At 34.7% G+C, this 72,089-nt stretch overlaps 4 protein-coding genes across 4 annotated transcripts; all 4 read right to left on the bottom strand.

The window, feature by feature from the left end:
* Positions 1-17,139: 17,139 nt before the first annotated feature.
* Positions 17,140-19,988, bottom strand: LOC107823757 (subtilisin-like protease SBT1.6). Its single transcript, XM_016650463.2, has one exon. The coding sequence runs from the start codon at positions 19,877-19,879 to the stop codon at positions 17,555-17,557; it is 2,325 nt and encodes a 774-aa protein (XP_016505949.1). The 5' UTR covers positions 19,880-19,988; the 3' UTR covers positions 17,140-17,554.
* Positions 19,989-33,138: 13,150 nt separating this feature from the next.
* On the bottom strand, positions 33,139-34,979 carry LOC107815511 (actin-depolymerizing factor 5-like). The gene is made up of 3 exons (XM_016641099.2): positions 34,821-34,979; positions 34,476-34,735; positions 33,139-33,539 (listed from the first exon to the last, which is right to left on the bottom strand). The coding sequence occupies exons 1-3, from the start codon at positions 34,839-34,841 to the stop codon at positions 33,389-33,391; spliced, it is 432 nt and encodes a 143-aa protein (XP_016496585.1). The 5' UTR covers positions 34,842-34,979; the 3' UTR covers positions 33,139-33,388.
* A 4,310-nt stretch (positions 34,980-39,289) lies between these two features.
* Positions 39,290-44,084, bottom strand: LOC107815512 (uncharacterized). Its single transcript, XM_016641100.2, has 3 exons — positions 42,863-44,084; positions 39,846-40,188; positions 39,290-39,730 (listed from the first exon to the last, which is right to left on the bottom strand). Exons 1-3 carry the CDS (start codon positions 43,873-43,875, stop codon positions 39,464-39,466), a joined length of 1,623 nt encoding a protein of 540 aa, XP_016496586.2. The 5' UTR covers positions 43,876-44,084; the 3' UTR covers positions 39,290-39,463.
* Positions 44,085-49,029: 4,945 nt separating this feature from the next.
* LOC107815513 (peptidyl-prolyl cis-trans isomerase CYP21-1-like) lies at positions 49,030-53,950 on the bottom strand. Its single transcript, XM_016641102.2, has 7 exons — positions 53,642-53,950; positions 51,705-51,783; positions 50,772-50,819; positions 50,650-50,673; positions 50,318-50,500; positions 50,127-50,202; positions 49,030-49,429 (listed from the first exon to the last, which is right to left on the bottom strand). The coding sequence occupies exons 1-7, from the start codon at positions 53,738-53,740 to the stop codon at positions 49,252-49,254; spliced, it is 687 nt and encodes a 228-aa protein (XP_016496588.1). The 5' UTR covers positions 53,741-53,950; the 3' UTR covers positions 49,030-49,251.
* Between the last annotated feature and the right edge of the window lie 18,139 nt (positions 53,951-72,089).

Genomic DNA, 72,089 nt, shown 5'->3' with positions numbered 1-72,089 from the left:
TAAACTGGACAAAGCATTCAATGGGTTGAAGCAGGCTCCTCGAGCTTGGTATGAAAGGTTGTCAAAGTTCCTCTTAGAAAATGGCTTTAAAAGAGGGAAAATTGGCAACACCTTGTTCCTAAAGAAACGCGGAAGGAACCTGCTCATTGTTCAGGTCTATGTTGATGATATCATTTTTGGGGCAACAACTGATTCTCTATGTGAAGAATTTGCAAAACTCATGGAAAGTGAGTTTGAAATGGGCATGATGGGGAAGCTGAATTTCTTCTTGGGTCTTCAAGTGAAGTATTCCAAACAGGGTACATTCATTTGTCAGCAGACATCAAGGAGCTCTTGAAGAGGTTTGATATGGAAGCATCAAAAGTGAAAGACACTCCCATTACAACGGCTACTCGACTAGACATGGATGATACTGGATCTTCTGTGAATCAAACTATGTATAGAGGCATTATTGGGTCTCTTTTCTATCTCACTACCAGCAGGCCTGATATTGTTTTCAGTGTGGGATTATGTGCAAGGTTTCAATCAAATCCCAAGGAATATCATTAGAAAGATGCCAAAAGAATTATGAGATACCTTAAGGGTACACAGGACCTGGTCCTGTATTACCCCTCAGGTGACAGTTTTAATTTCATTGGATATGCTAATGCTGACTATGCAGGTTATCTTGTGGACAGGAAAAGCATTCTGGAATGGCTCACTTTCTAGGATCATGTCTCATCTCTTGGGGCATAAGGAAGCAAAACTCAGTGGCTCTTTCAACAGTTGAAACAGAATATGTAGCTGCAACATCTTACTGTTCTCAACTCCTATGGATTAAGCAGCAACTGGAGGATTTTGGGGTATTTACTGATTGTGTGCCTCTTCTATGTGATAACACCAGTGCACTCAACATGGCCAAGAATCCAATTCAATACAAAAGGACCAAGCACATTGATGTGAGGCATCATTTTCTGAGGGACAATGTGGAGAAAGGGTTGATCTGTATGAAGTTTTGCAGCACAGAAGACCAAGTTGCAGATATCTTCACCAAAGTTTTGAGTAGGGAACATTTTGAAAGAAACAGGGCGAAGCTGGGGTTATTGAAGCCTAATTGAGAACTTGATTCTCCATCTGTTGGCTACAAAAATCATCTTGAGGTAAAATTAGCTAAAGTGTTTTCTGGCCAAGTCTAACTCACTTCAATACTGTTGCAGGTAAACACGCATGATGATTATAAAAGATATATATACATTACATGGATGATAAAAGAGGATTGAAATTTTCAATGACAGGTCAAGAACTTGGTTCTTGTACCAAAGGTTAGTAGTTCTGTGCATTCTTTAATACATGTCTTGAAAAGGTACAAATATCAACTGCCATGTCATCCACCTTTTCAAACCCTACTGTCACGTCCTTTCACTTCAAATCGTTACATCTCCCTTTGAAATGTTGCAACTCTCCAAGCACAACCGCCATTTCAGAACCGGTTCCTATCTCTCTCTTCATAATTATCCTCTCTCATTAAAAACCCTCTTTTTTCTTCACAGACCATAGTCCCCCATTAGCACCTCTCCAAAGAACTTTCTCTCTATCTCTCCAATGGCTGACACAAACATCGCAATTCCTGCCTCAGTCGTCTCTAATACTGAAAAACCTATTAAGTCCTCTGCCCCCAATGAGTCTTCTATAACCATTCCTTTTCTCATCACTGAAATTACTCCTAACCCAGACTTCTCGTCTCCCTCCAGTTCTAAAAGGACTATCTCAGAAACCCCTAAATTGTTGATCCCTCTTCTCTATCCTCTAAAGTTCCCGTTGATCAAGGGAAAAATGGAGAATAGGGTAAAAGTCCTGAGGTCACAAAGGTTTTCGCCATTGTTGCTTCAGATTATGTGGTGTCTATGGAGCCTATTGAGGAAGAAAATATCGCGACCATCTTTGTGGTATCTGCTGATGGAGTCTTACATGAGGTAATTTCTGGCGCTTCCATGTCTCAGAGGAACGAGACACAGGGTATGGGGAGGAAGGAGCCATGGTGGCTGTTGAAGGCTCTGCACTAGCAAAAACTACTAGTACCTCTCGTGAGGAACCTAACCCCTTTTCAGAGGAAACAATTCAGGGTTCTCACTCCCAGGCCAGTTCTGCTCCTGCATTTTCTATTGAGCCATTAGACATCCTAGAGCCTGAGACGAGGTCTAGTGAAGAGGAGGATCAAGATAACGCTTCTCTTGATGCATTCCTAGTCAAGCGAAGGGAAGTGATCACCCCTGAGTCTTCTATTAAGCGACTAACTACAAGGTTACAGGTGAAGGTAACTTATGATTCTGCCCTTCAAAAGAGCAGAAAGAATAGTCAAAAGAAAAGGAGGAGACTGGTGAAAAATAATGTTGTAGTGTGTGACAAAGATGTCCATGTAGTAGAAGTGGAAGAGAAAACACCAGAGGAACCTGGTTCCTTGGTGAGAAGGTCCCAAAAAAAGAAGCACCCTGCTTTAGTGGAGAAAGTTTCAACCCCAATTCAAAGTTGAAGGATGTTGTGAGTAAGCCCTCAATTTCTGATGAGGATATGTTAGTCAAGTCTAAGAGAAAAACAAAATCAAGTGGTGTGAAGTCTGGCAAACGAAAGTCTGAAACTGTTAAGGAACCTGGTTCTGTGAAAAAGCTAAGGAGTGAAAGTAATTCTGCTTCAAAACGCCTAAGGCACCAAAAGGTTCTGCTGGGTCGTACTTTTGACCCAGCAATCTCTGATATGGCTAGTATGCGACAAGTTCTTGAGATGGTTTAGTTTCAATGATGGGGGCATCTATTCCCAATGGATGCATCTAAGGAGTATGAGGATGAGGTTCAAAGCTTCTTTGCCAGCCTCTTTCCTGTTGATACCGACCATATTTGTGCTTTGGTGATTGAAGTAGATATCGTGTTCGATGTGAGTCTGCTTGGGGATATTCTTAAGGTCCCTACAGTTGGTGTCTCTAGTGTGAAAGATGTGTGTGGATCTAACTTCCGGAATATTGTGGTAAAGGATAATACGAACCAAAAGGGGGACCAGATTCACAAGAAGGCATTGCTCTCTGTTTATTAGTTGCTCTTTGAGCTGGTGAGCAAAGTTTTGTTGCCTCGTGCTGAGAGGAGGTCCATGACTTTTAAATCTGATCTGTTTCTAATGGAGCAGCTGGATGGCTTTAACCTTGTAAACTTGCCTGCTATCATGATCGAACATATGCAGAAGGTAGTAACCTTCAAAGATGGCAATCATGGTCTTCCATACGGGTTTCTCCTTACTCAAGTGTTCAAGTTTTTCAAAGTTCCACTAGGACACAACAAGGTAGGAACCAAGAATCAGACTTTCTCACAGACAACGTTGGAAAAATGTGAGTGCATAGAAAAGAATGGGGGGTTAGGCAGTACATCAACCATCTCACAGCTCATTAATGCTTAAAATAGTGCAACTGAGGAGATTCGAAGGTTGAAAGCTAGGAATGTTATCCTGGAAGGTCAGCAGGCCCAAGGGGCTCCGGAGTCAAATGAGGAAGTGGCTTGTTTGACAAAAGAGAATGTTGATCTCAGGGCACAAGTAGAGAACCTGAAAGCAGAACTGCTCAATGAGCAAAAGTCGGCCAATGCCCGAATAGACCTAGTTCTCCAAACTCTTGCTGCAGCTTCCAAGACCTCTACCCCTAATGCCCCCTAAGTAACCCCTTTAGTGACCAGTTTCTCGATCGTCTCTTTTTAGTTTTTATGACTTGGCAGATGTTTTGTTTCTTTTTTTTATGTGATTGGGATGTAATAATACTGCTCCCATTTTTAACAGTCTAATTCTGCCTTTGCTTTTTTAAGCAAAGGCATATGTTTTATATATATATAAAATCTATCCTCTTTTATTATCTCATTGCTTGTATTCTCTGTTTCTCTTCTCTATCATGTTGTGTGCACATATGTGGCATGAGTTAGCTAGGCTAAACTTCTTTATGTTTTTTGCTTACTTGTGTCTTTTTAATAATGCCAAAAGGGGGGAGTATAATTTAAATCAGGGATCTGATTAAGGGGGAATCATAAAGTCAGGAGGAACTTGTGAAGTTCCTGTTACTTCATCTGGTTATCTTTGCTCTAAATACATGTTATCAATATCTAAGTTTGTCATCATCAAAAGGGGGAAAATTGATGGGTTTTCAATGTCTTTGCCTTATGTTTTGATGATTTAACAAACTTACTGTCAAGAACCAGATAGGGAACCTGACACACTTGGTCTACATTGCAAATCAACGAACTCCAGCTAAATGTGAACTGCTATAGTTTCAGGAGATAAAGAACCAAACAAGGACCTGATACCCTTGTGGTTCCCTCATAGCAGTATGAAGTCAATTGGGTACAACTGAAAAGCGACGTGACTGCCTGCATTATTTCTGCCTGCACTGCACTATTTCCAGCGGTCACTTGTCCTTTGACCAACCAAGTGCTTACATCATTCAAATGATGTCATCAATGTGTATTAACAAGAGCATTATATAAAAAACATCACTTGAACACTTGAGAATTCACTTCAACCATTCAAGCCTTCTGCAAAACAATGAACTTAATTCGCAAGAGCTTGAAGAACAAAGTTAAACGCTACTATGGACCAGTTCCTAAATCTAGTATTTTGTTGTCCTTAGTTGAGTTGTAACTTTGTGATTGTTCTTGTTGTAATTCTTAAATTGCTTAGCTAGAAGCGTTGCTTAGGAACCCCTTTGTAAAACCATAAACTTTCTGAGTTTGTGTTGTGACTAGAGTTAGTCATAAGTTAAAGTCTTTATAACTAGTGAGTGACAAAGTGACTTGTGATAAGAGTATCACAAGTTAGTTGAGTTGAAGTCTTTGTAATTGAGTCATTGCAAAGTGGCTTGTAATAGTGTGTTTACAAGTTAGTGAAGTTAAAAGCCTACAAGTATAGGTCGTGGTTTTTGTCCCATTGAGTTGAGATTTTTCCACATAAAAATTTCGTGTCTTATTTACTTACTGTTTAATTAGCATTCTCAATAAAAACCCATAGATGACCAAATATTTTATAGTTTGGTGGACTTATATAAACTAACGAATAGAATAAGAATTGTTTGATTCAAAGGCGTGAGAAGGAGTGTTTCTGAATTTTAGTATCAAATAGGAACTTTGCGTGGGCAATGAATATCACCATTTTTAAGTTGTTACAATTGCTAGGCTACTTTAATACAATATTAAAAGGGAGTTTATTCCCTTCTCTCCTTTTACTCTTCTTCTCAACAACTTTTAGTGTGTTGCTGGTGTTTCTTGCACTTGTTTTTGACATGGTTCGAAGCAGTTCAGGCTCAAATATTATTATTTTTATTTTTGGAATTTTAGGAAAACTCGCAGACGCTATTTATAGCTTCTGCTTTTCAGGTGAGCACTTTGTGCATACCGGGTAACTCTCACTGTGTAATAACCTGTAAATCACACAAGGAATATAAATCGCACTAGGCAAACCATCTGCGACAGGCTCAGACCCAGAAGATATTGAGAATAGATCAATCTCAGGTCATCAGTATGGATAATCCCTCCAAACCAACTAGACCATCCTGAAGGAATGTTATTATTGACTTGAAGACCTGAAAATGACGTGGCATATGTTGGCATGATTAGTTAACCAAATTGCTATATCGTTTATGATTGAGAATATATATATATATACCCGATTTTAAAAATTATATATAATCCATTATTTATACTAATGTATCATTTTTAATTTATATGTTCGCAGCATACATAAATGTCTCCGTTTGTTGCATCGCCAGTTTTTTGTTATTTTTATTTTTATCCTTTTGACCGTGTAAGTTATTAAAATGTAGTAAACTGTAAACCAGCATTAATATTTTCCAACCGTGCGTACATTTAGCTTTTTAAATTGCTCTTCAATCTATTGGATACTAGATAATTTTTTCTTCTGGGTTCTTCTTTACCTTAGTGATATAGTAAAATTTATGTACATCAGACATGTGTAAAGATTTTCATATTATTATGTTATTTGAATACCAATTACAATTCTTTGTGTTTATAATGTGCTCGCCCTTTTTAATTCTTTATTGTGTAAATATTTAATGGTTGCTATTAATAAACTTATTGATAAGAGCAAATTATTTTATTTAAATTTTTATTCTGCTCAACCTTTTCAGTATTCAATGTCATTAAATTATATGCTTGATTATCGTTTTTTATTTTTTATTTTAAAAATTAAATTTAGTTATTATATGGGTAAGTTCATAGCATAAATAGTAGAAGAGAGAAAATTATTATGATCTAAAAAAGTAAAAAATAAAAAATGGAAATAAATAAATGTTGATAAATATAAAGGTTAAAATAGGTAATTTGAAAAGTCAACTGAGAAATAAGGAGGAGAACGACAATTATTCAAAATTGAGGGGGAATTTAATTTTTAAAATAAAATTTAGGGGTATAAATAATTTTCACCCATTTAAAACTGTGCTCTTAAGCAATAATCCAAACGTGACTGATGCAGTCAATTACATTTTCCTATGTTTTTCCCTCTTTTCCCTATCTCCATTATTTTCTCAAGGTACTGGAGAGCAAATAATTGAGCTGGGGCTAAGATCACCATCATTAAAGTAATTATGGGCGGTCCACATGTTTCCTGCATAGGCCCTATTTTTAGGGCCCGTTTGGCATAAGAACATTTTTACTTTTTTTTTTCTCGAATTTTTTTTTGACCTTTTCATAATTAATGTTTGACAATGAAAATTTTGAAATTATTTTGAAATTGAATTTCGATTTTTTTTGGAAATTTAAAAAACTCCAACAAGTTAATTTTTCAAAATTTTCGCTTGTAATCACTCACAAAAATTCAAAAATAGTTCCAAACTGAATTGGTGTCCAAACACAACTCTAATTTTCAAATATCATTTTCATTTTTTTCCGGAATTTTACAATTTATATATGTTTGGAAATAGTCTCTCTACCCTTGGTAGGGGTAAGGTATGCGTACACATTACTCTCCTCAGACCCCACTAGTGGGATTATACTGGGTTATTGTTATTGTTACAATTCTTATATCCAAACGCCCACTTATTCTGTGTTACTTTGTGATTTGTTCCCTGGGCTTGTATTTATGTTCAGATCCCTGTATATCTTATGAAATTAGTGTATATTCCATTTAAATTAGGGGTGTTCAAACCGAATCGGAAAACCGCACCAAACTGAAAAATCAAACCAAATCGATTAAAAAACCCAGCTAGGTTTGGTTTGACTTGGTTTTGGTATTGAGTAAAAAAACCCAAACCAAATCGATATATAAATATATAAATTTTATTTATATTTTTAAGACTTTATAGTGATTCTTCTTTAGAAAATGTAAAAATATTTGGGATCCTCTCATGTATTAACCTTGAAAGCGTAAATTAACGAAAAATTATTGTTAGACGACTAAGAAAATAACTATTACTGTGTTACTAAAAAAATTATCCCATTAAAATATTTTAATAGATCATATGTTTGTCAATTTTTTTCATATTTACTAAACATATATTCACTTATCAAAGCTTTATCTATAATTTTAATAAAGTAAGATTGAAATAATATTCATATAACAAAAAAAACGAAAACCCGAAAAACCCGACAAAACTGAACCAATCCAAACCGATATAATTGATTTGGTTTGGTTTTGATAAAAATCGAACCAATCCGATCTATGTACTCCCCTAATTTAAATCCTAGCAACTCACACCTTCCAAGTTCTTGTTATTATTAAATTCCTTAAGCTTGTTATTATTATGCCTGTATTTGTAAATAATGATTCTGGAAATTAGAACGTTAGCTTATAAACGTAAATATAAATAAAACAGAAATTAATTCGAGCTCACTGAATTCACAGTGTTTCCTTAAGGAATTTAATCCCCTCCTAGTACCCAAGGTTATAGATTATTTCTTCCCAGGATAGAACGAATTACACACTGGTGTAGCGGTACTTCAAACCCCAGTGTTTTAGCGAATACAAAGTTCGGCAGCAAATCACACTTACGGGTGCTTTGTTTGTAGTTTAAAACAATGCAGAACAAGGGAGGAAAACTCATAAGTCGAATGGAAATTCTGAGAGGAAGGAATGCAAATTATAGCCAACGTTGAGTTTTCGGTGAAGAGAAGATCAATAGCTCTCAATTCTGTTTCGGTGTGTGATTCTCCAACTGCTGCTACTCATATTTATAGCAGTCAGTTGTGAGACCCGCCTCCTTTCCATGGTGGAGCATGCACTAGCTTGTTATGGAGCAAACACTTAGCCATGGTGGGGGGAGCACTAGGCGACTGCTATTGCAACTGGTGATACAATACACGAATTGGAACATATCCGTTACAAACACGGATAATATTACATTAATATTTACTATTAACAAATAAATTTGGTCCAAAAAATTAATCAATCAATTGATCATTTGACCGAAGCAGAAGCCGAAGCTGAAGTCGAGCGAGTGAGCGACGACGACAGCGCGAGGCTTGCCTTCTTCCTAACTCTTTAAGAGCTACATGAAGTGCATTTGTATATAAACCCACCAAACTCCTTTTCCTCTACCAATGAGGGACAATGTCTCATTAAAAGGAGAGGGGAACTTAAAATTTTACTCAAAATTTTCATTTCCCTCCATTTCCTATTCACCCTCTTTTTAATATCTTTCTATATTAAAAAGAAACTCAACAATCCCCCCACATGAATGGAGAATGGCTATATCACGGAAGTATGTATGAAAAACTTGTGTGATTTGCAAGCAAGGATTAATTGTATCTGGATAAGTAGGTTTCCCTTTGAACTTTCCGTAGCGAACTTATGTCGGATATACTCGGTCAATCGGTAAATTTGATATCTTTGAACCGTCGAACTTTAGTGTATACCTAGACAATCATAAGTCACACAATCAATCCTTTAACCATCTTTGATTCTCATTGTTGTGTTTGTTTCAGCCATGAACACTGCCTGGTTTCATAAGTGCGTAGAGAATTGGCCTTGCAAAATTCTCCTTGAAGCGGCTAACACTTCACACTTACATAGGTGATTCCTAAAAGTGTCATCACGTAGATACACTATTTTTTATACCCTGTATCAAATTTAGAAATCATTAAAAAGCCTTAATGTTTTATCCTTGGTACTGAACATTGTCTCATCACGAGAATAGACTAAAAATTTTTGTTGACAATGTTGAACCGTCATTAATGACTTTGTTTGATCTCGTTGAACCTAGATCTTGGGATCTCCAGTCTTCTAGGTAGAGTTACCGCCACAATGACTTGTTCTCGGCCATAATCTCATTCCTCTCGATGATTTCACAACTACCTCTCTAGTTAGGCCTTTTGTAAGTGGATCCGACACATTATCACTTGACCTTACATAGTCCATCGTGATAATTCCTCTAGAGAGTAGTTGCCTAACGGTTTTATGTCTTCATCGTATATGACGAGATTTACCGTTATACATAATGCTCACAGCCCTTCCAATTGCTGCTTGGCTATCACAATGTATGCATATTGGTGCCAACGGTTTGGGCCAAAATGGAATGTCTTCCAAGAAATTCCGGAGCCATTTAGCTTCTTCACCGGCTTTATCTAAGGCTATGAACTCAGCCTCCATTGTAGAGCGGGCAATACAGGTTTGTTTGGACGACTTCCAAGATACCGCTCCTCCACCAATAGTGAATACATCCACTTGTGGACTTCGAATCAGTTGAACCGGTGATCCAATTTGCATCACAATATCCTTCAATCACCGCAGGATATTTACTGTAGTGCAAATCAAAGTTTTGGGTATGTTCTAAATATCCCATAACTCGTTTCATTTCCATCCAATGAGATTGACCCGGGTTGCTCGTGTATCGACTCAGTTTACTTACAGCACAAGCTATATCTGGTCGTGTACAATTCATGATGTACATTAAGCATCCCAACATACGAGCATAATCCAATTGTGATATGTTTTGACCTTTGTTCTTTGCTAATGCAAGATTTACGTCAATTGGAGTCTTTGCAACTTTAAAGCCTAAGTGCTTGAATTTTTCAAGTACCGTCTTAATATAATGAGATTGTGACAATGCCAGACCTTGAGGAGTCTTTTGGATCTTAATCCCCAGAATTAAATCTGCAACTCCCAAGTCCTTCATATCAAACTTGCTAGTTAGCATACGCTTAGTCGCATTTATGTTGGCAATGTCATTACTCATTATCAGCATATCATCCACATATAGGCAAACAATGACTATGTGATTTGGAACATTTTTAATGTACACACATTTATCACATTCATTTTTAAAACCATTTGACAACATTGTTTGGTCAAATTTCGCATGCCATTGTTTGGGTGCTTGTTTTAGTCCGTAGAGGGACTTAACAAGTCTACATACCTTCTTTTCTTTACTTAGAACTACAAACCCTTTAGGTTGTTCCATGTAAATTTCTTCCTCCAAATCTCCATTTAAGAAGGATGTCTTTACGTCCATTTGATGAATTTCAAGACCATAAACTGCAGCTAAAGCTACTAGCATTCGTATGGACGTAATTTTCGTCACTGTAGAATATGTATCAAAGTAGTCAAGACCTTCTCGTTGTCTATACCCTTTGACAACAAGTCTTGCTTTAAATTTATCAATAGTGTCATCATCTTTCATTTTTCTTTTAAAAATCCATTTACACCCCAAAGGTTTATTTCCAGGAGGAAGATCAACCAATTCCCATGTATGGTTGTTCAATATGGATTCCGAAGAAGACATAGCTTCTTTAAATGTTCGAGGCTCATTTTCCAATAAGAAAGTCACACAATCTGGTCCAAACGAAGTAGACGTTCTTTGACGTTTACTACGTCTTGGATCCTCTTGATAAAATGTACTTTCTTTTGTTTCTTCCCGAGGTCGTTTAGATCCTTCACCAAACAATTCATATTCCTTTTTATACGGATATATATTTTCAAAGAACTCAACATTATCTGATTCTATAACCGTATTATTATGAATGTCAGGATTTTCTGATTTATGAACTAGAAATCGATATGCTTTACTATTGGTCGCATATCCTATGAAAACACAATTAACTGTTTTCGGTCCTATTTTTACCCTTTTGGGTTTAGGAACTTGTACTTTTGCCAAACACCCCCACACTTTAAAATAATTCAAGTTGGGCTTCCTTCCTTTCCATTTTTCATATGGAATGGATTGTGTTTTGCTATGGGGTACTCGATTTAGTATTCGGCTAGCCGTAAGAACAACTTCCCCCCACAAGTTCTGTGGCAATACAGAACTTATCAACAATGCGTTCATCATCTCCTTTAATGAACGATTCTTTCTTTCCGCAATCCCATTGGATTGGGGCGTGTAAGGGGCTGTTGTTTGATGAATAATTCCATATTCTAAACATATTTGTTCAAAAGGAGATTCATATTCACCACCCCTATCACTTCTTATCATTTGGATTTTCTTGTTAAGTTGCGTTTCAACTTCATTTTTCTATTGCTTGAATGCGTCTATTGCTTCATCTTTACTATTAAGTAAGTAAACATAGCAATATCGAGTACAGTCGTCAATAAAAGTGATGAAATACTTCTTTCCACCGCGATATGATATTGACTTCATATCACAAATATTTGTGTGAATTAAGTCTAAAGGATTTGAATTCCTTTCTACCAACTTATAAGGATGTTTAACATATTTAGATTCCACACATATTTGACATTTTGATTTTTCGCATTCAAACTTAGGTAATACTTCCAAGTTAATCATTTTCGCAAGGTTTTATAATTGACATGACCCAAACGTACATGCCATAAATCATTTGACTCAAGTAAGTAAGAAGAAGCTGAAGTTTTATTATTATTTTCAACAACTATTACATTCAGCTTGAAAAGGCCCTCAGTAAGGTAACCTTTTCTTACAAACATTTCATTCTTACTAATCACTACCTTGTCAGATACAAAAACGCACTTGAAACCGTGTTTTACAAGAAGTCCAGTAGAGACTAAGTTCTTCCTAATCTCGAGAACATGAAGGACGTTGTTCAAAGTCATAACCTTGCCAGAAGTCATCTTGAGAAATATCTTACCGTATCCTTCAATTTTTGTTGTAGCAGCATTTCCCATAGAGAGCGTCTCTTCGGGTCCATCAGAAGCATATGTAGAAAATGCTTCCCTCAAAGCACAAACATGGCGAGTGGCTTCAGAATCAATCCACAACTCCTTTGGGTTTCCTACCAGGTTGCATTCAGAAAGCATGGCGCACAAGTCATCAACATCATCATGCTTTTCTACCATGTTTGCTTGACCCCTTTGCTTGTCTTTCTTCCGAGCACGACACTCCGTAGATTTGTGTCCGATTTTCCCACAGTTGTAACAGTTTCCATTGAACCGCTTCTTGATTGGGTTGTATTTCGGACCAGAAGCCTTCTTTCTCTTTTTGTTATCTTCAACAATATTTGCTCCCATTATTGTTGAATTTCCACGGCCTCTCCTTTCAGCAGCTTTATTGTCCTCTTCGATTCTCAATCGAACAATGAGATCTTCAAGGGACATTTCCTTTCGTTTGTGTTACAAATAATTTTTGAAGTCCTTCCACAATGGAGGCAACTTCTCAATTATTACTGCTACTTGGAATGCATCATTGATGACAAACCTTCAATGAAAATTCTGTTAGTAAAATTACTAAAAAATGTACTTTCAACATCAGTATTCTTTTGAAATATACCTTCAACAAGTAGATCATGAATAATTACTTGCAATTCCTGGACTTGGGTAATAACAGACTTGCTATCTACCATTTTGTAGCCCAAAAATTTTGCAGCGACGAATTTCTTCATCCCGACATCTTTAGTTTTGTATTTCTTTTCAAGCGCATTCCACAATTCTTTTGACGTCTCCACGCCACTGTATACATTCTACAGATTATCCTCCAGTTCGCTAAGAATATAATTCCTGCATAAGAAGTCAGAATGCTTCCACGCCTCAATCATGAGAAAGCTTTCATTCTTTAGAGTTTCATCTGGAAGATCAGGAACATCTTCCTTGATGAACTTCTGTAGACATAACGTAGTCAAGTAGAAGAACATCTTCTGCTGCCATCGCTTGAAATCCATCCCAGAAAATTTTTTGGGTTTCTCTGTCGGTGCCAACACCGGAGTTCGACTTGTCGATGCGTTGACAGTCATCATCGGAACAGCTTGATTTCTGTTGTCATTCGCCATTTTTTCTGGGAAAAAATGACACAAACAAACGTTTAAAATTGGAGTAAAAAAATCACGTAGATTTTAATCTCCAACAAAACGCCACGAAGGCTTTAAAACTGGAGTAAAAATCACGTAGATTTTAATATCCAACAAACCGCCACGAAGGCTTTACTCTCCAAACGGGAGTACACAAACACCACAAAGGTTATAGTTTCCAGAAATATAAAAGTAACACAAATACAGAAATTAAAATTATTAAATTCCTTAAGCTTGTTATTATTAAATTCCTTAAGCTTGATATTATTATGCATGTATTTGTAAATAATGATTATGGAAATTAGAACGTTAGCTTATAAACGTAAATAAAAATAAAACACAAATTGATTCGAACCCACTGAATTCACAGTGTTTCCTTAAGGAATTTAATCCCCTCCTAGTACCCAAGGGTATGGATTATTTCCTCCCAAGATAGAACGAATTACACACTGGTGTAGCGGTACTTCAAACCCCAGTGTTTAGCGAATACAAAGTTCGGCAACAAATCACACTTACAGATGCTTTGTTTGTAGTTTAAAACAATGCAGAACAAGAGAGGAAAACTCAGAAGTCGAATGGAAATTCTGAGAGGAAGGAATGCAAATTATAGCCAACGTTGAGTTTTCGGTGAAGAGAAGATCAATAGATCTCAATTATGTTTCGGTGTGTGATTCTCCAACTGCTGCTGCTCATATATATAGCAGTCAGTTGTGAGACCTGCCCCCTCTCCATGGTGGAGCATGCACTAGCTTGTTATGGAGCAAGCACTTAGCCATGGTGGGAGGAGCACTAGGAGGCTGCTATTGCAACTGGTGGTACAATACACGGATTGGAACATATCCGTTACAAACACGGATAATATTACATTAATATTTACTATTAACAAATAAATTTGGTACAAAAAATTAATCAATCAATTGATCATTTGATGAATCTGAATCCGAAGCCGAAGCCAAAGTCGAGCGAGCGAGCGACGACGACGGCGCGAGGCTTGCCTTCTTCCTAACTCTTTAAGAGCTACATGAAGTGCATTTATATATAAACCCACCAAACTCCTTTTCCTCTACCAATGGGGGACAATGTCTCATTAAAAGGAGAGGAAAACTTAAAATTTTACTCAAAATTTTCATTTCCCTCCATTTCCCATTCACCCTCTTTTTAATATCTTTCTATATTAAAAAGAAACTCAACAGTTCCTTTAGGCACAAAAAGGTATTCTATAAGTTAATTGCTCATAGTTTCACCCATTTTATAATACTGAATAATCGACAAATATTACAGGTCCGAATCCGAAGCCAAAGTCGAAGCCGAGCGAGCAAGCAACGACGACGGCGCGGGGCTTGCCTTCTTCCTAACTCTTTAAGAGCTACATGAAGTGCATTTGTATATAAACCCACCAAACTCCTTTTCCTCTACCAATGAGGGACAATGTCTCATTAAAAGGAGAGGAAAACTTAAAATTTTACTCAAAATTTTCATTTTCCTCCATTTTCCATTCACCCTCTTTTTAATACCTTTCTATATGAAAAAGAAACTCAACAGTTCCTTTAGGCACAAAAAGGTATTCTATAAGCTAATTGCTTAGAGTATCACCCATTTTATAATATTGAATAATCAATCAATCATTTGTCCGAAGCCAAAGCCAAAGCCGAGCTGAGCAAGCAACGACGGCGGCGCGAGGCTTGCCTTCTTCCTAACTCTTTAAGAGCTACATGAAGTGCATTTGTATATAAACCCACCAAACTCCTTTTCCTCTACCAATGAGGGACAATGTCTCATTAAAAGGAGAGGGAAACTTAAAATTTTACTCAAAATTTTCATTTCTCTCCATTTCCCATTCACCCTCTTTTTAATACCTTTCTATATTAAAAAGAAACTCAACAGTTCCTTCAGGCACAAAAAGGTATTCTATAAGTTAATTGCTAAGAGTTTCACCCATTTTATAATACTGAATAATCAACAAATATTACAGGTCCGAAGCCGAAGCCGAGCGAGCGAGCGACGACGACGGCGCGAGGCTTGCCTTCTTCCTAACTCTTTAAGAGCTACATGAAGTGCATTTGTATATAAACTCACCAAACTCCTTTTCCTCTACAAATGAGGGACAATGTCTTATTAAAAGGAGAGAGAAACTTAAAATTTTACTCAAAATTTTTATTTCCCTCCATTTCCCATTCACCCTCTTTTTAATACCTTTCTATATTAAAAAGAAACTCAACAACCCCTTTAGGCACAAAAAGGTATTCTATAAGTTAATTGCTTAGAGTTTCACCCATTTTATAATACTGAATAATCAACAAATATTACAGGTCCGAAGTCGAAGCCGAAGTCGAGCGAGCGACGACGATGGCGAGGGGCTTGCCTTCTTCCTAACTCTTTAAGAGCTACATGAAGTGCATTTGTATATAAACCCACCAAACTCTTTTTCTTCTACCAATGAGGGAGAATGTCTCGTTAAAAGGAGAGGGAAACTTAAAATTTTACTCAAAATTTTCATTTCCCTCCATTTTTCCATTCACCCTCTTTTTAATACTTTTCTATTTTAAAAAGAAACTCAACAGTTTTTTCAGGCACAAAAAGGTATTCTATAAGTTAATTGCTCAGAGTTTCACCCATTTTATAATACTGAATAATCAACAAATATTATAGGTGTTCAATCGAAACTAGACCTAGTTAAAGTGTCTAAATAAAAAATCTAGGCAACTCATCCTGTCTCTATTTAGCCAATTTTTTTTTTTTTTGAAGAGTGGCCTAAAAGAAATGCTAAATGATGCAAATAATCCGGTCTGTCCGCATCTATCCTAGTAATTTCTTTGCGCCAAATAGGACCATGTCGTTTCTGCTGATTAAGAATTTGGTTTTTGCTCTGGCCTTTTGGTAAAATTTTATTGTTTTGGGGTCCAACTATCTCAATCGTTCCTTTTGGATAAGAAGTGAAACAGTGTTGTGCATTATTTGTTTGTTGTTTCCTATTTTGCGCACAAAAATTGGAACTAGATTACCCTTGTAGTTTATACTTTATAGGACGACAGAATTAGGAAGCACTTAGTAAAGCATGCCAGATCTGCTAAACATATTAGGTGTCAAATAAAAGAAAAATGAGTAGATAATATTGACTAAGAACAAGAAGGAAACAAGAACAACTTATCAAAAATATTGTGTCATGGCAAGCCACTGACTTGAAAGTGATTTCGGCCCGACTAGGTGTAAATCGTTAAAGATCAATTGCTCCTCAAGGTTCCACAGCACTTTCAAAAATGTGCACTCGCGGCTGGAAATTTAGAATTTGCACAAAATAATTGCCCAGACATCAGTTGAAGAAGAAGAGAGATGAAGGTGTGTTTTCTGTGGATGAAAACTTCACAAAATAACTCCTAATATAGACAAGATGCTAGAGTTGTTACAAGAAGGAAAATTTAATTGGGGGTTATGAAAATAAAAGAGCTATTACAACATTCAAGTAGGATTTACAACAAATTAAATTATAGTTGTTACAAAATTCAATTCAAAAGAGGGTGAAGGGGCAAATCGACCTGCTTTGCCTTTAGGACCAATTTCTCATGTGCGCGAGACCCCTCCCTTTTACTAACTCTTTACAAGTCCAACAAAAAACAATTCAATATAAAGAGAATGAAGGAGCAAATCGACATGCTTTGCCTCTAGGACCAATTTTTCATGTTCCCTCCAACAAAGAACAATTCAATATAAAGAGAAGGGAAATAACTTTCTATCACCGATGAAGGATATTTTGTATTTCACAAAACAAAAAAGTAAACAAAGAAAAGGGACCACAAAGAAATTTTCGGCTTTGCATTATCAAGTTTAAATAATAACAACATCAAATACCACCAAACAAAAAAACAAAGAAAAGGAAAGACCAAATTCTCTCTAATCAACCTTTTTAGTACATGATTGAGTGTGTTGACCACAAAACTTCAAAGCAAAGACATTGATCTTTCATTAAAGCTAATTGATCATATCTTACAATATACTTCCTATAAGCATAGCACACATTGTTGTGACATTACAGACAAGTTGGAAAGCAAAAACTAAAGGCCTACAGAAACCCCTGTTGATATCTTGGAAGAAAAAGAAGAAGAAAAAAGGAAAACAAAAATTACAAAAAGTTAAATAAAAAAATAAAAACAAGGCCATATTATAACCCGCATTCTAGCATTTTCGACCCTAAAGCCAAAACAAACTAGGTTAAAACCTCTGTAATTTAGACTCTAGCGTAGAATCTAGTCATCTACATGCTGAACGTAATGTGCTCTGTGATTAGCACATTAATCTTTTTCCCATACCCATAAATCTCGATCAAAACAACAGGATCAAGATTAGTTTACTATCTACAATGGGCTCATTTGGGTAACCACAATGGGGCTCCGAACCACATGATTTCCATCAATCCAAGAAAGTGACCCGAACTCTGCACCCGAATCATTCAACACCAGATTCTTACTGTCGACCGTTATAGTCACGTAGTAACTCAATTTCCTCACCTTCTCGGAAAACACCAATTTGTCCGGCTTTACACTTACCGTCACCCCTTTTGGGGCCTCAATTTTCACTTTGTACTCTGCATTTGTGTCACCCACGTTCGTCACTGTTCTGAAGAATGTCTTGCTTGAAACCCCTTTCGCTGCAGTCGAAAATAAAGCCGCTATTGATGGGTAGTTCAAGTTCTCCGGCAATGGCTTTTTCATCGGACAATTTACAGGTGATTTAGTTATCACTTGAATTGTCTTAGGACCGTACTCGATTGCACATAAGAAGCTCACGTAGTCTTCGTTTGCTAGATCGTATACTAGCCCAGGGTCTAATGCAAGATCAAGATTTAAGTGTCCTGCACCATAATCATATGGTGTAGCTGGTTTTCCAGTGGCTTCATCGGTCATGGGCTGCAGCCTATTATCGACACGGTTAGCTGTTGTCATCATTGCAGATCTTATTGCTGCAGGGCTCCAATCTGGATGAGCAGATTTGAGCAATGCAGCTGCACCACTTACATGTGGGCAAGCCATTGAAGTGCCTGAAAGTATATTGAACTCTGCTTTTCGATTGTCCAAATCTAGACCCGTTGGACCAACTGCATCAGTCCATGCTGCTAAAATGTTAACACCAGGTGCTATAAGGTCCGGCTTTAGAATTTCGGGATTCAGACCATTGGGTCCTCGCCCCGAAAATGATGCCACAACTGGAGCTGGTTTAACTCCAATTACAGTCCCGTGGAAATTAATAGTTGCAGAGGCAGTTGGATGCGACGCTATATAGGACTTAATAGCATCACCTTCATTAGCACCAACAGCACAAGTTGGTATCAAATGAGCATCACCAACAAGACCTTCACCATTCGAAACACCATTCGCTAAAATCATTCCAACACCACCAGCTTTATGAACAACCATTCCCTTAGCAACGCGGGGGTTGCTACCACGATCACAGATCACAATCTTACCCCTAACTAAATGAGGATCAAGTGAATTTTCCATACAGAGTGAAGCAGAGAGTACACCTGATTTCCCAGGGTACACTATGGGATACATTTTCCCATTCAGAGGCTTTCCGGCGTATAATGATACGCCAGAAAGCTTCCTTCCATCCCCGAGAATTACTTCTGCGGGGAAATTCCTATCAATTGTCCCAGCTCCAACAGTCGTCAGCCACGGCGCAAGATTCGTAGCAGACATTCCATTTGGCCCATCATTTCCAGCTGAGGAAGACACAAATACACCCCTAGAAACAGCACCATAAGCTCCGATAGCAATCGGATCGAGATAATAAGGCGAAGATATTCCATCTCCGCCCCCAATTGAGATCGAAATTACATCGACGCCATCAGAAACAGCAGCATCAAACGCAGCAAGGATATCAGAATCAAAGCAACCTGAATTTTTCCAGCAAACTTTATAAACAGCTAAACGAGCTTTAGGAGCAACACCTTTAGCAATACCGGACGCATAACCAGACATGTTAGCACTAAAAGCATGCCGCCCAGCGGCTGTTGAAGCTGTATGGGTCCCATGACCATCTGCGTCCCTTGGTGATTTAAACTCAACGGTATCATTAATCCCCCCACCACCAATTCCGCCAAATCCCGGTGCAGCTTCATGTCCTTTAGAGAAAAATCGAGCGCCAATAATTTTCCGATTACAATTTTTAGCAGTGAATTTATCTCCCGTTTGGCATACACCTTTCCAACGGGTCGGAATGGGGCCCAAATTCAGATCCGAAAAACTCCGACGCTCCGGCCAAATTCCGGTATCTAAAACACCGACAATAACATCAGAACCATAATCTGATTCCGACCATAAACCTTTTTGGTTTCTTAAACCCAGAAACTGCGGCGACCGAGTTGTATGTAGTTGCCTCCGGCGATCCTCAAATGTTGCGAGAATTGAAGGATGTTGAAGTATTGAAGCAGCTTGAGAAGGACTTAAAGAAGCTGAAAATCCATGAAAAACGTTGTCATAAACGTGAAGGATGTTCACCGGTTCAGTGAACTCGGAGCTGTACCAGTGGTAATGGGTGGGGAAAATTGCCGGTTTAGAGAAGCTGTCGACTCGAAATATGTATGTTTTAGCTGCCGGTTCAGCTGAAACCGGCGAGAAAATCGGGATTATTGCAGTGAACGTGAAACAGAGGAAGTGAGTCAGAAGCAGAAGCGAAGCCATGAGAGTAGGGTTTGAAAGAGGAGAGTAAGGTGTGGAGTGATTGAAGTGTTGAATTACTGACAATGTTGGTGTGTTATACAAGGGATTATTGTCCTTTTACTTCTCTTTTTTAATATTTTAATTTGAATAAAGCTGGGGACTTATTTACTTAACCTAGTGAGTTCGAATTAAAAGGACTTTTAGTTCGGGCTAGAAATTTTATATTTAATTTGCGAAGAAGTATAAAGGGTAGCCCGATGCACTAAGCTTTCGCTATGCAGCGGGTTAGGTAAAAAGTCGGACCACAAGAGTCTATATTACGCAGTCTTACGCTGCATTTTCTGCAAAAGATTGTTTTCATTGCTTGAACCCGTAACCTATTGGTCACATAACAACAACTTTACCAGCTACGCCAAGGTTCTCCTTCTTAGTGAAGAAGTATATAAAATTTATACAAGAGGGATTATGCAGAATATATATATATATATATATATATATATATATATATATATATATATATATATATTTTTTTTTTTTATTATTTTGAGAGCGGCTATATGGTATCATTTTTCTTTTGAGTTATATGCGCGATATTAAAATATATTTACAGTATTAAATCCTCAAAAATAATTTATAAATAAATTTTATCAAAATGTGAGATTTATAATCTTAAAAATCGGTGAGTTACCTGTTAAATTATATTTAATATAATTACTGTGGATTTAGGGGTTTCTTTTGGAATTTTAAAATGTTAAGAAATTGTAGGTATGATTTTGTCGCTGAGAAAGTTGGATTGTTGACGAGATTAGTTATGTGTCAGACCCCAATTTATGCGGAAAAAGTGGAATAAAGGAATTCAATATATTACCTAACTCCAACTTGTTGATTATGATTTCAGATAAAAAAGAGACGTTATTGATTAACGACAAATATAAAACTAATTTAATAAATTGTTTAAAATATTGAGTTTGAATATAAATAAAAAAAACAAGACAAGAGTTAGATGGATTTCTCACTTGATAAGCACCTTACACGAGGATTCAAATTCTATCAAGCTTTGTTCTAAAATATTTGATATTAAAAAAAAGAATTAATTGTTTATTACTTGTAATTTTATTAAATCTACACTAATTATTTGAATTAATGAAATATTAAATAAGTAAAGTATTTACAAAAAGATAAAGAGGTGCTTTGGATGATTTCTCTTTTTGTCCTTTTGCTTTATTGATAAGAACAGAGTGTGGACCATATTGGTCTATTAATATGATTGCAATAATTCTACTATAGAACCGCGATTGGCATCCACAAATAAACTTCCATAACTAAATAAATAAATAAATAATTTATCGGAATTAATATGAAATTAACTGTCCACATAGCACCAGCACCACATCTCTAATATAGAAGGTAAAAAATAGGAGTAACATCAATTGTGACCCTCAAATTCTAAATTTTGGACGATTATCCATATTGGCCTCCAATTGTCGGGTCCTAATGAAAATGAAAGATTTAGCATTACATGAATTAAAATTATTACCAAAAAATAGTCCACAACTATTTATGAAACCGTTGTTAGTCGTGTGATTAAAAATAAAACAGAAGTTAGGTTAAAAATACATAGAGCTTTGATGCTGCATGGTCCAGAGATGACACGTGTTTGCTCTAATTGAAGCAAAAAGCATAGAGATTAATTTTAGGGCCCATTAATATATTATGACCCAACCATCCCAGAAAATGACATCCTTGTGAATTAAAAGTCGTTAGTTTGCCGCGATTCACGAGGTCCGCCTGCAGTCATTTGCCAAATTCTACACTGAGGGATATAAAAATAGCACGAGTTTACCCGTTTTCGGATTGTTAATTAAAAAATAATCAGTATTTGCAAAGTTATTGAAAAATAGTGATTATTTTGTTAAAACGCAAAAGGTTTCAGCATAATATGCTGGATTATGGAGTTCATGCGTATAAACTTCTAACATATTATGTTAGAACTCCAGCACAGAAAAAGTTCCAGCATAATATGCGGGATTATGAAGCTCCTTCATATAACTTCTAGCATATTACGATGGAACTCCAGCATATTATAATATTCTAACATATTATGTTGGAAGCTCATATAAAAATAAAACATTCGAACTCCAGCATATTATGCTGAAATATTTCCGAATCTCTAAGAGTATTTTGGTTCAGATTTTATCTTTATATGAAAAATGATTAAATTTCGATTACTTTTGAAGTTGTAGTTATTTTTCAATTATCAATCGTAAATATGAGTATCTCTAATTTTCCCCAGGAATCCCTTTTTTAACCCAAAAAAAAATAAAGATTCAATTACATTGAAAATATAAAAGAAAAAATGGGATGATTTCTACCGACATCATTAGACGATAAGTGTTGCGGTCACTCGGGAGTTTTTTGATTGGAGAAATTAGAAAAAATAATCCCGACATAAAATTATATATAAAATAATGTAATTTTTGATTGAAAGTATTAGATAAAAGAAATTTTTGCATAATAAATTCAGCGTTTGGTTAGTAATATTAAATAATACTCGCTATTTTAGACACTAAAAACATAGTACATAAGATATAATTTATTATAGAAATCTATTTTTACATAATAATTAACTTTATCTCCTATTCCTTTTTTCTTTTCATTTAATGTCAGAGTTGTCCAACTTTTGCTTCGTAGATTAGAGACTTCACTTTCAACCACCAGATTTAGATAAAGCATTGAAGAAAAAAAAAGAACATAATAATCACTAAAAGAGAAAGGAAATATTGAAAATGGAGACACAGAATAAAATGAAAAGACAGAAAAAAGAATAAAGAATCAGAAAAAGAAAAAGGAAGAAAATTAAATATCAAAATATCGCCGAGAACATGTACTCATAATTGACTGACCGGACGATAGATATTCGCTGTCGGCCTTTTATCTCGTGGCGGACATGTTATCATTCAGCCCTTTGTAAAAACAAAACAAACAAACAACGACCCAGTATAATCCCACAAGTGGAGTCTGGGGAGGGTAATATGTACGCAGACGTTACCCCTAGCCCTTTGTAACAAACCCTTGAACTAATTGTTACTTATAGGCCAAGCTTCTCAAGAGAAAAAAGTATTTTTTTTTCAAAATCATTTTTTTTTTAATTTGAAATGTTTGGCCAAACTTATTTAGGAAAAAAATATGCTTTTGGGAAAAAGGAGAAGCAGAAAAAAGTAGTTTCTTTCCAAAGCAGAAGCAGAAGCAGTTTTGGCTTTTCTTCTTACCTAAAATACCCTTAACAAAATATAGTATATACCAAAATAACCCTTAAACCTAATACTTAGGATATTAATTTATAAATATTTCTTCTTATTTTTAGGAAAACTTTCTAATATATAGTGACTTTAGGGGTGAATGCTTTTATATTTGTTGAAGGAATTTTAATATATTTAACTTATATTAAAAGAATTAAGTACTTTTTAATTTTATTTTCATATTTTACTTAAATAAAATGAATTTTTTTTAATTATTGCATGTAATAACACAAATTTTGATATTATTTATTTACTTATAATATTAATTATTAAGTAAATCTATTCATGTCCTTATTCGTAATTTGACACTAAAAAGCACTTTCTAAAAAGCTTGGTCAAATACAAATTATTTTTCAAAAGTTCTTTTCGGACTGATTAGCCAAACACAAACTGCTTATCTCCAAAAGTACTTCTCAAAATAAGCTGATTTCTCCAGCTTGGCCAAACAGGCTATTAGTTAATGCATAAGTATTTATACTCTGCGAATTTTGATTAATTGGGGCTCTGAAATAGATATAGCCATCGTAGGAAACTCTAAAAATAGTAACTTTTTTTTTTCTCTCACAAATCTTTCTTTAAAAAATTACAAATATTTACAAATAAAACTTTCCAAACTTTCTCTCTAAAACTGTTTAAGTTAAAATATGTTCAGTCAATAAATATGTCATGATTCAGTTGTTTATGTTTACTTTTAAGGTGAGTTAGATGACTATAGGCTAAACTACGAATTCTCCTTCCAACTCAAAACTGGCCTTTTTCTTGTGCTATTTTTTAATTTGTTTAATCACCAAACCAAGAAGGATTTTCTTTTCCTTATAAAGAGAAAAAATATGTGAAAGCATTGAGAGAAATATACATAACAATCCAAGTAAAACATGTTTTTTCTGTATAACCCAAAATGATGCAAATTAAAATGTACTTAGGTAGTTCAAACTGACCTAAGGTTTTGAATGAACTAATCCTAATTTTGCTCAAGTTGACCAATTAAAGCACATCTTCATAGTTTAATCCATTCAAGTTAGTCGGAGCAAAGTTTTGAGGCTACATAGAGGTTAAAGGAAAAATGACACTGAATAGCCACTCCAAAAATAATAGTTGAAAAACTGTATAATTTTTGTATATTTTTTGTATATATATAGACTCTGTATGTTAAATACAAAAAATTATACAAATTTGATACATCATTTCGACTACCAAACATAAATAGTTTCTAGCGTAGGCTAAAAGTGATAATATCCGAAGTTAGACCTGCATGTAGGCCCAGTTTGATAAGTTAACTGATGGGCTTTTCAAGAGCAGCAGATTCTGAAACTGGTTTTGAGGCCTAAAGTCTAAACGAGAGAGAAATGGTAAGGACTGTTATGGGCTGGGCCTATAGTAGACACTACATTGCCTTGTTTTGATCTCCTGTGGATAAAACAAGATGGCCATATGCCATAGCCAAATTTTGGACATTATTTGATTGAAAGTTGAAAGAAATACTTATTTGAAATTCAAGTTTAAAGATTGTATTTGGAAGCTGAGATTGTATTTGAAAATAAATTAATTGAGGTTTTGTGAGTATTATAACCACTCTTTCATTGGAAATAATTCCCAAATGAGTTATCCAACTTTAAATTCATTATGTCAAGTTAAAAGTTAAAATGATGGACAAATATTCGTGGCCCAACTTCAACTTGCAAATAATGACTTCACTATGGTTATTTGCATCTATACCCGTTTTTTGGGTCACGTTTTAACTTATGTCCGTTTTGCAAAAAAAATTACAAGCGTACCCACCTTTTCGCGTAACTTCAGTATACGGGGCTGAAGTAGCAAAGGCAATCACACAAACTTCAGCATAGTAGCTGAAGTTTTGTTCTCTATTTGCTGAAGTTTTTGTTTGTAATTGCTGAACTTAAGCATAGTAGCTGAAGTTTTGTTCTCTATTTACTGAAATTTTTGTTTGTAATTTCACTAAATAAGTTGAAGTTTTTTTGTCGTGGATTCATTACTTTTGTCATTAAGCTTTTTCAAAACTTCAGCAGAAGATGCTGAAGTTATTTAGTTCATTAATAAAAATTTCAGCACTAAATAAGCTGAAGTTTTTTTGTACTGGATAAGTTTTTTCAAAAACTTCAGCAGAAGATGCTGAAGTTATTTAGTTCATTTTGTAAAAACTTCAGCACTAAATAAGCTGAAGTTTTTTTGTCCTGGATTCATTAGTTTTGTCATAAAGCTTTTTTAAAATCTTCAACAGAAGATGATGAAGTTATTTAGTTCATTAGTAAAAACTTCAGCACTATATAAGCTGAAGTTTTTGAAAAAGCTTTCTAACATACTAGATAAATAATCAGATTGCCAACAGTATCTAAATCATAAATTTTGGAAACAATAAACGTGAAAAGAATAGAATTATCATGAAAAGAATCACTAAGTGTGACCTTAAACTTTCCGTACGTGAAAATAGTCACAAATTATTGTCTACTAACTTACGTAATTATTTATAATTTATTTTTAAATAATCTGATAAACATACTTATGGCAATCATCCCATGAACTGAAGTTTCATAGTAGCACCAACATCAGCAGAGGAAAGAAGAAGAAGAAGAAAACGAAGGAGGAGAAAGAGGAAGAGAAAGGGGGCTGAAGTTGTTTAAAAAGTGGGTACAAGTTAAAACTTTTTTAAAAAATGGGTATAGGTTAAATGGTTGGGCGTCCCGTGCAATTTTTACCTTCACTATGGGGCTAAACGGGTCCATAGTGCTGCCAGTTACTAGTATGAAGAAGTAAACATAGCACAGGCTCGCTAGTTTTCGGACTGGTTATTGAAAAATAGCCAACGTTTGCAAAATCATTGAAAAATAGCTACTATTTTGCTGCAACACGGAAAGTTCCAGCATAATATACTAGAGATTAGAACACCTGTGTATGAACTTCCAGCATATTATGATGGACTAGTATAATATACTGGAACTCTAGTATATTATACTAGATGTGCAATATATTATACTGGAACTCAAGTATATTATGGTGGAATATTTTCCGGATTTTAAACAGTGTTTTGTTCAAATTTATCTTTACATGAAAAGTGGCTAAATTTCTATTACTTTCGAAGTTGTGACTATTTTTTAATTACCACTTGTAAATCTGACTATTTTTGAATTTCACGCTATGAAAAATATAATGTAGTACCAATTCAACTAATCGCTACAGCAGCAACAACAACAACAACATTAACAAATGCATTAAATCGAAATTAGTTAGTTTCAACTAAATGTATCCTCTATATTTTTTTCATTCGGTTCATTTTCTTCAAAACTCAATAATTTATTCTTTCTAAAATAATTAAAAATTCTCTAAAACTAGAGATTCTCTAAATATTACCCTTATTTTTTAAACCATTTTACAATATTTTTGCGAAATTCAACCACTCGCTACATTAAGAAAATTATTATGTGAAAAAAAAGAAAGAAATATGTGCATCATATCCAATGTGCAAGATATAACAATTTGAGCCGTAATGCACAAATTCTGAGTATCACACTGTTGCCCACTTTTCTTACTCAAAAATTAGATAAATGGGGGCAAAAATGTTAGCATTTGAATGTAGTTAATTACCACTGCTGCTAGCATAATTTGTAGGTTTATGATTTAATTAGTCATTTTCTTTAATGTCATATTTTTTTTTTAATAAGTAATCGTTTTTACACTTGGTCTAGGACTGATTAGCAAGGTCGATGGTTGCACAAGGGCACATGATGTTCAAAATGTACCAGTTTCTAATTGATGGAGTTAGTTCAGCAGTCAGTTTAAAACAATCATTTTGTAATTTGTACAATGTCGTGAAATATAATCATATGAGTATCGTATTATTATAAGCAGATGAAATTGCTGATTACATACTTGTAGTATTACATAAAGATATTTCTATTCAAAAAACAAAAAAACAAATGCATGGACCCAATAATAAGTCCCTAATAATTGAGGAACCGGTAAGCTGCATGCTTCTGGTAAATAAGCATATGATTAAATAATTTTTAGCAAATTAGATTCAGTTAAACCAAAATAAGCAACCGGATTTTACACTATCAGATTACCCAAAAAATATTTATATTATGCTTCCTTAAAAATAATACGAACTACCCGTTACCGTAAATAAAAGTGATATGATGGTAGCAAATTCCCAAGTATGTAACTTAAACTCAGTTTTATTTTCTTCTCCCTAATGATTATCAATCAAAAGACTAGAAAATGAAATGTGGATAGCCAATTTTAGCGCGTTTACATTACAGGTAAGACATGTCATAATCAGAGGCGAACCTAGGATGTTAAGGTCGAGGATGCACTTTTGGATTCAACTAAATCTGTTTTGTATAAAGAGTGCACAACTACTAATATATTACTATTTTCTAAGGATATATACATGTATACATGGAATTTTTGTCGAACTTTACGGGTGCCAGCGACCCCTCTTGTTATAGTATAGGTCCGCTTCTGGTCATAATAGGATTCAGATCTGATTGATCCGTCAAATTATTGATGCTAAAAATGTTTGTAATAATAAGTTGATTCTCATATTTAATTTGAGGATTTACGCTAAAAGTAATAAATAAGGCTATAAAATTATGATATGACTGTAACAAGAAGCTACTTGAGAATTTATCTTGAATTGAGCATATTTGACCTAACTACGCTACACGCACATGTTTGACCCGAATAAAGACAAGTTGACAAGGAGGATCATGTCGTTAATAACTCAACGATCAATAAAATAATTAAATCTTAAAAATTAACAAACTTCAGCAATGATAAATAAATATATATATATATATATATATATATATATATATATATATATATAACTTTTTTCTTTTTATAAAAGTTGTTTTGATAAAGTTATCCAATATATACGAAGGGAGAAATAACACGAATCCAATAAAACAATCGAAATAGTACAAGCTGGCCATACACTACCATTAAAAAAAGTTTTCTTGAATCCATTTGACCCGCATAATTTGATCATATCCTTAAGTTTACTTGAATCCATTTGACCCGCATAATCTTGAGGCTTGATCATTTTAACACACTATTTGAACGCAAAAGTTTTTTCATTTTTTAATTATGCTTCTTATTATATTGGGAGATCAAGTAAGTGTAAAAATTAAAACGGGACAATAAAAAGATTTTTTTTTTACTTTAAATCAAAGACATAGAGAAAAAAAATCAAAAATTTGTTTTGTCGTGTATTTTATATTAGTCTAATAAATTAAATATCTATCTAGTAAATAATCCGTTATTATTTAATTTTTGTTATAAATAAAATTTTATCTATGGTGAATGTCTATATTTTAGAGAGATTTTAGAGATTATTACTTGGTGACTAAGTCACTTTTCCCCTATAAATAGAGAGGTCATATTCCATTGTAAATCATCCCAAAATCAATAAGAATTCTCTCTCCCTACGTTTCTGTGCAATACTCTTTTCTTCTTTTATTGTTTCATAACACGTTATCAACACGGGACTCTAATCAATTGAGTAGAAGCTTTGGGATTGAGCATAATGATTGTCAATTGTTCCATGAACTTCCTTCATGAATAAATTCTGGATTTAAGGTATGTATTTTACCTTATTTTTCTCTTTTATTCTATAATTTGATTTTAAATACAAGCAAAGACAATAAATTTTGCTTATAACTCTAATGGAGTTAGTAAGAAATTATAACCACTCAAAAATTTTCATGCATTACCATGATCAAATTCATGTATGATTGTGGGCACAAGAAGTGCAAACCCGTCCCATTGAATTTGCTTCATTCTTATTCCCTTAAGAGAATGTGGTAGTAATATGTAATAAGTCTGAAAGAAGACAAAATTATTACTGTGAAAGTATCAATAGATATGGACATAGCAATAAACGAAATTATAATCGTCATCATTGTGATAATGAGAATAATAATAATTCTCAAACTAATCTTTCACTTTGTGAAAGTAATATTTATCATCGATTTGTCATGAGATTTTGTAAAGCACATATAGATGATTATGGTCCATTCATGATGTGAATGTGACAACATATAATTTATGAATACATATTCATTCTTGGAAGAATATGAATGTGCTACTGATAGTGAATATGTCACACTCACCCCTAGAAAGAGGTTTGAGATGAAATAAGAAAATAATTTCATTATTATGGCATGAATAGTCATTGATCACGTACCTATTGTGATTATGCCAAAATATTTTGGTAATATGATTATTAAAGAATAACATTAATGCAAGAAACATATCTTGCATATAATTTTGACCATAACCACAATGGTATAACTTTCTCTTTAAAAGAGATATTCACCCTATGGATGTTGATGAATATGTGATAGTATCAAATTAATTGATAGCTCTGAAAGACCCAATTATTATTATTTTGGAGGAATGAAATTGATTATCAATAAGATATTGTGATATAGTAAGTATCAAAGAAACTTAATTGAGTTTCTAAAGTATTCACGAAAGCAGTTGGTCATACTGAGACTATAAATAAAGGAAAGATTTAATATATTCTATTACTACAACTTGTAGCGGGGTAATATGCATGTAAAAAGCTACCCGCTTTATTCTCCAATTTGTACTACACAAACTAAAGAATGCCACAATAAAATAGAAGTTAAAGATCCATATCATTATAAACTTGGAGTTTATTGATAATTGCACATGGCATGGTGTAATATGAAGTTTATCAATATTGATAATTTATTCAGTTGGCATACTTGGTTTAGCCATATCAATTTAAGTATGATGTGCAAAAATAATAGATAATTCATACGGGTAAATATTAAAGAACTAAAAAATTATTTACCAATTCTCTTATATTACTTGTTTTCATTAATTAATATACCAACTAAAATTGGGATTGAATTCCATGAATGCTGGAAATATCGCAGGTGAAAATGAGCACATTCACCTTCCATGTATACCACATAAGATGCATCTATGATATTGTTACATGTGGGATTATTATTAACCTGCAACCTAGTGTTTGCGAGGTAATTGCTCAATAATTTAATTTAGAGCATAATTTTTAGTATTTTTTATTCAAGAAAGTTTATCTGGATAAGTTGGTTTACATCAAAGTTGGTTTAGCAAAATAATTATTGAGTGCCTCCACTTAATAGCTAAACTATTACTTATAAGAACAAAGTTATCTATATCGGTTTAATATACGTTATATACGAAAGTATATTATATTCTCCTTTCACAAGTGATTTCAGGGTCAGGAACCATATAATTTCATCTCATTATTATTGATGTGCGGTGTATATTTTGATTAACACCATAACACACAAAGATGAGCTTTCAAAGTTGAGGAAGCAAGTTAGTTTTTCTAACATGAGGGGGGAGACAAGATAAACAGTTGAGAAAAAGTTACGTGAAATGAATTATCGTGTGTACATCTAGATCCTCGAATAAGATAATATGAACTTGAAGTTCATAAAAGATAATTCATTTGCAATATATTGCAAAGCATGCCAGACGCATTTGCTGACCCAAAGAAAGTAACTATATTCTCATTGCAAATGCTCCTATTAGAATAAGTCCTAGAAGGATAAAGTCTATGGTATGCTTAAAGCATATAGACAAATCGGTTTCAAATAAACTTCTTAATAAAGAAGATGAGGAAATGATCAAAATAATCATAATAAAGAGGCAAATGATCTAGAAGATCACATGACATAACACTTCATAAAATCTCAGGAGAGATTTAGGTACCTGAATATATAAATAAAAAAATCTCTATGTTATGTCTATATGAAAAATAAGGAGTCTGGAACTGTATATATATATATATATATATATATATATATATATATATATATATAAAATATTCATCGATTACATCTATGATAACGCTAAATATTTATGAGGATCTTAAGTTTGAAGAAATAATTCAAGTAGAATTGGTTTCATATGAAATACATGTAGTTTTGGACCTGCAGTTCAAATACTTGAAAGTATAAAGTCAATAGTATGTGCAATCAGTTTTCGATATCTTATTTGTCTAGCATGACATGAAAACTTGATATGCATCTAATTAAAGTCTATTATATAACTTATATGACTTAACTTATATGACAATCCTTGAAGGTATACAATTTTTGGTCATGAAGTACCACATTCTAAGTGCTATTTGTGCACATATGTATCTTGCTATAATTAAAAGCATGGTAATGTGATAGCGAGAATACCTCTGCTATTTCACGACATTATATGAAGAGATTACATATATACAAGAATGGTGATTTCAAGGTGCAACATATTAATTCAAGTGATAATATGACTGATTTGTTCACCAAATCTCTACTGATGTCAACCTTCAAGAAACTAGTATACAAGATTGGGATGCGAAGCTCAAGGATGTAAATTGATGCTCTCATCAGGGGGAGTTAATGCGCGTTGCACTCTTTTTCCCTTACAAGGTTTTGTCCCACTAGGTTTTCAACGAGACAACTAAAAAGCGTATTGTTAGATAAGTGCACTCTTTTTCTTTCTCTAGAATTTTTTTCCCACTGGGTATTATTTTAGTTAAGATTTTAACGAGGCACCTTATCTGTTGAATAGACATTCAAGGGAGAGTGTTATAAATAAAATTTTATCTATGGTGAATGTCTATATTTAGAGAGATTCTAGGGATTATTACTTGGCGGCTAAGTCACTTTTTCCCTATAAATAGAGGAGTCCTATTCCATTGTAAATCATCCCAAAATCAATAAGAATTCTATTTTCCTACGTTTCTGCAATACTCTTTTCTTCTTTTATTGTTTCATAATAATTCTCACATTATAATCATTGTATAAGCTGTTCACAAGCTACACAACACCTTAATATCAAAAGGTAAATGTAATTCCCAAAGTGGGATCGCCTTTGTTAGGAAGCATTTTATCCCCAAATATGAGGTTTTTCGGTATGAATCCGAATTTAATCGAGTCTAATATAGATACCGGATGCCGGGTAATTAAAAATAAAATAAAATGTAATTCCCAAAGAAGAGCACTTGCCGCCAGGGCAGTAGGTGCCAGCCAAAGATGAATGAAAGGAAGATCTGCTTGTCTCCTCATTGGATCCGTTTGGTAAACATCTATTCCACTTTATTCTACACTGCTCTAAAAGACTGGTTCACACACACACACACACAAAAAAAAAAAAAAAACTTTTTATAAAAGAAAAAATTGGCTACAAAATTACCCAATTCATCAACCTGATCTAATAACACAAGAAAAAGGTAAAGATTAATTGAAAGTTATTCATCAACCTGATCTAATAACACAAGAAAAAGGTAAAGATTAATTGAAAGTTTCGGATATGAGCCACGAGTATGGAGTCATGCTTATTTTGAAAGTGCTTTATTTTTTTACTAAAGACTTTTAGGTGCGAATTTAAATTTAACCCGACCTTAACACAAGAATTAAATACCATGTAAACACCAAAAAAGAAAGGGTAAAATTCAAAAATAACCTGTGTTACAAGTGGTAATTGAAAAATAGCGACAGTTTTAAAAGTAATCGAAATTTAGCCACATTTTATGTAAATATAAATCTGAACGAAAATACTGTTCAAAATCCGGAAAATATTCCAACATAATATACTGGAGTTCGAATTTTTTACATGTGAACTTTCAACATAATATACTGGAGTTCCAGCATAATATGCTGGAAGTTCATATACAAGTGCATCAATCTCCAGTATATTATGCTGGAACTCCAGTATTGCAGCAAAATAGTGACTATTTTTCAATAATTTTACAAACACCGACTATTTTTTAATTATCAATCAAAAAACTGATTAGCCCGTACTATTTTTACAAAAAAAAAGATAAAGGTAAATTAATACTTTAATAAAGTCTTGATTGCTTTACCTTTATCTTACAAAAAAGTACCTAAAGAAATTGAAGTGATCTTAATCTCCACGTATGAACAAGAGATAAAGTTACACAAAACTCATTAATAGTAGAAACACTTGTAGTTAAATTAGTAGAAAAGGACATGATAGTTATCACAAATTAGAAGGTTTAGATCAACCTTGCTTTTAGATCTTACAAAAAAGGTCACAATAGTACCACTAAGAAAGAAAGAAAGAAAGCATCTTTGCCCTCTAAGTGGAGTCATTATTATATTAAAAAAACAAAACAAAGTTTGAAAAAGATGGCCAAAATAACAGTGCATTAATTTGGTTGCTAATAAAAAAATGGGACATCTCATTTGGCTCTGTCCTTGATCAAATCAATTCCCATCTCAGTTGGATCAGTTGCTTGAAGTTCATAGCTAATTCCATCTAGCACTCTTCTCAGTCCAGCTTTTGAAGTTGCATACAATATTTTTGCTCTGATTCTTGATTCTGTTGGTGACCTATTGAGTCAAAAAAATTCCCAAAAATTTCAATAAATGTATCAAAATATGACAGTCGAGAGGGATTAACTTAGCAATATATCATGATCTGAAAATTTTTGAGCGAGTGGAGCATATAACAACAACCCAGTAAAATCTCACAAGTGAAGTCTGGGAAGGATAAAATGTACGCAGACCTTATCCCTATCCGGAGGGAGAAAGAGGCTGTTTCCAAAAGAAACTCGACTCTAAGAAGGAGCAAGTGAAAAATAAAGGTGGCAAAATCAACCTATTTTTCAACCTCCAACTCGTCCAAGGTTAAAAAATTGAGTTATAATCGATTTGTTCACTTGATCCGACGAGTTGAACCAAGAATGATTAATCAAATTATTAGGTCAAAACGAGTCAAAATACTGTAATGCAACTTAACTCCAACCATCCAAGATCAAATATAGAAATTAAATGGGAAATTATATAAATTTGGAATATCAACCTAAGAATAATACATTAACATTCACTATTTTTTTTCTCTCAAGAAACAAAATAAGAAGAAGAGATGAGGTGACGTCAAGCTAATTAGGTAGGTAGAATTATGACATGTTATTTGACTCAGGGGAATCTTTAGAATTCTCGCTGCTTAACTTTCAATTCTCTTCCGACTATCAAATGAAATGTGAATAACTCATCCTTCTCTCTTTAAAAAGAAAAGGCGTTTTCGGTTCGATTGGTGCTTGAAACAATTTTGTTTCTCGATATTACTATATCTCTAATCAATAATTTTAAATCATGAGGAACTACTGAACTCAATCAACCTTTGACAAATTGTGTCATAATTTAACTCGTTTTGATCCGTCTAAATTTGATCCAACGCGTTCATTTACCACCTCTAATGAGAATAAAAAAGAAAATATGAAGAGAATATCGATCAAAAAAGTGGAAGTAAGAAGAGCAACAAACCAGGCAATGAAGAAGATCTTGCTCTTTCGACAATTATCAACAGTAACAAAATCAAAATCAAAAACAGCATATCGACAATCATCTTTAGGTAGAGCAGCAGCAAAATCTTCATAATTTTCACCAGGTCCACCAACTTTATCAACTGTGACCAATCTTGATTTCTCATCAATTTTATAAACTATATACCTATGAACCTTTTTCCATTTCATTTCCATGTACGAGTTTTTGCATTCATCAGTCACCCACATGCCTGTAGTCGCCTGTTTAATTAGTCACATCACAAAAACAACAGTCAGTAAACGAAAATTCAGAATTTAGAGTCAGTGAATTCAGATAAATATTTACCATCTTAAATGCCATAGCCATGATGTAGGATGCAAGTAAAAGAGAGCAAATTAATTTGATATTTTGTTTTCTTGTTGGCTAAGTAAGTGAGGATGGTGGAAAATATGAATTGAGAGAGAATGGTTCAGGAGTGAAGGGTATTTAAATAGGATGTGGTTATTGAAATGCCATTAAATTATGGGTAATATTACGAGTTTATCTATACTAGATCTAAGAAATTTATGATTGAATGACTAAATTGACCTCCATTGGGATTTCTGCTTAGCCTTGGAAGCTGTTGCCTAACTATAAGAGTTATATTGGAAAATGGATTATTTTTCTAAGAATGTTCTGTGCATGTAGATCCTTACTTTAACCTATAATAATTGATTATAAGAATGATCAATGGGCTCAAAAATTTTACTGGAGACATAGTAGTTAAGCGTTTATCATCATTCTCACAGTAAAACTGGTTACTGAATACTAGTATAAACATTACCCCTCTGGTCCACTTTTTTTAAATTTTGATTCACAATAAAAAATCATGAAAGAATTAACTTTTTTTTCTTTCAAAGTTGTCATTGGAGTAAAGAGCCTAGGAGTATATTTGTTGTATTTTCAATGAACAAATTAAGGTTAATATGGTCAATTAAATTGTTAAGTAATGCTAAAAGGTGAATTCCTTGATAGGTGTGAAAACAACCAAACATCACTTAAAGTAGACCGGAAAGAGTATTATATTTAATGATAGTATTCGAATCAGCTTGCGTGCATCTCGATATTTTACTATGTCCTTTAGCGTCTCTTCTTTAGCCTAATCGCTAAATAACTTTACCACTAGAATTTAAGCAGGTGAAAGAAATCACCTAAAAATTCCATTGGTTACTACACATCAGAGAATTTTTTGAAATAGTGGAGAATCCTTTAAGAAAGCATAATACATGTAGAACATTAATATAGCCGATTCAAATTTATTAGGTCTAAACGTAGTTAATTGATGCTACAATCCTTTTTAGTCAAAAAAATCTCATTCTTAAATTTGAATTAACTAGGGATGGAAAGACATGTGACCAGGAGGTCACGAGTTCGAGCAGTGGAAACAGTCTCTTGCAGAAATGCAGGATAAGACTGCGTATGATAGACCCTTGTGGTCTGGTACTTCCTCGAACCCCTCACATAGCGGAAGTTTAGTGCACCGTGCTATCCTTATTATTTTGCCCCGGATGGAAAGACAAACTTTTTTGGCATGCCTATATATAAAGCTTTAATCAGGGAAATATCCTTCATTTTAGCTGCAAAATTGGAATATAAGTGGTCCATTTTTAGGGTTGCACAAGCACATCTCGTCTCTCTTTTTTTTCTTTGAGTTCCTCAAAAGTCTTGGCGTGAAAGCAAAGGTGGAAAAAAGGATGGGTCTCACCCTCTTATCCAATTCTACAAGTAAAAAATTTCTTTCTTTGAAGATCCCAAAAAGATAATAAAATAAAATAAAATAAATGATGAAGGAATATAAAATTCCATTTTTTGCCTTATTTCAGCTCATTGGTTCAAGAAATGCATCATATCTAACCCTTTCAATAGGTTCATTTGCCAATTGGAAACAATGAATGAGTATAAATTTCAAGGATTGTAAATCCCTATGGTTGAGTTTACCCACAAATTTGTCTAGGAATGCAGTAGAAAATCTGATTATTTAATGTTTTTGTCATCAAATAATGCTGCAAACCACTGTATGTATCAAGTACATGAATATAAATACCATGAATTGCAACAAGATATGCTAAGAAAAGAAAGAATCAAAGAAATATTAGAGAATTACAAACACTAAAATCTGAGAGAGCCCATCAGAGCAAGTAAAGATTTGGATGTGGATGAGGAGACATGTCATATTTCAACTTGGCCCTCTTTCTTTGTGAACCTAAAATTCTATCAGCCCACAATTGTATCATGTGCTTTGACTATACTTCTCTTTCCAATTTTTTACGCATTTGGATATCCGAATATATAGAGCTCGAACCAGACACCTCTAGTTATTCATCCGACCACATTCCTTGGTGATTCTATTTTTTATTGGATTAACCAGGTAACTATGTTGCCTGCGGGATAAATAGGCGCTTACGACCTAATTATTAGCACATGTAAAGAGAAAATAGTTGTCATTTCTTCAGCTTACCGAGGACATGATCCACGATAGGAAGGTGTGAATGTTGAGGATTAGGGTTGAAGGTTGACAGGTAGTCGTGCGTTAGGAGTAGGCTTACCAGTAGAACTAATACTATTCTTGTATTTTCGTTCTTTATTATTACACGTTTTGTCATTCGCTTCCATTGTCCTATTACATTGTTGTTACTATTGTTGTTGCTTCATTTTCACTGTTATTTGAGCCGAGGGTCTATCGAAAATAACTTCTTTACCTTTATAAAGTAGGGGTAATACCTGCATACACACTACCCACCCCAAACCCCACTTATGAGATTACACTGGGCTTGTTGTTGTTATTGTTGTAAATAGAAAATAGTTGCTCTTGTATGACAAGATACTTTAACACCTCTAACCTCTTAGAAATGAAACTTTCTTTTCGAATTTCTTGGTTGTAAAGTGACAAAGAGGATTGTGGTTATAGATGGAAAATAAACTACTATTCTGGATCTTCTTAATGGATGTACTCAAGTGGTAGAGCATAATTTTCCCTTACTGTAGATGGAGGCCATTCTTTGTTTGGTGGCTGAAAAAAAAGACAGTATGGTACACTAAGCTCCCGTTATGCGCGGAGTTCAAGGAAGGATCTCGGTATACTAAGCTCCTGTTATGCGCGAAATTCAGGGAAAGGTCGGACCACAAGGGTCTATCGTACGCAGCCTTATCCTGCAAAAATGCAGGAGGCTGTTAAAAAGGGCAGCCCGGTGCACTAAGCTCCAGCTATGCGCGGGGTCTGGGTGGCTGAATTTTTGGTAATTGGAAAAACTTGATACCACATATATGATCGAATGATATATCCAACCTGCAGTGTTACCCCTATGGCCTTTTCTTCTTTGTAGTTTTGGCTGTGATGCCAATTCTCTGGAAACTTAGTTTCTATGTCCTTATCCTTTGGGGATCATACAATGACTATGTGACAAAACTTTGTAGCCCAAATAGTTTCCAGCATAGGATGCTGAAACAACTGTCCGCATCATATTTCACAGATCATAAAGAGGATGTCCAAATCTGCAGAAGTCATTACCTCATGGACCAAATGTCATGGTTCACCAGAAGTTCTAATTGTTCCTAGCAGATGTAATTTAGCGGCCACAATATGTCCTGTCTCCGTATAAGAGAGGCACCAGAGAAGGTTCTTTGACAACAACAACTAACGTCACAGTCCCAAACAAGTTCGGAAAAAGGTTCTTTGGCAAATTAAATAGTAAGTGATTCAGTTCTCGTGAGCCCTCAAAACTACTTATTTCTCCCTATAGGCTTTGGTTCAGTGATAAGAACATGACGCGTAATGTATGAGTTAGAAGCACGTAATGATGCAAACCTACCGAGGTGGTCAAGTGGTAAGAACATGACATGTGATATCTGAGCTAGGCACATGTCCTGATGCGAACCTGGCAAGGACTAAAAGTTTGATATTTAAGTTGAAAAGATAGGGCGTTACACTCATCCACCTAGTTTCGAACCATGAGTCCATTGGCCCTAAAACATTTCTCAATTATCCAAATAAATGAATGATAGTACTTACTTCCTAATAATGAATGAGTACTAACAAACAAACATATCAAGCTTCCTATTTCCTTATCCTTTGGGGGTTATACAATGACAATCTGACAATTTTGTAGCCTAAAGATTTTCCAGCATAGGATGCTGAAACAATTGTCAGCATCATATATCACTGATCATAAAGAGGATGTCCAAATCAGCAAAGTCATTACCCATGGACCAAATGTCATGGTACACCACAAGTTCTAATTGTTGCTAGCAGATGTAATTTAGCAGACACAAGCTATCCTTTGTCTATTTACAAGAGAAGCACCAGAGAAGGTTCTTTGGCAACAACAACCACGCCTCAGTGCCAAACACATCGGGAGAAGGTTCTTTCGCAAATTAAAACTAAATAGACAATAACTGATTCTGTTCTGTGAGTGAGCAATGCATCATTTTGACACATGTCACAAGTTCAAAATCCATCAGGGGATGAAATCCGAGTATTTAAGTGGAGTACAGATGGACCAAGCCATTATCCATCGAACCATGCACCAATTGACCCTCGAAGATTTCTAAGCTATCCCAAAGAAATAATGGAAGTAGTTGCTTACTAACTCGATCCCTTGTAGACGCGATGAATGAGTATCAACAAGCAAAATTATCAAACAATCAAACGATGCAAAAGCATGATACAGTATAGCCTAAAACCACTGACGACCAATGAAAGCCTGGATCCATCAAGCGATTTGATTACTCTTTCCACGCTTTGAGTAATATGAACGTGAACCAGGAACTAACAGAAATAATGGCACAGATAGCATATTTTCATCTTTATTGGAAAAACGCTGTTATACAGAATAAATTTACCTCAATGCACAACTTGCCTAACAGGCAAACTCAGAAATCACAAAATGAACCCGGAAAAAGGAGAAGAATTACAGACAGAATACAACACATTGAATTTAACCAAAGGTTTGTTATACAACAAGGGGACTTCTGGCACCGTAAGCGGCAGAACTATGACCCCTACTGATAGGAAGGTGCACATAAACATCATGAACTTCCTGTTTACATACCTCTCCTCTGTCTCTGTCAATCGCGTAGCAAACATATACTGTGTCGATAACGTTATCCAAAACGTGCACGAAGAAACCAAGAACCACCATCAGCAGCAGCCATGCCAGAGCAGCAATAAGGTATGCTTCGACACCAAGATGACTGGCAGCTCTTACCACAACAAAAACCTGGAAGCAAAAATAACCAAACGTATTTTTTTATTTTTTTCTTCCTTTAAGGCGGATAATGAAAAGCATTTAACCATATAGCATATATTGTTGATCAATACCCAGAACGACTCACCAATATTGCATATATTGTTGAGAGAACAAAAATTATTCCAGCCAGTATGCGAGTGGAGACGGTCTCCACAAAAACTGGAGAGAGAAGATTGCGCTTTAGAAGTTCATACGTCATCCTAGCAGAAGTGCAATATGCTTCACCAGTTATAGCTGCAAAGTTTATGGTGAATTTATTCACAAACTCAACTGCTGACAGCAAGGTATTGGCACAAAATCGCAGGATAAGGTTCACAATTCCAGAATCTTCTTGTCTTGCATTATCAACCATAGCACGAACCATACGAACCACACAGATTAGTAACCCAGAGAAACATACTGTGCCCGAGGATGGGCCAAACGCATGTCTGCGAATTTCCACAAAAAAATCATGAAAAAAGAAACTAGCACCAAAAGAAAGCTCTCGAGAAAACCAGAAAAATTAGAAAAGATCCAGGCAGTTATGCTGAAACAAGAACATATAGCAAAGAAGTATCGACTTCATCATTTAGACATCAATAACTTCGGCAAAGATTTCATCATTATATTTGGAATTAAAAAAAAAACTTCGCACCAGTCCAAACAAGTTGGGGTCGGATATATGAACCCTTACATGTTTCTCCATTTTTAACTAATCTCAGCCAACATAACACAAAATAAAAATATAAACATAAAGTACTATGAGGCCTATATATTTCTACTGGTACAAAAATCTCTAATAGAGAACAAAGACTCCTAGAAATCATACAACCTAAAGTAAATGTATTAACCAGCTAATTTCTTTTTTGCTTAAATGGACATGTAAACTACCAACTAATTGCTATCACTTATACATATATTTTCCTTCTATTGTGCCCTATCTTTCGCAGACTCTGCATGGACTCCAAGGGATTGTAAATCTTTCGAAACAATTTCCTTTATGTCTACCTCCTCCCCTTTTAAACGCCTTCAATTACCATGGTCTCACACCTACAGACCTGTGAATCAGGTGGCCGATGCAGGACATAACCAAATCAGCTCAAGCGACCTTCTCATTTTAATCTTGTTTAATTTTGTATGGCTACACATCTATCTTGACATCGCATTTCCGTGATACTCATCTTGTGGATGTGTTGGACTTTAGCAGCCCAACCGTCACTGCCATACAACATTGCTAGTGTTATGACTGTTTTTATAGAACTACCTTTCATTTTGGTCTGCATCCTTCTATCACCTAAGGCTTCGATAGCACTTCTATTTTTCAACCATCCAATTTTGATTTTATGTGTAACAATTCGTTTATCAAGCCATTTTCCTGGAATAATGAGTCTAGATATTTGATTTGCTTGCATGTAGGCACCACAAACCTGTCTAATCAACCTCAATTCCACTCTTCTTATACTGACTAAACTGCATAAATTCAGTCTTACTACTAATCCTAAAACTCTTACTCTCTAAAATGTTTCTCCACAGTTCATACTTTTGGTTGACAACCTCGCTGGCTTCATCAATTAGCATAACATGTTAGCAAATAGTATGCACAACAGAACCTCATCTTGTATTGTGTTGATTAACTCATCCATAACTAGAGTAAATATTGTCAATCCTGGCAGTGGCTTATGCTTGTCTCTCCTCCCTCCCTCCCTCAACTCTCCTTCCACATGGTTTACGGAAAAATAATGCCTAATAATAAAACAGCTAAACCAAGGGATTTTAAATTAGACTTAAGCTACACTTGGAAAGAGTACTTGTAGGTTTCTTTTTTGATAATCGAGAAATCAGCTCCACTTTAAATGCCATACTTGGTTCACCAGCAACATTCGAACTTGTGATGCGCACCTACGACACATCCAACGTCATACTACCTTTGTCATTGAATCAAAGCCCTATGGACATGTTTTTCTATATTCTTCTTTTTTTCTTTTTTTTCTTTTCCTCCGGACACATTTTCTGGTACTTAATCATACTGATTTTGAGTAATGATTAAAAGCATGAACAAGTCGAGTGGTTAAGTTCCAGTTAGTCTACAACCATCCAGTCTATGCACCACCACTGACTACTTGTACTGTGTTGATTAACTCATCCATAACTAGAACCTCATCTTGTATTGTGTTGATTAACTCATCCATAACTAGAGTAAATAATGCGAAACCTGGTAGTGGCTTATGCTTGTCCTTCCTCCCTCCCTCCCTCAACTCTCCTTTCACATGGTTTGATTAGAGAGAAAGTAATGCCTAATAATTAAACAGCCAAACCAAGAAATTTCAGATTAGATTTGAGTTACACCTGGAAAGAGCAATTGTAGGTTTCCTTTTTCTCTTTTGATAATCGAGAAGTCCGATCCACTTTAAATACCATACGTGGTTTACCAGCACTATTCGAACTTGTGATGCGCACCTACCACACATCCAACGTGGTACTACCTTTGCCACTTTGCCGTTGAACCAAAGCCCTAGGGACATGTTTTTTCCTATATTCTTTTTTTTTAATCCTCCGGATGCACTTGTTGGTACTTAATCATACTGATAGCTGAGTAATGATTGAAAGCATGAAAAAGTCGAATGGTTGAGTTCCAGTTAGTCTAGGACCATCTAGTCAATGCACCACCACTGACTACTGTCATTCGTTACTGAGGCTTTATGCCTATGCCAAAGGGAATAAAACTGCCTAAAATGCAAGGGGCCAGCAATGAAATCCAGACATACTACAAATACCCTTCTGCTTTCCAGGATCAGTTGCAGTGTAGAACTATAACAGAAACATAGCCATTGCATGCAAGAAGAAGGACAATAAGGTGCTCTCTACAGTTTTTATTTTTCTGCCATCATTTGCATAGGTAATTAAGAATAAGCTGATACAATGATAGGCACTTAACAATCGAAGGTAAGAGTATTCTGTTATCACAGAAATTTGCTGCAAAAGAATAAGCTCATACAAAGATAGGAGCTTTATAATCAAAGTTAAGAATATTCTGCTATCGTTTGCATAGATAATTAGCTATAAGAGAATAGGCTCATACCAAAATAGGCACTCCACCATCGAAGTTAAAGAGTATGAACTAACCTCAAAGCACTTCTCATAGACTTTTTGGGACCTGATTCATCCTTGGAGAAATACCATTGTGCAATTGTCCCGCTTATCACATAAACTTGTGCCTCAATCATCGCCGTCGCAGACCAAAGCATTGTTAGAATAGCAAAAGTATAATAAGCAGGAACCCATTTATCCTGTTTCCACACACAATAGAAATCCCCATTCTTTTCCTTAGGTACAACCTCTCCATTAAACCTAGCAAAAACCAAGAAAACAACAATGGGAGCATAATACACTAACAGTCCTAAAGTCAATGTTGGAAGCACTCCAAACAACCCTAAATTCCTAGAAAGGGCATAAGAAGCAACCCCAATAATCTTAATAGTCAACTCAATCCTATGCCAATTAGCTACAAAAATCCAAACAAGAAGCCCAATTAACAACAACACAAAAACAAGCACCAAAATCCTATAAGCTAAAGGGAAATCTTCACTACATTTGGAGCTAACAGTACAAGCAACAAACCAGTAAATATCAAGAAACACAGGTACAATTACAAAAAAGGGAAGTGAAGCATAGACTATCTGCTTTGTATAACGCTTGAGCAAGAAAAGCACAAACAACACAAAGGGTATGCTTAAAATTAAAGTAACTACAAGGGTCCAAATCAAACTCTTCAAAAAACTAGAATCAGAAGAGTAAAGTTCAAAAAAGTTGTTACTAGAACTAGAACTTTGAAGGGTACAAGAAGAGGAGGTGAAATTGTAGGTAAAAGATGAAACTTGGGAGTGATGAGGATTTTTATGAACAGAAGCAAAAATACCAAAACCAAAAGTGGATAAAACAAGAAGAGCAAAAAGGATAAGAAAGGGAAGATCTTTAAAGGGTCTTGGACCAAAGTTATAAGAGATCTGAAGGAACTGAGTTTGGTCTTCTGGGTCTAAAGAAGATTGGCCAGGGTAGTTATGAGGGGTTAGAAGGGGTTGGGTGGTGGGGTCAACAATAGTAGAAGAAAGCTTATTTGGGTCTTCACTGGTTTCCATGGCAAAAAAAGAAAATCAAGAATCTTTGTTGGTTGGGGGCTTGAAGAATGGGGTGGTGGAGGAATTCATGAATTTCATGGTGGGGGTTGGAGATGATGGTGATGATGACGAGGTTGTGGTCGGTGGTGAAAGCTAGCCACGTGAGACAATTTGGTGTTATTCTATTCGGGAGTAGATCGGTACTAAGGTAGCTAAAGACGTGCCAGTATAAGGTTTTGTCAGTGTTGGATAATTACAATCTGATTTTGTTGGTGTAATTCAAGATTCATAACCAGCTTTGAAAATTGGTGTTATTAATTGGAGGGATCGGTTTATTAAATCCTGTGTATTTATTCGGCTCATATATGTAACAAATTCATTAAAAGGGCACTCCGGTACACTATGCTCTCAAACAAAACCCTCCCTCCGGTTTACAATTTGTTATTAATTTGCTTTTTTATTTTTGTTCAAAATAAGTGTACCACGTCTTGAACCCGTAATCTCTTGAAGGGTGTTTTTACGATTCGAACCCGTAACTTCTTGATCACATGGCAACAACTTTACCAATTACACCAAGACTCTCATTCACGTAACAAATTCACTATAAGTACTAAATTATTTGTATATTGATGCCTCGCATATTTATCACTTATCTGATCTTAATTTGGTTCGCAAAATTCATAAAGGCAGAGCTAAAGAGCAATTAGTCTTACCTACCTTTCAAATGACTAGCTAAGTGGATTCAATATTTTTAATATTAGATTTACTGTACTTTCTGTTATGAAACAATAAAAGAAGAAGAAGAGTATTGTAGAGAAAAGTAGGAAGAGAGAATTCTTATTGAGTTTGGGATGAATTACAATGGAATAGAACTCTCTATTTATAGGGAGAGATTGACTTAGCCACCAAGCAATAAACCCTAGAATCTCTCTAAATATAGACATTCACCTTAAATAGAATTCTATTTATAATACTTCCCCTTGAATGTCTATTCAACAGATAATGTGTCTCGTTAAAACCTTAACTAAATAAAACCCAATGGGAAAAAATTGTAGAAAAGGAAAAAGAGTACACATATCTAACAATACGCTTTTTGGTTGCCTCGTTAAAAACCTTGCAAGGAAAACCCAACGGGAAAAAATCTTGTAAGGAAAAAAGAGTGCAACGCGCATTAACTCCCCCTGATGAGAGCATCAATTCACATCTTTAAGCATTTGCATTCCAATCTTGTGCACCATCTTCAAAACGATCTTTGGTAGAGACTTGATAAACAAATCAACCATATTAACTTGAATGAATATATTGCATCTTGAAATCATCATTCTTGATAGAGATGTAATGTCTTCATAAACTTCCGTAGAATGGCCTTTTCAATATCTCCATAGAGGTATTCTCGCTATCACATTATCATGCTTATAGTTATAGCAAGATACATATGTGCACAAATTGCACTTAGGATGTGGTACTTCAAGACCAAGAATTGTATATGCTTTAAGCGACTTAAATCCTTCATGGATTGTCATATAAGTTAAGTCATATAAGCCATATAATAGACTTTAGATGCATATCAAGTTTTTATGTCATGCTAGACATATAAGATATCGGAAACTGATTGCACATACCATTGACTTTATACTTTCAAGTATTTGAACTACATGTCCAAAACTACTATGTCTTTCATATTAAACCAATTTTATTTGAATTGTGTATCGTCTATTTGGCCAATATTTTTGTATCTGTCTCGACAGCCTTAAGATCCCCATCTATACTTAGCACTATGATAGATGTCGTCGACGAACATTTTATATCGGTTCCAATAATTTTTCATAAAGACATAACATAGAGATCTCTTCATTCATATATTCAGGTACCAGAATCTCTCATGAGATTTTATGAAGTGTTATGTCATGTGATCTTCTCGATCACTTGCCTCCTTATTATGATCAGTTTGATCATTTGCTCATCTTCTTTATCAAGAAGTTTTATTTGAAATCGATTTGTCTATACGCTTTAAGCGTACCATAGACTTTGTCCTTCTAGGACTTAATATGAGCATTTGCAATGGGAATATAGTTACTTTCTTTGGGTCAGCAAATGCGTATGACATGCTTGAAATATATTGCAAACGAATTATCATTTTATGAACTTCAAGTTCATATTATGATATTCGAGGATCTATATATACAAATGATAATCCGTTCCACGTAACTTTTTCTCAAGTGTTTATCATGTCTGCCCCTCATGTTAGAAAAACTAACTTGTTTCCTCAACTTTGAGAGCTCATCTTTGTGTGTCATGGTGCTAATCAAAATATACACCGCACATTAATAATAATAAGATGGAATTATTTGGTTCCTGACTCCGAACCACTTGTGAGGGGAGAATGTACTATACTTTCGTATATAACCTATATCAAAATGATATAGATAACTTTGTTCTCATAAGCAATAGTTTAGCTATTAAGTGGAGACACTTAATAAATTATTTTGCCAAACCAACTGTGATGTAAACCAACTTATCAAGATGGACTTCTTGAATAGAAAATCTAGAAATTATGCTCGAAATTAAATTATTGAGAAAGTTACCTCTCAAAACATCATATTGCGGGTTAATAATAATCGCACATGTAACCATCTCATAGATGCATCTTATGTGGTATACATGGCAAGTGAATGAGCCCATATTCACTTTTGATATTTCCAGCGTTTATGAGATTCAATCCCAATTTTAGTTGGTCTACTAATTAATGAGAACAAGCAACCTAGGAGAATTCGTAAAGAACTTTCTAGTTCTTTAATGTTTACACATTTGAATTCTCTTTTATTTTTGCACATCATACTTAAATTGATATGACTAAACCAGTTATGCCAACTGGATATCAATAAACTCCAAGTTTATTATGATATGAGTTTTATATCAATAAAGTTCTACTTTATTGTGGTATTCTTTTATTTGTGTAGTACAAACTGAAGAATAAAGCGGGTAACTTTTCACATACATATTACCCCGCTACAAGTTGTAGTAATAGAAGATATTAAATCTTTCCTTTATTTATAGTCTCAATATAATCAACTGCTTTCGCGTGTACTTTGGAAACTTGAATAAGTTTCTTTGAGACATACTACAACACAATACCTTATTGGTAATCAGTTGTGTTTCTCCAAAATAGTATAATTAGCTCTTGCAGAGTTCTCAATTAATTTTGTACTACACATATTCATCAACATCAATATGGTGAATATCTCTTTTAAAGAGAAAGTTATATCATTATGGTTATGGTCAAAATTATATGCAAGATATGTTTCTTGCATTAATGTTATTCTTTAATAATCGCATTACCAAAATATTTTGGTGTGCAATAGGTACGTGACCAATGACCATTCATGCCATAATAATGACATTATTTCTTATATCATCTGAAACCTCCTTCTAGAAGTGAGTGTGGTATATTTGCTACCACTAGCACGTTCATATCCTTCCAAGAATGAATATGTATTCATAAATTAGATGTTATCATATTCACATCATGAATGGACCATAACCATCTGTATGTGCTTTATAAAATCTCATGTCAAATCGATAACAAATATTACTTTCACAAAGTGAATGATTATTTTGAGAATCATTATTGTTCTCATTACCACAATGATGACGATTATAATTTCGTCTATTGCCACGTCCACATCCACATCCATTGATACATTCATAGTAATAATTTTTGTCTTCTTTCAGACTTATCACATACTGCTATCACATTCTCTAAAGGGAATGAGAATGGAGCAAATTCAATGGGACGGATTTTCAATTCTTTGCCCACAATCATACATGAATTTGATAACGTGTTATGAAACAATAAAAGAAGAAGAAGAGTATTGTAGAGAAAAGTAGGGAGAGAAAATTCTTATTGAGTTTGGGATGAATTGCAATGGAATAGAACCCTCTATTTATAGGGAGAGATTAGCTTAGCCACCAAGCAATAAACCCTAGAATCTCTCTAAATATAGACATTCACCTTAAATATAATTCTATTTATAACACTTTCAAATATATATACTACGACTTTTTCTAACTTGCGGTGTAGCTCAGAGCATTTTTCTTAAACCAGAAAGAGGATACAAGAAGAAAAAGAAATTTAGTGGGCAGTTGGACATAAGAATTATAAAACTCCAAAAAAAAAAAAGTGAAAATAAAATTTCAAGTGAAAATGATATTTAAAAATTAAAGTTGTATTAGGACATGAATATTATTTTGGGTTATTTTTGAAGTTTTGTGAGTGATTTGAGTTAAAATTTTGAAAGATAGCTTTTTGGAGTTTTTCAAATTTTAGAAAAATTCCAAAATTCATCTTTGAAAATTAGAAATTTTATGACAAAACACTGATTTCGTAAAAAAAGTGAATTTTTTTCAAAAAAATGAATTTTTTTATGTCCAAAGGGGCTCTTAGGTGTGTAGGAGTTCCTATTTGGCAGCGCTTTGTTAACCTCTTATTTGCAGCTTATGACGCTTTTTCTTGTTTAGGCCAGTTTTCATTAGGTGTTAGATTATGATGGTTTTGACAGAGAAATGTTTTAAGTCCGACATTAGCACATTCTTTTGTGGAATAAATAAGCACATGATGCTAATCAATGCTTTATCTTCGAAACAGTACATAATTCTGAGATGATCAATTGATTTGGGCACAGAAAGAAACCACTCTACTTCGTTTAGAATTATGAAAAGTTTAAAGAGAGGAGAAAAGTTGATCCATCCTCATGGAGGGATTGCTAGAGTCGAATTCAAAAATAATTCATGACTAGACATAATGGACATGCACAGTGGTTTTAGTAGCAGCTCAGTGAAACTTGGTAAAGGAAATTCATTATATAGCATTATAGCTTATCTTCACTAAAACAAATTCTTTATCTCCAAATTGAAGTGGCAGGTACTTGGACCAGCATAGTGATAATGTGGTCCACGCAATTTCAACGTATTGATGCTGACAACAACAAAAAACAAGAATCCTTGCTTTCCCACAGAACCAGCTATATAAAATGACTCAATCCCAAGCAAGTTGAAATCGACGATATGAATTATCACTATCCATGTCGCATTATTTAAACACGTCTTAGTCCAATATTATTAGCAGTAACTATTTCTGGTCCTAATGGAGAACAAAGGCACTTGGCAGCAGGCCAATTTGAATGTAAAGAAAATGTATAGGTTCAGTTCAATTCCTCTACAAAACCCAAAATATTCACAACCAATTCTAGGAATAAACACTCGCATCAGTAAGGTTAAGGGGATCAAATAGGACCTCATAATTAGCACCACAAAAATTTAAGTTTGTGATATAAAAGAAAAGAACACAGGGCAAGAATATATAGGGCTGGTTAGTAACTTCAAAACTTTTGACAATCTTTATGAAGTTGAACTCTGGCTGTCCTCATCCCACTTGCTCTTAGGTATTTCCCCAGAGTCTGCAATAATCACCTTTTTCCTCGGTTTTCCACTGTACGTTCCTGCTCCGCCCTCTATTGCATATACCGTGTCCATACCTTCAATAACTTTGCCAAATACAACATGCTCCCCGTCCAACCTGCTTGTAAGCTTTAGTATTAGTATGAGAAATTTTTGAACATTCAAGGGTTGGTTCCTCCATAATAAGACGGGATGTAACATTATTAAGCAATGCAGGACAAACCCATCTGGAATATTGTTTCGCTGGATAATTTGTTTTTCTTTGAGAAAGGTAAGGTTCAGTTCATTCATAATTAGCAGCAAGGAAGTGCTGAGGTAAAAGTTACAGGACTGTAGTTGCTTTATTGCTTCAGTAAATAATTATCTTTGCTATCTGGGAAAACAAGCTATGTAGTCATAGCATGTTCAAAACATTTTGGAGGATATATTGCACTAGATTGTGTCATTCTACCTACACCGTATACAGTTGCTACATCAGAAATGACTAAAATCGGACAACTCTTACTAGCACCAATAAACAGTAGTATTAAATTATAAATGAAAGAAGATAAAACGAGCTCACGACGGTCCACTATTCTTTGCTAAATCATTTATCGGAGGTCATTATTTCAGATACCACATTTTGTGGTTCTTTGCTAAATCAGTTTGTGAATTGCGAGCATTCACTGGTTTAGATATGGGCATATTAGAAAGGATTGCAGCATACACCTAATAGGCATCTGTTAAAACCTTTGTGTCTGAGTGACTGAGAAGCAATTTGGATTTAATCGATGCAAGTTAATTTCAAATACTGTCGTTAAACTTTAAAACCTTACCAGCTAGCCTTCACTGTTGGAATAAAAAACTGACAGCCGTTGGAGTTGGGTCCTGTGTTCACCATGGAAATAACACCTGCAAAAGTCAAAAAATAAGAAGCTTATAAATGTACACATTTACGTGAATGTACAAATGTTTGCCTTTGGTCCTCTAGAGAGAGAGTTAGTGCAATCAAGTGATGACTTCAGACCTGCATGAGAATGCTTTATCTTGAGATTCTCGTCACGAAAAGGACCACCATAAATGGAAATGTTTCCCCTTCCATCACCCGACACAATATCTCCACCTTGAATCATGAATCCAGGTATTACACGATGAAATGGCTTTCCCTTGTAGTGAAGAGATATTCCATCAGCGGTCTTGCCCATTTCCCCTGAGTCAAACAACAAGAAGTGCAGCAATTGCAGTCAAAGTATTGTAATATGTATACGTGTGTGAAAGTATATGTATGTAAGTGGTTGCGTGTGTATCACTAAGGAGTCAAAAACTGTGCCAGTTATAATTATACACTAACAGAAGTACCTGTGCACAAAGCCCTGAAATTCTCTGCACAGAAGTAAAAATGCAGGCATTAAGCAACAAGAACGGAAGTATTGTACTGAAGAGGAGAGCAAAGTATGGAAAAGAGGTATATAAAGACGTACCAACAGTTTTTGGTACAACTTGCCCATATAATCCAATCACAATTCTTCCTGCAAACATTTGAAGTTTGGATCGTTCATACACAAAAATCTTCCCAGCCTTCACCGTGCAAAAATCCAAGGATATTGCAAAAACCATCAAAACAATAAAGATCTTCTTTTCTTCTTCAACATGGGCAGCTCGTTAGATATATATTACATTCTATCTATCCTGCTTTACATGGTACAATTATTATTTGGAGAATCAAATAACTTTTTCTTGGTTAAAGATTTTCTTATGTTTTTATAAGTATTTTCATAATGATTTTCTTAAACAATTTCTAGACTTCTTAACTTTTAAAAGGAGTGGTCGAGTTATGGGGTTTCAAGCATAACATTTGTTCTTAAAAGATCAATTAATTAAAGGCCTAAATCAACTCGAAGTTGGATACCGAAACATCGTACTCTAAACCATGTTAGCTGGGAACAGGGATAGCATAGTGCAATGCAAGTTCACAAGTATTATTGTCCTTGAATGAAGCACACACCATACCAGTCACAGCTTTTCTAATCATTAATAGATCAAACCATTATATGTCATGCATAAAATTTTGTTTTTCGGATGAGAAGATAGTGCAATCATCCCGATCCTTCATCGACTAGTAGTATGAGAATCAAAAGGTGAAGTGGTCAACAGGGGGATTGAGCATAGATTACAGATTAAGTTAAAACAAAAAGAGAAAAGTAACTAAGTCAGCACGACATAGTGAAAAGCTGTTTCAGAAAGGATAATAAGGAAAGCCTCAGTAAAAGAATACCAGGTCGCTAATTCAACCCATTTACATTTCCTTTTTCTTTAATTGTGGACAGGGGCACTTGACTTGGGAATTTATATCTGTTGTTCATTAAGTAAATGGCATCAAACAAAATAAGAACGTCAGCAGAAGAGGCCCATACCTACACGTTGTTTATCTATATCAACATCCAAGAATACTCTGTGGGTAATATCATACACCTCTTCCACCTTTTCATATTCCTGAGAAATTAAACAGGTAAGCAAATAATAATTCTTCGTAAACTGTTGGAGCAAAAAATATCACTACTGGTCAAAAGGGGTTCTTAGAAATAGAATAGAAGATATTGACAAAAATTGCAAATGAGACTCCAGAATTAGGCTTATAGCTTTTAAATAGCAGATTCTAACTCCTGCTAATAGTTTGAAGCTAAAAAAGATAGATGAGATTTAACTTTTTAGTAGCTTGTCTTATTAGTATAAACCTCTGAAAATGTGAATCACACAATGATGTCCTCCAAACAGCATTCCCTTAATTTTTCTGTACTAGAATTACTTTTTTATGGTTTGGAGAGGAGGGCGATAGATACCTTAAATTGTGGATAGGGACTGCTTGAAGATGTAAAATAACTGGGGTGGATACACAAGTCCCTCCAATTTAGATGCATATAAGAGGGTAAGTATTTTTTTTCTATCTTTTTGTACCAAATAAACAGACAGAAACGATAGATATTTCACCTAGCAAAAATGTAAATCAATATGTGCGCTCCGTTGCGCCAGACCAAACACAATGTATTATACAACATCTATATATATCTCTCCATACGAATAACATTACTGAATATACCAAAATGATTGTGCATGCATGGAGAAACAGAGCCGACCACTCTAAACTGGTTCGACTGAGATGGCTAAAGAAATTCTATTCAAATGAACTTAAGTAGCAGAAACACTGTCAAAGCTATGCTACAAAATGAAAACTAGAGGGGGAAATGACAATCTGCCACATGAAGAATATGGTGCATGACTAAGCTTCACATCTTTCTATTTAAGTTTATTTGCACATTATCAATTATCATCCCTTATCCAGATATAGTACACAGCGATATTTTACTACATCAGCATCTGAGAGTTTGAGCCAACCAGGAGATGATCAATTCAATTTATATTTCAAGGAAATTGGAAACCTTGATCCCAAAGATTGGGTGCAAGATATGATTGCACAACTTCTGGTTTTCTATTGACATGCAGAAAGCTAAACCAATGTTAGATTGTGATTCTACTTATCTTGAAATTATAGATCACATATCATAAAGTCAATGATACTTGCAGATTCAAGGGAAACTACGCTACCGTAAAAAGTATACTATGATAAATGTGTAGCACAGCTGACATCTCAAAATTTTGGGAGGACTCTTCTTGCTTCTAAGGATAACCCCAAGACTAGCCTTTTGACGTGTGTTCCGAAGAAACTCTATTCCAAAAGATTTTTTTTCCTTCCTTTGCTCCTCGTTTTTGCTTCTCATATTGTTCTCCAATTGGAAGGGCAGTGGGCAACATCAAACCTATTACCAATCAGTCATCATTCCCATAAACTGGCCTGACATCGCTCGAAGCGCATTGCACAACGATCCAAATCTAACCACCATAAGTTCCATGAAATTGACTCTCACTAATTATTCACATCTCACACAAATATATTACAAATGATATACCTTCCCCTTTCAATTTAGCTGGTAATGTTGACTGGGCAATATCCTATGCTCCTTATCACTATCAAATTCGTGCAGAAAACATAGCATTGCTTCAAACAATGTCGTTAAAGACATTGCAACCCTATTAAATCGCTACAAAGCAACTTAGCAGGTAAATGAGTAAATTTCTATACAGTGAGAAAAAAATGAGATCTTTTCTAATAATGCTTTAAGTCTGCAATAAAGAATCAATGCCTAATAACACCTTATGAACATAATTTATAGTCAATCCAATTTTGACAACAACCAGATCCAAAACCATTACATTCAATTATCCAATTACCTAAAAATTACAGATGTAACATAAGAAAGAAACAAAATACAAAAAAAGAGACAAAAAATTGTACCTTTTGGGAGAAGGAGGAAGCAAGAAAGATAAGAACTAAAACAGCAAGAAAGAACAGAAGCCACCGCGGCTGCAATATAACTGAGATCGCTCTACCCATCTCCTCTAAATAAATTTTAAAAAATTCAGAAATTTCTGCTATGTTCTTCCATTGTCAACAAATTAAATGGCTCTCTTTGGGCACTGAATGATTATGTAGATGACGCAAATAATGAAGTTGGGGGTGTGGAGAAATAGTGTATAATTTATTTATTTATATTTAATTGAGCGTCAGTAGACTTTCAGAGCATGAAATTGTTGTTCCTGCTCAGCTTCGTCATTACTACTCCTATTTGATTATTCAGACATATTGATTTGGGTGTTTGTAGCGTTTTCATTTTCTTGGGGGGCTTTTTTTGCAATTAGAGTTCGGGCCACGATGGGTTGGTTCAATTAGATATTAAAGGGATCATTCTCTCAATGAGCAAACTATAGCTAAAAATTGCGCGAGGCGTCCTATTTGGCCGCCCTCATTTAACCTATATCCATTTTTTTTAAAAAAAATTTAATTTGTACCCATTTTTTATATCCGCCCTCAATCCGATAGGCCACTCCTTTCTGAAGTCACTGATTGTGAAAATGTTCCAGTAATTGACATGGGTTGTGGAGATATTATTGACGAAGTTTATGCTTCAGCTATCTCTTTTAAATAAATATTTCTTACTATTACTAAGAATTCCTTTTAATTGTAAGTACTAAAAACTCAAAGCGACAAGTAATTTGACAAGAATACTAGCTGTTTGATTTCACAAGGACTTAGATTGCTATACGATGTGAATTCACACTTTGAAAATCGTCGTGGATTACCATATGATGTGATTCCCGCTTTGAAGATTATTGTGGATTCATAGTAATAAATAGCAAAAACTTTAGCTCTAGAGCTGAAGTTCGACAGTTATAAAACAAAAATTTTCGCCAGTAACAAAACAAAACTTCAGCTCTAGAGCTGAAGTTCCCCAGTTACAAAAACAAAAACAAAAACAAAAACTTCAGCTCTCGCCAGTTACAAAACAAAAATTTCAGCTGTTACAAAATAAAAACTTCAGCTCTAGACCTGAAGTTCGCCAGTTACAAAAACAAAAACTTCAGCTCTAAAGCTGAAGTTCGCCAGTTACAAAATAAAAACTTCAGCTCCAGTTACAAAAACAAAAACTTCAGTTTTAAAGCTAAAGTTCGCCAGTTCCAAAACAAAAATTTCAGCTCTAGAGCTGAAGTTCGCCAGTTACAAAAACAAAAACTTCAGCAATTACAAACAAAAACTTCAGCAAATAGAGAACAAAACTTCAGCTACTATGAAAACTTCAGCACACTTGGTTCAGCACACTTGGTTCTTCATTCCCGTCTAGGGCTGCTCGGTGGGCCGGGCCTGAACCGGACCGGACCGGGCCCGCGGTCCTAACGGGCCTGGTGGGCCGGTCCTGGGTGGGCCGGTCTTGGTGGGCCTCCTGAGCCCGTCACGGGCTGGTCTTCAAGGTTGAGCCCACGAGCCCGGGACCGTTTAGCCCGGGACCGGCAGGCGGGCCTGGGCCGGTCCTGGCGGGCCCAACGACTATTTTTTTAAAAAAAAAAAAATTCTCCAACGGCCATATTTAAAATCTAGCCGTTTGGGCTGAAAATATGACCGTTTTTAAGTTAAAAAAATGGCCATTTGGCCCCCAAACTTTATTTTAACCCCAACCTTTATATAATTACACTTTTCCCCATTTCTCAACTATAAATACCCCATCATTCTTTCATTTTTATTCACCAATTCATCAATATCTCTCAATATCTCTCAATCTCTCTCAATCTCTCTACTACAATTACTTAATTTATTGTTGAAATTTCGTGAAAAATTGTGAAGTTGTTGAATTGAAGTTTTCAAGTGTTCAACGATTTTCAATTTTCAAGAAGTTGTTCGGCAATCCGGTAAACTCGTTTCAACTCTTACGTTTTTAGAATATATTTTTGTGTGGTTTAGTTTGCATAATTATAATTAATATGGCATTTACTTTGAAAAAAATGTTTGGTAAAGGAAAAGATAAAACCGGTGAAAGTAGTGGCCAACCAACTACCCTTCCCCCGGCTCCCCGACCTAGAAAAGATAAGCAAGTTGAAAGTAGTCGTCAACCTAGACGTCCTCCTCCTTCCGTAATTCTTGATAGTGATCACCCTTGTTTTCAATTTACCGATAGTGAATTTTATCATAATGTTGCACCAGGTGATAGATTAGATGATGAAATTATGAATGCTCTTTATCCTAATGAAACTATCTTAGAAAATAATAAGGAAAATGAGGATGATGATGAAACCCAAACACCGGATTTAGATGATACACCTACTAGTCCTCTTAATAACCCAAGTGATGCAATATTAGAAGAGTGTTTAATCCTACTTATAAAGGTTGGCCTCGCGCAACAGTTAAGAGTGATATTTATAAATTCAAACATGAATATGAACAATATTTGCGTTATTTATTTACTCATATACCTAATCGGATTTCTATTACTACTGATATTGGTAGAAGTGGTAATGATTGTGATTACCTAACTGTTACAAGTCATTGGATAGATGAGGAATGGATAATGCAAAAACGCATAATTGCATATAGAATAATTAATTCGCGTCACACAGGTAAGTTTATAGCTAACACTGTTGCAGATATTTGTAGATATTTTTGCTTTAGCGATAAAATAATGGCAATATCAATGGATAATGCTTCTAGTAACACCAGTGCTATAGGCATGCTTACAACAACACTAAATCCTGCATTTACTAATATTTTCCATGTTAGATGTATTTGTCATATTTATCATTTAATTGTCGGTGATGGTATGCGAATATTAAACATAGAAAATATTTTCCTTAGTTTTTTTCCCTTCTAATGGTGGTATTAGTACCTTGTTGTGCTCATTCCATTGGGGGAAGGATGACTAAGAAAGATATGCCATTTTTTGGTAATAAAATTTATTGCTTCTACCCATGAGCTTCTTTTCGCAATATTTCTTTGTCTATACTTAGAATTATTTATAAGCTACAATATATACATAATATACAATATATATACTACAAGAAAATATATAAGAGAATATATATACATAAGATACAATATAATATACTACAAGAAAATATATTATGCGAAAATATATACATAATATACAATATATATACTACAAGACAATATATTATGCGAATATATATACATAATATACAATATATATACTAAAAGAAAATATATTATGCGAATATATATACATAAGATACAATATATATACTACAAGAAAATATATAAGAGAATATATATACATAAGATACAATATATATACTACAAGAAAATATATAAGAGAATATATATACATAAGATACAATATAATATACTACAAGAAAATATATTATGCTACAATATATACATAATATACAATATATATACTACAAGAAAATATATTATGCGAATATATATACATAAGATACAATATATATACTATAAGAAAATATATAAGAGAATATATATACATAAGATACAATATAATATACTAAAAGAAAATATATTATGCTACAATATATACATAATATACAATATATATACTACAAGAAAATATATTATGCGAACATATATACATAAGATACAATATATATACTACAAGAAAATATATTATGCGAATATATATACATAAGATACAATACATATACTAAAAGAAAATATATAAGAGAATATATATACATAAGATACAATATAATATACTACAAGAAAATATATTATGCATGACAATTTAGTGTTTTACTATTGTTTTGTTATTTTCTTTTTCGTCAAGCACTTTAATAATTAGATATACATATATACTACATATATATTTTTAATATAGCCATGATACTACAAGAAATTGTCTTTAAAAAAAAAAAAAAAACCGCTAGGCCCGCGAAGCCCACGAGCCCGGCACGTTAAGCACAGGACCATGTGGGCTTAGGCCCGTCACGGGCCGGTTCCACCCATTGAGCCCACGAAGACCGGGACCGCCAGGCCCGGGACCGCAAGAGCCCGGGACCACGAAGCCCGGGACCGTGAGGCCCGGCCCGTTAGGCCCACTAAGGCCCGGGCCCGGGACAAAATACAGCATTATTCCCGTCTACTAGAATGCTGATGTATTGCGTGATTGTCTTTGCTACTTCAGCACCGTATGCTGAAGTTACGCAAAAAAGTGGGTACGCTTGCAATTTTTTTTGCTAAGCGGGCACAAGTTAAAACGTGACCCAAAAAGCGGGTATAGATGCAAATACCCCGTCAGGATACGGGCTATCAGAGAGGCCAAATCTATGGGCCAATAGGTGCACAAACAGCCGTTCTTACGAATGTTATTTAAAAATAAGCAAGTACTTATTTTGTCCTATATTTTTATTCTAAAAATCTTAATTTCGGGAAAATTAGAATATTTTGTCCCAAAAAAATAATCTGAAAAACTAAAATTCAGGATTTACCGGCTAATTCCTAAATAGCAGCCTTTTAAAGTGTCTACTTGGTTGCACTTATACATATGTTTGCTCTATGGGACTTTTACACAAATAGCAGACCAAATTCCTTGTACTCTAGATTACACAATGATTATAAATAATCATGCACATATTATACCTGAATTATTCGCTGGCTATTTTTAATTTAAGCGGCTGAGTGAGCGGCTGATTGGGTTAATTCTTCATTTCTTTTCTAGTTTCTCCACATCCATGGGCCAATAACTTCTATGTTTTTGCTCTATTTTTTTTTTAAGTTTCCCCATGCTCAATGGAGTGCAACTTGAGATATAAATATAAAATTTCGTAATCTTCATTACTACTCCAAGTATATTTATAGTCCTTTCTTTCCATTTTAAATTCAGCGGAATGTAGCAAAACCCAACTTTTGAAACAATTGGTAATAAATTGCTGCGATTTGCAAGTCATGTTAGTTTTTCAAATTTTGATTCTAATTAAGATTAATATTATACAGCTAATCCATCTAATTTCTGTGTGTGTATGCGTGACAGTGCGAGTGAGAGGAGGGGATGATAATAGGAGCACACATATAGTTGTTCTACTATATACCATGTAACATATATAGTTATCGCATTATTTCAAGAGTTTATCAAAAAATTGATTTTCTTACATATATGCCAGGGGCAGGGGCGGAGCTAGAGAGTCTAGTGCGGGTTCAACCGAACTTAGTAGCTTTTGTTCGAACCATGTATTTGTCTTAAATTTTTTATTGAATATGTATAAACTAATAATTTAGAATTCAGTAATTTAAAACAATTAAAATCTCAAACTCATAAACTTGAAATCCTGGCACCGCCTCTGGTTAGGGGTGACCATAATGCACCCATGCATTATCTCTGTATAACTAATGCTTGCATTACTAACCCATGCATTACTAATGCACTTTATTTAACATTATTCTTATACGCCCCGGCAAACGATCCCTTACGCTTTATTAGCTTAGTAATATTATATATTTATTTGAAGGGAAAAAAAGGATCCTAGGAAGTTGAAATCTCACAGATTCAAATGTGGGGTGGCCGTCTATTAAGTTTTTAACAAATAAGAAAATTTTATATCTTGAACTTTTGTTGAAAGTTAATTTTGCCAAAATTCTGTTCTTTTTTTTTTTTTTTTTTTGTTCTTCAAAACTCTGTCAATTTTGAACCAAACGCTTTTTAAAGTATCTGGATAAGTTGCACAACAGTATAATTTGGACTCATCCAATTATGTACTTTTAGATAATGTTTGTAATAAAGTTCTTAAATTTGTTGTCCCCTGATTTTTCTAACATTCGCTATCTGAGAAGACGCTTGAAAATCTTGTTGATACATTTAATACTTTTGGGGAAAATATCTTTCTATTAAGGGTGTGTTTGGTACAAAGGAAATGTTTTAATATTTTCATGAAAAATGAGTGGTTTTATTACTTATTTTTCCATGTGTGTTTGTTGAGTGAAAAACTTTTTTCCGAAAAATATTTTCTAGTGTTTGGTTAGAGAGTAGAAAATTCTTTTTAAGAATTTTTTTATGCTACTCTCTTCATCCTCCTTCCCCCAAGTCCCCATGTTTCCTGTGATTCCCTTCCCCCCCTTCCAAATACCCAAACGTTTTCAGGACTTTTATGTTCTTCAAGAATTTAATTATTCGACTAAAAATTCACACAACCCCAAAGGAACTAATGTGTTGCTTTACTTTTTTACGCAAAAACAACATTGAAATTTGTGCTCCACGACTAAAAAGAAAATATTCCCTTTGGTTGAAAAAGAAAGTACTCTTTCTACGACATGACAATAAAGTAAGTATTTTGTTAAAATAAAAGAAAATACTTTTTCTATATAATGAAAAAAAAATACTCATTTGTTGAAAGGAAAAAAAAAGTACTTTATCTATAACATGAAAAGAAAGTACTATAAATAATATTTTTATTTAGAGTGAAGGGCTGGGGATGGGGCGAGGATGGGGTTAGTGGGTGGGGATGGGGTGTGGGGGTCCTTTGATGGGGATGAGGAATAAGATGGGGAAGGTTGAAAAAAGAGTTTTAGAAAATATTTTTCCTTCTATTGACAAGGAAAACATTTTCCTCCAATTAAAGAAAAATGAGTTTATCAGGAATTTTTCAAAATATTTAAGCCAACCAAATATGAGAAAATTAAAAAATATTTTTCTTCAATACCAAACACACCCTAAATGTTACATATGACCAATTTTTTCCTTTGCGACATTATTTGTCTAGATTTTCTATGCATCCTTACCATCTGCCGCTTAATTTTTATAATTAAGATCTCAACTATTGGTTTTTCTTTTTCAAACAATACGTATTACAATTATATATATTGCTAATTTACAAGTTTGCTTAATGCAGATAAGTCCATAAATATGGACTAGTTCATACTAGGTAAGTCCGGAAAAAAAAAAATACTAGGTAAGTTAATAAGTTTCTTGTGACAATCACTCGATAAGCATTTTAGATCTACTGATCCAAAATTTTAATCTTGATGGGTTCGACCTTTAAATTATTTATCACTAAATTCATTGTATTTTAAAAATTATAGCTTCAAATATAATATTAGTTGAAATTTAAATTCCTTTGACTTATACCAACTTGACTATATTTAAGTTAAGAGCACAATGGAAATTTCTAATAGTTTTTTCAAACGTTGGGAATAAATAACTTTTTGATAGAAAGAGCCTTAAAATTATATGTTTTGTATATATAATGAGTACATGAAAGAAAATGCTCAATTAAACATATAAAAATGATAAGGATGATTGAAATATTGAAATAATCCTCCACCCAATTAACCCCCATTTTCTACGTACGGCACGAGAAATTAAATCAACTTGATTTGGCAATTGATTAGAAACTACCCCCCGTTTATCGTTTAATGAGGCTGGTATTCTCATTCTTAGGCAACTTGCATGTAGATTCCAGCTGGTAATAATAAAATTATAGGAAAATTTTATAGTAATTAAAATGGAAAAGTTCAATCTACTTGGCTTAAAATATAATATTGCTTAATTGTTACTCCAATATACCAATCACCTCTTAATTGTTACTCCCTCCGGTTCACAATAAGTGATTTTTTCATTTTGGTTCAAAATAAGTGTTCAGTTATATAATCAAGAAAGAATTCAATATGTTTTTACATATTCCGGCCCTAAAAAGTTTTCTTACTCTTCACATTAAATGTTTAATTAGGAATAGTTTAGTCATAGTAAATATTTTTGTATAAAATTTAGTATTTTATTAATGGGCGTACTAAAAATAAATTGATCATTTAGAGTGAACCGGAGAGAGTAATTATTTATGTCATTTTCGTTTCACTAGAGAGATGTACTGGATTAAGGTGGCATCAGATGCAATGAAGCCGCCACGCCTTATTCAAGATGCACGTTTTAAGAATTTTAATCCAAAAAGTAAAAACATATTATACGCACTCTCTAACTTTTTCCTAAGATAATTAATTGCGTTGGTATGAAGTCTAAAGTTTTGATTCCTCCGACAGGAATAAAATCGTGTGAATATTACTATGTGAATTTCGATCTGGCAAAATGTTGTTCACCCTACAAAATGGATAACAATTGAATTTATACGCGATTTTAAAGATATATGAATTGATTCAATATAAATGATCAAGAATGTTAGATAAATAAATTAGAGATAAAATAAATAACCAAATCAGTTGTGATATTGAATTCGAGCTCGGATTCTAAGCTTAACAATTGTTCTACCCTCAATTCGGAACCAAATGTGTATGAAGAGCTACAATTAAGATAAGAACTTTTCAATAACTAAGAAGCAGAGAAAATAACTTTGTATTGCTTTGATATGCGTGTTACACAATGTTTACTGAATAATAAACTTCCCCTTTTATATAGTATGGAAGTTTTACCTCTAGTATAATTCTAAAAAAAGTAAAAATCCTCCTTGTACATAAATTACTGATACGCTACTGACATCGGACGAGATTCGCACCATGATATCCAGCCTGGTGCGGATATCACGACCCCCTATTATTCGTGTGTGACCGTTCGCAGTGCTTTCTAAGGTGTAGGAACTCATTCCAGGATCAAGAAAGCATTGCCTTATCAAGCCCGGTGGCGTACCACTCCGTTCGGGCCTTAATACGACAGCTTCAATTCCAATTTCATATAGTTATGTCCTTGCTGCGTTTGACTAACCAGGAAATCAAGGTGCTCATTAGCCCCGATTTTATCAGTAAGTATACAATGGTCACATGAAAACCAATTTTAGATCATAGTATTATTGTCTGAAATATCACACAACATTATTCATTTTACTAAAAATGAGGTCCCAACAAAAATAGTATTGTTAAACGCCCCATAAATCAACGTTCAATAAAATGCGTTTTCGCATCAACTTAGGGCTACTTGAGAGTAAAGTGCGAATAGACCATCCACTCCCTAAAAGTGAAATTGGGTCCTACTAAGATAAAGGAAATCGAAAAAGAAACTTAAAGACGTTATCTTAAGTTGTCCCAACTTGCATGTGGAAAAGAACAAATTGATGTAACAACGCATGAAAATACAAAAAATGTCACCGATCTCACGAATTACGACTTTTGCTCTCTCGCTCCCAACCAAGAGGTCGTGAGTTCGAATATCCCAAGAGCAAGATGGAAAGTTCTTGAAGGGAAGGATGTCGGGGGTCTATTTGGAAAAAGCCTATCTACCCCAGGGTAGGGGTAAGGTCTGCGTACACACTACCCTCCCCAGACCCCACTAAGTGGGATTATACTGGGTTGTTGTTGTTGTTGTTGTTGCTCTCTCGCTTCCGATGTATTCTTTTTAATTTGTCAAAAAAGATATATATTTTAATAATTTAATTTTAATTTTATTATTTATAGATAATTTATACTCATATATATACACACACTCTCCCTCTGTTCCAATTTATGCGAACAAGTTTGACTGGGTAAAGAGTTTAAGAAAAATTGAAGATTTTTGGAATTTCTAGTCCTAAACAAGTCAGAGAGGGCCAAAGTCTTTTATATGGTTATAAAATATCTCATTAAGGGTAGCATTTGAAGTTTAAGTTAATATTTAATTTATTTTTTATTATAAATTTTAGTTTTTTTTGTCTTTCTTATGTTTCGTACTCAATAAAGATCTATTACCTAAATTGAGAGGTGATGGAATAAGACTTCCAATTGACGGCCCTAAAATATCTAAGCATTTTACATCAAATAATTTATAAGGAACGGTAGAAAAGAAACGATTTTAGGTGGAAAATTTTATTTAGTGTCTCGTACAATTAATACTAGTTGTATGAGATAATTTTTTTGTCTCACGAATTTCTGTGGACCCAGAAGTGTAAGATTAGGGTCCACAAATTTATGAGATAAAAAAAAGCCTCATACAACTAGTGTGAGTTGTACGAGACACAAAATAAAACTTAGTAGGTGCAGTTCAAATTGAATCAGTACCAAGTTGTTTTTGGTGGTGTCTCTATCCAACGAAAGACAGGTTGTCACTTCAAACTCGTACCCACAGCACCGTACATATTTGATTGATATTTATCAAAATGATAAGCAGTGTGAACCATGGATATTTTGGATTTGTTTAAGAATTTAAATTTTCATTTTTAACATATTTGTACGGAAAAATATATGAAAACGGCGGAGTTAGGTCTTTTTGGTTTTATGTAGATTTTAACTATTTAAATCTGCATGCATATATGATTATTAAAGCTGATGCTTATGATCGACAATGGTCGTAGTAAAATGAACGTTTATAGTCGGGAGCGGAATTAGGGGCAGAAGCGGGTTCACCCGAAACTTCTTCGTCGAAAATTACACTGTATATATAAGATAAAATCTGTTTTTCACTTCTATATATTATGCTTTGAATCCCTTTAACATATGTTGAAAGCATAGTTTAGTGGTCAAGGGAGTTTAGAACCTTAGTAAGGTCACTAGTTCAATTCTCATTGACTACAACCTCCTCTAATTTTAAAATATTTTCCTTTTTTGAACCTTCTTAGTAGAAATCCTGACTCCGCCACTGTATATAGTACGCGATTGTTCATTTATAATGTATAGAATAATGGTAACAAGTATCTTAGACTCCATAATTATATATGTTGTCAGTTTCCAATATGTATAATTATATTTGTAATCCATCAAGAACCGTGCTTGAACTTGATTCTTTTTCTTTGTCCAGATTTTTTTTGGTCAATTTAACTACTGCAAAAATGTAAGGAGCACATGGTTAGTTCATTTGTCGATCTCTCTATTTGGAATGATGCTAATGGAATCTAGCTAGGGACATATCTACATAGGTGCAATAGTGTGTACTTTTAACCTTATAAGGCAGCTGGCTTATTAAACAAAACAAACACTTCTTATCAACCACTTGCCCGCTAAGGAGTTTTTGACGAACACAAATTTAAAATGTTAATTAATTTGTCATAGATGTTGTTATAGTAAAAAATTATTAAAGTAACAGTTAAATAGTTAATTATTAGTCATTTCTTGTTGTGCAATAAGAAAAAGAAAACAGAAGAAAAGAAATGAAAATATACGGAGATCAATTTTCATGTGCCACAACCCACGAAGTCTCCAGTTTTTTTAATCAAAACGCTAGTTAATTTTTACAAGTCTAAATTTTAATAGTATTTTTTCACGTCCTTAGTCTTGAATTAAGCACATGTACGGCACTTGACAACTTGCTTATGATCTTGCTATGCCAAGTCAGCTTAAAATATTACACTCAAGATTGCTAAGAGAATGTTAAATAAGAAAGACAAGAGAAATTTGCCAAATGAAGCTTTTTATTGGAGAGAACTTGATTGTTTTACTTGGTGAGTTATAATTGAATGCCCTTATTTGTACTAATCACCTAGGGACTACTGTGTAAATAATAATTGTTCCACAAGTCCTTCCATATTTACAAATAAGTACACCCTTCAAAATTTTCTACATGACTAGAACATTCCAAGGCTTTCCAAAAGAGTCTTCCTACCAAGTCCATAAATATCTAGAGCTTTCCCAAGTAAATCCATAGTTCTAGAATATTCCACCAAGAGCTAGTCTATACTTATGTAACTCTTCCATATGGGAAAAAATATATGCCAAGCGTACCTACGTGGCATGATGATGTGGCGGTCCATGAAACTCCCCCCACCCAATTTTGTGCCGCCCCAGGCACAAAGTATCGACACGTACGAGCGCATCTCACCTTGGCTTCGCTGGAGATCTTTGTCCATTAGCCATGATGCCCTATGGAGCGGTTCGCCTTCCCATGTCACAAGGTATTGGTCACCATTCTTCTTGCCGCATTTGTACTTTGGATGGCTAGCAATGGTGACATCGATCCTCCGTTCATCGGATGCCTCTCCTTGCTCTTGGCTTGAATATTCCCATGACTTGACCAAGTCCAGCAGCTTCTCAACTATCGGGTCTATACTTCCACTCTCTATTTGGCTGGCTGCCCTCAATGGTCCCAACCTTGCTAGCATAACTTGACCCTTCTTCTCGGTGTATCGTCTAAGTTTGATAGAGTGTCATCACTTTGTAATTTGCCAACCTTTTCAACTATGTCTGCCCAACTTTTCTTGCTACCACCATGCTCCATTTGCATGACGCAAAGATAGGCTTTGGAATCCCTTACTTTCTTATTAGATTCCAAGTGTATCCCTCCCAATGCATGCGATCTCTCTTGTGTCACCCTTATGTGCCTGAGCAAAGTTCCCAATCATTGTTGCAAGCTTCCCCAACAGTGGGTAACGACTTGTCCGTTGTGATCCCTTAGTAGCACCCTCCTTTAGGCACGTAACTGCTATCGTTTTCCTGACCTTGCCTTTTCTCTTGGACCCCTGTCTATTATGGAATGGCCTCTTGCCATTGCCCTTAGATACCCTTTGTCATGATCTCCCCCACCTCTCTCGGCTTTGCGTTCTTTGGACTTGGCATGCTCCATCTTTAAGTTAACGAGTCATTCGGCTACCGCTATGGTCTCGTCCATATTGGCTACTTGATTTCTTCTTATCTCTTACTTTGCCCCACTTTGCAACCCATCCATGAAGTAAAACATGAAATCTTCCTCGAACAATGACAGGAGTGCAGTATTAAGATTGTGAACTCGCGCACATACTCTCGAATTGTGGCTATCTATCAAAGCTCCCTTAACTTCCGCCTAGCCTTGCACACCAAATTTATCGGGTAGAATTGCTTCTTCAACTCCGTCTTGAACTGTTCCCACGTCTCAATCTTGCATAGCCCTTTCTCCATGTCAGCACACTTTCGACGCCACCATAACGCAACAACCTCGATCAAGTACATTGAGGCGTTGCATACCTTAATAACTTCGCCGTCCTCTTTGACTACCTCAAAGTACTCGTCCATTCTCCAAAGTAATTATGCCGCCTCGCGTGCGTCCTATGCATCGTCAAACTGCTTTCGCTTAGGGACCTTCACATTAGTCCCTTTTGCAAGTACCACGCCCTTGGCAATTTCGGCCATGGTTCCCTACAAAGCTTCCTTCTAGCAATCTTTTGTATTCTTCCTAACATTCCTTTAGTCGTAACTTTTGCTCTGATACCACGTTGTCACGTCCTTAGTCTTGAATTAAGCACATGTGTGGCACTTGACAACTTGCTCATGATCTTGCTATGCCAAGACAGTCTAAAATACTACACTCTAGATCGCTAAGGGAATGTTAGATAAAAAAGACAAGGGAAATTTGTCAAATGAGGCTTTTTATTGCAGAGAACTCTATTGTTTTGCTTGGTGAGTTACAAATAAATACCCCTTATTTATACTAATCTCCTAAGGGCTAGTGAGTAAATAATAATTGTTCCACAAGTCCTTTCATATTTACAAATAAGTACACCCTCTAGAATTTTTTACATGGCTAGAACATTCCAAGGCTTTCCAAAAGAGTCTTCCTACTAAGTCCATAAATATCTAGAGTTTTCCCAAAGAAATTTTTCATAGTTTTAGAATATTCTATTAAGAGCTAATTCCTAACTTATGTAACCCTTTTATATGGCAAAAATATATGCCAAGTGGCACCTATGTGGCATGGTGATGTGGTGAGCCATGACAATTTGCCACATGATTTTGATTTTTGCTCTTTCCTATTGGTCGTATAAACTTCTTCAGAAAGAACTTTATCGTCTTTTCACTTGCTAATAATATTGACATTTGAAGTCATTGTTATTTGAATAATTTAATTCCAGAGAATAGTCCCGCAAAAACAAACCGACCATGGTTTGGCTTCTTTTTCTTTTTCTTTTTCTTTGTTTCTTTTTTTTCTTCATAAAGCGAAATGAACATGCCTTTCTTTCTCGAAATTGTGTGTGCGCGTGCACTGACTAAAAAAAATGGGGATATAAAATCCCATTGTCATGCAGCTTTGAACCAATACCCTAGTTACCTTATATGTCGTTTTCAAGGAGAAAATTAGACAACACAATTGTAAAGTTTAAACTAGGTTTATGAGTTATGAATAAATATTTTCTCTCGTCCTATTCTTTTCTCTCTTCAATAAAATGTCCATTCTTTAAATACCAATTATTATTTTTAAACTAAGTATTTTAAAACAATTATTTTTGACAAACATGACAAGTACGACGAGACAATAGAAGATTGTAAAACGAAATTAATGATGTCTCACCACATACTTTACGTCATTAATTAGAATAAGGGAAATATCTCATTTTATATATATGTTACTCAGTCAGTTCCACGTACATACTTCAAAGGGTACCTACCTCTTTAAAGGAAAACTCATTTCCGACTTACTTTGATACATTCGAAAATGAATGTGCTCACTAGATGTTGATGTATGGATATAATTTGTCTTACTTTTTAGGTTACTGTAGTATTTTTTTATAGACTTCTTTGCAATTAGTTTTGAGGTGATTTAACTTTCTTTCATTTTTTGTATTACCAATACATATCTGTTCTACCGGGTAGTGATAAGGTTGCCTACATCTTACCCTTCCCAAATCCTATTTGTGGAATTACACTAAGTTTGTTGTTGTTGTTATTGTAGTACGAATACATAGAAGTTAAACTCTTTTGCTCATAACAATATGATTAAGATTTGAAAATATGTAAGATTGAGAAAAAGAACAAAAGGCAAAGAGAAGCTTTTTACGAAATGTTCGTGAGAAATGGAAAACCAAGTTGGATAATAACACTTTCTTCAAACTGACTTGAAATACATTAATTCTTGATAAATCAATTTATTTTTCGTCCTAGATCGTCCAAAAGTCAACAGATCATTGGATGATACGTCCACGGTTTGCAAGGAGATATATATATGTGGATGTCAATGCAACAAGTGTATAATATGAGTAGTTGCTTTTGTTGTAACAGATGGATGATGCCGTACAACTTGACAAGAAGCCATTTCAAGTAACTTCTAGTTAGCATCCATAGCCATTAACGAGAGAGAAAGAGACGGCAGATCGAGAGAGAATTGAAAAGGATGAAAAACAGATTTGAGGGAAAATTGGATCTGCTATAAGCTCAGTTCGTATCAGTCCTTGGCTGATTCTTTCTCTAACAAAATGATAGTCTATGTCGATATGCTTTGTGCTTTCATGGAATATAGGATTAGCTGGTATTTGTATTGCAGCTTTGATGTCTGATATCATCTTCACTGGCATATGGATGTTGACTCCAAGTTCTTTAAACAAGCCTACCAACCATGTAATTTTTGCCGCATATGCAGCCATGCTTCTAAACTCAGATTCTACAGAACTTCTTGAGACAGTATTCTGCTTCTTAGACTTCCAAGATATCAAGGACCTTCCAAGCTTGACTAAGTACCCAGTGACGGATCTTCTTATTTCTATGCATACTCCCCAATCAGAGTTACAGTAGGCAGTGAGTTGCTCAATATGTCCTATAGGCATGACCAATCCCCTACCAGGAGCTTGTTTGATATACCTCACTACCCTTAAAGCTGCTTCCATATGAGATACTTTAGAAGAATGCATGTATTGGCTTAATACCTGTACTGCAAAAGGTAATATCAGGCCTAGTTATAGTTAGATACAATAACCTTCCAACTAGTCTTTAGTACATGCTGGAATCTTTAAGTAGTTTATCTCCAGATGATTCCTTATGATTGATACATTCATCATACGTCACTGATGTAAGTTTTTGTTTTAACTCTAGTGGAGTATCAGTTGGTTTAGCTCCACCTAGACCTGCCTCAGCAATTAGCTCAAGAGCATACTTTCTTTGACTCATGAAGATGCCCTTATTTGATCTTGCACATTCAATATCAAGGAAAAACTTTAACTCCCCTAGGTCTTTCATCTTGAACCTCTGCTGCAATTTACACCTAGAATTACTAATCAGACTAGGATTACTACCAGTGATCAATAAGTCATCCACATATACCAAGACTATGACTACATCACCTGCAGCCTTCTTAGTGAATAAGGATAGTCATAGTGACTTTGTCCAAATCCCATTAACACCAGAGCTTCAGTCAGTTTCATATTCCACTATCTAGGAGCCTGTTTGAGACCATATAGAGATTTGTGTAGTTTGCAGACCTTCTGATTCTCCCCCTGTCTAGCAAACCCTTTAGGAATTACCATATAGACTTCTTCTAGGAGATCACCATTGAGGAAGGCATTATGCACATTCATTTGATATATGAACCACTGTTTTGAAGCTGCAAGTGCAATAATAGACCTAATAGTGACCATCTTAGCTACTGATGAAAAGGTTTCACTGTAGTCTAAGCCTTCCCTTTGACTATAGCCTTTGGCTACCAGTCTTGCCCTGAACCTCTGTATCTACCCTGATACCTTATGTTTGATCTTGAATATCCATCTGTATCCAATAGGTTTCTTTCCAAGGGACAGATCTACAATACTCCAGGTGTGGTTATTCTCTAATGTTGTTATCTCCTATTTTATAGCTTCTACCTATTGAGGATCTTTGACTGCCTCTAAGAATGTTTGAGGCTCAGTGCATGCAAAGTAAGTTGATAAGACTTGACTGTAGGATGGAGATATGTGTGAGTAGGTTACATAAGCTGAGATTGGATAGGCACATTTGAACCCTTTTTAATGAACCACATAGTCCTGTAACCACAGAGGTGGTCTACTGGTTCTAGAAGACTTTCTAAGTTCATGTGAACTTAGAGGATCAACTACATGAACTTCATTTGTAGTGGAAATTTCAGTTGTGTTTGGAATATGACAATGATCATCTTCATTGCCATCTGTTGAGGTTACTGGAGAGGGTTGTATCACACTTTGAGGAGCTGCGAGAGGATGAACTGAGTTGTCACTAGCATTGGGAACAAACTCCAGCACAAGAAAGAAAGGATTAGTGCTTTGCTTTATGTGCTTGAAAGGATATATTTCTTCCTGAAATGTAACATTCTTGTTGACTGGGAAGGTTTTTGAGGAAAGATCATATAAAATATATCCCTTTTGAGTGTATGAATACCCCATGATAATAACTGGTATTGCTCAAGATGAAAACTTGTCATGCACTTTAGGAGTAGATGCATAACACAAGCACCCAAAGACTCTTACATGATGCAATGAGGGAGGATGCAAATAAAACATCTCAAAAGGAGTCTTGTACCCAATTACCTAGGATGGAAGTCGATTGATGAGATAGACATATGTAGTGACACACTCTCCCCAGAATCTTAGAGGTATAGAGGCTTGAAATCTGAGAGACCTTGCCATCTCCAGAATTGTTCTATGCTTTCGTTCCACAACTCCATTTTGTTGTGGAGTGTATACATAAGAACTTTGATGCATGATGCCAAGAGTAGTTAGTAGGGATGTAAACTCATTGCTAAAGAATTCATTTCCATTGTCTGTTCTCAAGTACTTTACATTAGTAGAGAACATATTCTTTACTTTTACCATAAAATCTCTCAGTACTACAACAACTTCAGATTTAGAGTTGATAAGAAATATCCAAGTATATCTAGAGTAGTCATCAACTAGAGTGACAAAGAATATTTTTTCATCATAGGTTGGCACCCTATAGGGTCCCCATATATCATAATGTGCTAATTCAAATACAGACTTGGTAGTTGAATTACTTAGAGGAAAGGGCAGTTTTGATTGCTTAGCCAAAATACATATAAGACAGTGTTTAGTAGAACAGTCTTTCACATCACTGATTACGTTGAGACTTTTTATTATATTTACAGGAGCATTTCCTAACCTCTTGTGCCACAGACTACTAGATGAGAAGAAACTAGAATTTTCAATAGTACTAGGACTAGACTTAGGCTCAGAACTAGAAGTTACATTAACTGTGCTGAGACATCTTACTTCAGACAGTGTTGAGGAGTTTTGAAGACCTTCTTATTCTAGAATATACAGTCCATGATTCTCCCTACCAATCCCCTTCATCTGACCATTTTAGAGATCTTGAAAAATACAGAAGTCAGGGAATAAGACAATTAGGCACTAAAGCTCCTTGGTAAGTTGTGATACAGACAATAAGTTGTACTTAAAGTCTGGTATGTACATCACATTAGATATAGTGTGATCCTTAAGAATAGTAGCCTCCCTTTTATGAGTAACAAATACCATTTCTCCATTTGTAAGTGAACTACATTTTTGCTTTCTTTGTTAATAATACTATGTGAATTAAGCATCTCAATTCTAAAAGTCATATGATTAGTGGCACCGGTGTCTATGATACGATTCTAATTGACAAAGTTGGTCATTAGGGCAATCAGAGTACTTGTTGCAACCAACCTACTAGATGATCCTAGAGCTTCCTCATTCACTTTTGATAGCAGCTAAAGAATTTGATGATATTGTTCCTTAGTGAAGAAAGCTGGAGTTGAATGAGGCTAAGGAGGAGGTCCAAAGCTCGAATCCTGCTGCTGTGGATAGACAACTGATTGGTGTAGATACACACAGGAATTTCCTCCTTTGTTCTATTGATATGCAGC

The sequence above is a fragment of the Nicotiana tabacum genome, chromosome 7 (genome assembly GCF_000715075.1).
Source record: "Nicotiana tabacum cultivar K326 chromosome 7, ASM71507v2, whole genome shotgun sequence".
Classification (NCBI taxonomy): domain Eukaryota; kingdom Viridiplantae; phylum Streptophyta; class Magnoliopsida; order Solanales; family Solanaceae; genus Nicotiana; species Nicotiana tabacum.
The sequence above is the reverse complement of the archived record's forward strand: the minus strand, read 5'-3'. Positions and strand labels throughout refer to the sequence as shown.

Bases quoted from the DNA above. Each gene is read 5' to 3' on its own strand.
- LOC107823757 (XM_016650463.2), bottom strand. From the start codon at position 19,879: ATGGCTTCGCTTCTGCTTCTGACTCACTTCCTCTGTTTCACGTTCACT.
- LOC107815511 (XM_016641099.2), bottom strand. From the start codon at position 34,841: ATGGCTATGGCATTTAAGATG. The intron at 34,736-34,820 runs GTAAATATTTAT...CTAATTAAACAG, and splicing joins TGGCTATGGCATTTAAGATG to GCGACTACAGGCATGTGGGT. The intron at 33,540-34,475 runs GTTTGTTGCTCT...TTGACTCAATAG, and splicing joins AAGATCTTCTTCATTGCCTG to GTCACCAACAGAATCAAGAA.
- LOC107815512 (XM_016641100.2), bottom strand. From the start codon at position 43,875: ATGGAAACCAGTGAAGACCCAAATAAGCTTTCTTCTACTATTGTTGAC. The intron at 40,189-42,862 runs GTTAGTTCATAC...GGAAATTCGCAG, and splicing joins TCTATGAGAAGTGCTTTGAG to ACATGCGTTTGGCCCATCCT. The intron at 39,731-39,845 runs GTGAGTCGTTCT...TTTTGCTTCCAG, and splicing joins CAACAATATATGCAATATTG to GTTTTTGTTGTGGTAAGAGC.
- LOC107815513 (XM_016641102.2), bottom strand. From the start codon at position 53,740: ATGGGTAGAGCGATCTCAGTTATATTGCAGCCGCGGTGGCTTCTGTTC. The intron at 50,501-50,649 runs GTACTTCTGTTA...TGTTTGACTCAG, and splicing joins TTTCAGGGCTTTGTGCACAG to GGGAAATGGGCAAGACCGCT. The intron at 49,430-50,126 runs GTAAGGTTTTAA...GCTTACAAGCAG, and splicing joins CCAACAGTGAAGGCTAGCTG to GTTGGACGGGGAGCATGTTG.